The 72,089-nt window shown below is 43.1% G+C and overlaps 1 protein-coding gene across 1 annotated transcript; it reads left to right on the top strand.

Moving 5' to 3' along the window:
- The first annotated feature begins 41,583 nt into the window (after positions 1 to 41,583).
- On the top strand, positions 41,584 to 61,912 carry PCDH8 (protocadherin 8). Its single transcript, XM_078656033.1, has 3 exons — positions 41,584 to 44,150; positions 59,433 to 59,640; positions 60,082 to 61,912. The coding sequence occupies exons 1-3, from the start codon at positions 41,757 to 41,759 to the stop codon at positions 60,492 to 60,494; spliced, it is 3,015 nt and encodes a 1,004-aa protein (XP_078512159.1). The 5' UTR covers positions 41,584 to 41,756; the 3' UTR covers positions 60,495 to 61,912.
- The last annotated feature ends 10,177 nt before the right edge of the window (positions 61,913 to 72,089 follow it).

Below are 72,089 nucleotides of genomic sequence, written 5' to 3'. Positions count from 1 at the left end.
GTCGTTTTGGATCTGAATGCTGGGAGGCAGATGCTCAAAGTTTCTATTGAACAACTTTTAAACTAAGAATTTCACATATACTATTTGGCCATGGGGAAAAGTTCGTGAAACTCTTAATGACTTTTTGTTGTAAATTTTGACTGCATATATTTGTAAGTAATATTGTTTATTATGGAAAAAAATTAATGATGGTGTTTTGTTTTTTCAAGATTGTTTGCCACATCTCATAGTTACGTAAGAAATTTGTCTTTGAAAAAAATATTTAACATTGTTATTGAGATTGTTGTTTTTTTTTTTAGATAATCTTCTTGATTGTCTTTTTTTGCCCGCTGCTATGTGATGAGTACTATTGAACTCACTGTTTCTAGTGAATTTCAATATATTCTGAGAACAGCAAAAAAGGCATCTGAAATGCTTTACAAATGATTTTGTGTTGTAAAAGATAAATTGTAATTGTATTTTTTTGTCTTCTACAGATGCTAAATTTATAATAATTTTTTATTTTATTTATTATTTTGAAGGTAAGTATAACTAACTGTTAAAAATGATCGATGGGATGTACTTCTACAGAGCTGAAGTAAGAGAACATCCATGGTGTACATAGGTTTGTAAAGACGGTTTGTATCTTTTAAACATTTTTCAAGAAATTAAAAAATATATATATAGAGTGTACCTGTATTCTTTGCATTTAACTACCACACATCAACTACTTTGAAACTGGTAAGGTGAATAGATATTTGGTACTTTTTTTAGTACTGCATTTTATTATATTAGCCCTAGTTTTTTTCTATAGTGATAAAAAGTGATTGGTTTGAAAATGTAAGAAAAATTTAAAACTAAAAATTCATATAAGCAATTTCATTGATATAATCATATAAAGTAGTTGAGAATGGTTTTTGCATAATATTTTTTAAATGGCAAAATAGTTGATAAACCTAGTTTTGTATTATGTATTGGGAAAAATGATAAAATGAAGTGTTTATGTTTTTCTACAAGGAATAACAATATTAAAAAATTCACTATGGAAGAAGAACAGATCAATACAGAAATTAGTTTTGAAATTAGTAACACTTTGATTGAGGAGCTAAATATACCTTTCATGGGGAGCGAGAATGAAGATGGAGGTCTTGCTGCTGGAGATGTCACCTGCGATTTTTTAGACAAAACATTGGATGATGATTTTGTTCAAGCATTAGACGACATTGAGTTTCATGAAATGACTTTTGAAATTGATCATCCAGAAAATGACATTTCAGACGAAATGATGTTAGAAGCTCTATTAAATTATGAAATGTTACAGGAATAAATGTATGATTTAAAATTAAAAATGGTTTGAGAGACTCTTCTTGTAGAATTGTAATCATTCAGGTAGTATCTAAGTACCCATGGTGGAAAGTGAACCTTAGGACATTTACTGCTTTAAACTTCTGTTGATTATGTGTGCACTCTTCTATGCACTAGCAAAGTTGTGTTTTATAGCTTTTATTTCCAGGTCTATATTCCTCTGTCTCCCTCCCTCTATCTGTTTCCCTCCTTCTGTCTGTCACCCTCTATGTTCATCCCTATCTGTCCCTCCCTCTGTCTCCCTCTCTGTCTGTCTATCACTGTCTGTCTCTGCCCCTGTCCCTGTATCTATCTCTATCTGTCTGTCTCTGTCTTTATCTCTTTCACCCTCCCTCTCTCTGTCTCTCTCTTTCTCTATCTCCATCTCTCTCTGTCTTTTTCTGTCTCCCTTTGTCTCTCTCTCTGTTTACCTTCCTCTTGCTTGCTCTCTAACTCTCTCTAACTCTTTCTTCATCTGTGTCACTCACTCTCTCTGTTTCTCTCCCTCTCTGTTGCTACAAAACTGACGAGGGGGAAGCCAGCACATTTTGCAATTTTCTTCCAGCAAGAAACCCTCCATTACACCCAACTGAAGTTGAATTCTATACTGGTTTCTACCCTGAAACTGGTTTACTAGAGCCCTTTGCAAGAGAAGATGTCTGCCGTGTAGAGACCACTAACACAAGAAAAGCCAAGCCTTGATCCATACACAGAGCACTTCTTCAATAGGGTTTACTTATGCTGAATTGGGCACAGTTTTAGCTTATAACACATCATGAATATTCTACCATCAATAAATGAGAGAGCAAACAGAGAGAACGTGCCTTGAATTTTCAGTGAGCAGCCATGGAACGTCTCTCTAATGGTTCTATGCAGAATAGCTCTGGCGTGCACCAAAAGTGAAGATAAACTATGAACGAATGCACACACATTTTTAACTTGGCATGCATATTGTACATCCAGCTTCTCTGCAAGAGGCTTCCCTGGCTTCACTGTGTGCAGGCAGCCGAGGCCAAGGTAAGGCTTTGTGCAGCAAGTTCGAGACACCAAAAGAATTTCCACAAAAGGAATTGCAGAGCCCCGATTAACACTAAAAGCCTTTAGTGTGCTTTTTTTGTAGCTGATAGACATAGAAAAAAAATTCTTTTTTTTGACCAGTAGAGGTAGTTCTAAAAATAACAGGTTTTTTTGTCGTTGTTGTTTTATGTTTTTTTTGCAGCGTTTTCAACAATTTTTGTTTTTTAAACCCCCAGAAAAATTGAACTTTTGAACAAAATAACTGTGGACCTGGAACAAAATTTTTTTTAAAAGAAATTATTTCTTCGGGCAACGGTGCTGCTCCTTCCTCTTGACAATCAGGTCCACAGATTGCTCACCATAGCAAAGCAAATGATTGCAATGTTTGCAGTGGAAAGTTATGTTAGCAAACTGAGGAACAATAATAGGGGTTGGACTGCTTCCAGGAGGTGGTGGAGCACTTGAGGTGCTAGCTTCCGCAGGTGGTGGATTGTCCTGTAGGCTGCGTGTTGCCTCCCTTGCATAGTTGTTCGGATTCAAGTTTCTAACGTGACGGTCCATACTCGCACTACCAAAAGAGTACTTTTTTGTTGGGTCACCTCTCAATAATGTCATGTCACAGATCTTGCACGTGACCTTAGGTGCATTCACCTTTTTTTCACCCTCTGGAAAAGCGAAAAATTTCCACATAAAGGCTTCTTTTTTTTCTTCTGAGGAGGCTCATTTAAAAATGTATTTTCATATGATGAATGGTCAGAGGGTGTTTGAGGCAGACCAGTCATTATGATGAAAATTGTTCTACCTGACTTCAGCTCCAAAGAAAAGATCCTGGTCCTCAGAAAGTCCAAGTAGAATGATCAGAATGGGAGGGGTCTTTCAACAGTTGGAGTAAGAAGGATTATGAACCAATGAAATCTCTTCTTTTAAAGTCACATGGCTGTGCGTACACTTACGGTGCGCTTACGGAGCTCTTACGGTGCGAGTACGTATGACGTACCGTTCCGATGTGCGTAATTGCTTTGAAAAGTAATTCACGCTTATTAAAAGTTAAAATTAACTATTTTCTTCATTATCCCAGATAATCTCTACCTTTAAACTTTACAATAAATACATAGATATATCGTTTTAAACATTATAAAAGTTTTGCGAGGTACGCGCACGGTGCGTGGTACAAACACAAATGACGTCACATGAAAGCGCTGATACACCGCGTACGTCAATACGTATTTGTGACGTATGCGCACGTACACGTTGAGTACGACTTAGCGTAAAAAGGGCTGTGCGTTCACCGTACGCATACGGTGCGATTATAAAAAAAAAAAGGAATTATATACAATTTCATTTTTATATTTAAAAAAAATAATAATGATTTTAACAATATTTTTTGTATTTAGTTTTGTTATTTGTTTCCATTAAAATGTTAAATATAAAAAAAAGGAAATGTAAAAATGTATTATAAAAATGAAGAAAACAAGTTTAAAAAGAAACAAATTTAAAAATTAATTCATTTAACAATTATCATTTACAAAACCTTTGAAATTCACTGAAAAAACTATAGGTTTCACACACGTTATAGTTAGGCATTAGCATTTAAAAAACCTTAGAAATTCACTGAAAAAACCATAGGTTTCACACACGTTATAATTAGGAATTAGCATTCAAAAACCTTAGAAATTCACTGAAAAAACCATAGGTTTCACACACGTTATAGTTAGGAAGTAGCATTTAAAAAACCTTAGAAATGCATTGTGCTCTGTCACTATGTCACAATTAAGTATTACCTTATATAATTTTATAAGCATTATGGACTTACCCACAATTGTGACATAGTGACAGAGCACAATGCACAGTTTAACATGTGATTAAATTGGTTTGAATTGCCCTTTCCTTCACTCTTTTTCTCTCCCTTACTCCTGACAACCACCTCTGCATCTGTTGTTGTTTCTTTCCACAGATATCCAGAGTATGGCCTGACACAAGCAATAGAATTGAGCAGGAATACTGGTGGTGTATTAAAATTTATTTCTAAAATTTATTTTTCATTTTCTACACTAACTGCAGCAGCATTGTATAAATATCTGGTCCTGAAGAAAGCCGCTGATACCGAAATTGGATCAATAGCTGAAACATGTCGACCTATCACTAACAGTGGTTTATATCCATACCACTGTGCTGTTACATTTTAATCCTGTCAGGTAGTACACAGTAATAAAGTTAATTGGTGATCTATCTAGGCAGTTTTAAATCACACCCTTCCTTCACACAGCGCTGCAATATACCTCACCTAACCCAACAGCACACATATGGGATTACCATCCTACTCCACAGAAAATTCAAAACATCTCTGAGCACCTTCCTTAAGCCTTGAAGTAGTAGCTCCCAGTGGTGACTAGGTTTTCCCCACTGGTAAGGAGGACCCATATGATGAAGCATGTCACCTTCGGGTGAGTGAGGGGTCTTATCCTTAAGGGATGCCTTGCCCCTGTGTTATAACACGGTTTGATAGTTGAGAGAGAAACAAGGGCTTCCTCTTTAAACATTGCATACATATGTTAGAGACGGTAGGTGTATATAGTGGTTTTTGAGTATTAATGAGGGAACATACACCAACAAGTCTATAAACATTCCCTTTAGACCCCCAATCCATGGTAGTGTTAGCAGATAACATTAACTATTCCCAATCCAGTCTGTACAATAGTAGAGAAAGTGCTGAACTTCGAAAAGGTCAAATTTATTGTTCAACAGTAGGGAAAGTACTTCTCTTTAAACATTTAACTTATATGAAACATAACCCTATTAATTTATACCAAATCATCCTTTGCACTTGGTACAGGACAATATCTAAAATACGCAAAGATATCTGCAATGGCGTATGAGGTGTGGCCATGCTTCCCGGAGGAGTCACCGCCGTCCAATGCACTGATTGCACTCCTGACGTTGGCAGGAGGATGTAGACTGATATCAATTATATATTGGATGTGCTAGAGACCCTTCATAGAGCCAGTGGTTGGGAGTTACAATCAACTATTCATAATGTTCTGTTGGGCCTGATACCCAGATAGAAATGTGTGCTGTTGGGCCTGTTGTTGGCAAAGCGGTGCGTACCTATAAAGTGGCTAAGGTTGGTACCCCCAAGATATGAGGATTGGATCAGAGACATATCGGAGTCGGCAGTGGTCAAGGAGGTGCACATGAGGCATGTCCGGCGGATGATTTAAAAGCATGGGCGGCCATGTTGGCTGACCTACAGGAACCCCTGGAAGCAAGTTTGCGGGAGTGGCCAATGGGACCGCTAAGACAACTCAGTGATACCGGCATGGGATATGACTGGCACATGGGACCATTGCATGAACTGCATGCTCTTGCCACGACCTGAGCACAATTACCAAAGTGTGAGTTACTGGGAAGGGAGGACACACGGGCAGTATGCTACTGCATCGTAAACCACATTCTGGAGCAGGAAATGGAAAGATCAAAGAAGAACCCAAAATATCAGATTGGTTGTCATTTTTTTCTCATATTTCTTTTATTGGTTGATCAGATTGGTTTTCTAATGCCAATGAACAAGAGGAGAGGGTGGAGGGAGTTGGGAAACTGTTATTGATGATTATGATAGCTAAAATAAACTGAAGAACAATGACTCTATGGGTCAATGTATTTTATATCCTGTACAATACAATAAAGAGTATTTTGTTTATTGCAAATATAAACCTCTTAATTTAAACTTTAATTGACCCAAAAAATATATATAAAAATAAAAAACAAACAATTATCATCATTATTAAAACATGTAATATTATCAATGTAAATAAAGTGGGCATTATGTATTACTTACTTAACGTGCCACTTTATACGCCCAAAAACCTATCAGCCTACACTCAAAATATAACTAAAATAAATAAATGTAACCCAATTAACATAATGTATAATTAAACTTTAATTAATACATTAATATTTTATTGTAAATTCAATAATTTATTTATTAATTGATATGAATTTTTCACCTTACAGAACCAGCAACTCACAGGCATCATAACTGTAATAATATAATTAGTGCACAATTTGCATAATTGATAATTTAAATAATTAATAAAAAATTATGAATTCATTATTACTTAATTACCTTCCCACTCTATATCCCTACAAACCCAGCAGCCCGCACATAATATATAACTTAAAAAATATAATTAAAACACAATTAACATAATTAATAATCATTTAAATAATTAATTGTCAATTCATTGTACTTAGTTAACTTCCCACCCTACATCCCTACAACCCTAGCAACCCGCTAAGACAAACTAGATTACTAATAGCAATTAAATTAAAAATGATAAATCAATTAAAATGATAAATATATGAAAAAATATTATCAACATTTATACAGACAATAACATATAAAATTTATATATGAAATAATACACTTAAAGATAATTTAAAAAATCTTTATTTTTTACAACTATTTTTATTGAAAATGATATAAAACAGCAATGATATTCTAGAAAATGATGTTGCTTACCTGAAAAATCGATATTCTTGACAATGATAGTTCTACATCACAATTGTTTTTGTACCACTGTCTTCTTTTCAGATATTTCTGCAACACGATATTTAAAACTCGATATTGTGTCCAAATAAAACTAAATTTAGAAGCAAAAGAAAGCAGGCCTACCAGGATTGTGAATTGTATTTGTTTAGCACCCCAGCTAAGCAGGCTATCTTTAATATATGAAAATGGTTATAGCATTATGGCCATTATAAATCAGGTCAGTCCGGTGGCCTCTTTACATTAGATTATGTATCACTATAAATCTGGTTTTAATAAGATTAGTTACTGATCAAAATCAAGAGTTGAAATTTGTTTTTTTCAGTCAAAATAGTTTATGCTGTCTGAAATAGATGTCTTCTTTGCATTGGATGTGTAACTGCAGTTTTGTTAGTAGGCCTCAGCTATTCTAGAGGTTAAAATCATCAGATGTCCACAGAGGGAAAAAATTTGAGTATCCGCTCAAATGCATTTAGTGCTCCACTCATTATCACACACAGGGGCCTATTACGATGTTGGTCGTGAGGTCGGAGACCTTACGACCGCTCATGGAGTCCGTCGGGCAGTCAGAACCAGCACATAATCCAAATGAATGGCGGTTTACGCCGTCTGGATTACGATGCACGTTTTCCGGCAGGAATTCCATGCCGGCCTTTCCAACATGGAAATCCTGTTGGAAAGGGTGTTTGGGGCCCCTAGCAGGGCCCCCTTTCCCTTTTTGCCTCTGGTTGGGAGTTTAAGGGGCACCGCACCTAAGGTGCCTTCCTGTTAATCCCTGAAGCCCGTGGTTTAAGTGCCTGCCACGGGTTTCAGGGATTAACACCGCCTCCCATTTTCCTATTGGCGCATGTACTACGGATGGTTTATGGCCATAACACATGCTTCCATAGGGAAATGTCAAAATGCAACTGAACAGTGTTTAGTCACATCCTATTCAGGCGGTCGGGACCACCGACCAGAAGGCGGTCATCCCATTTCTGAGACGGTGTCAGGTGGGCAAAGTTCGCCCAACATAACATCATAATGGGCCCCACAGTCACCTCATGCATGTCAGATATTGCTGTGGTAAGCTGTCACTATAAACCTTATGCATATTGAATTTCCACAAATATGGAAAAACAGAAAGAGTCCACTCTGAGTTGCAAAATATAGTGCTAACCTTCCAAAAAGTGACTAAACCCAAGTGAACCGTTTGTTTACTAGCATGGGAGAAATTATAAGTTTTCAAAAATAACCGTCACCCACCAAAATGTCCCTTGGTGGCATGCTTCATCATCGGGTTCTTCCCGGCCAGCTGTGGGACGGGGCGTGCTGCGACCAACCGATACGTAGGAGTACTTTTAAGTGAAGTGAAGTTTATGTGTTTGGTGTAAGAGTGGAAGGGTCATAAGTGAGTGAATAAAAAAATACCTAGCTTTGTGGAGAAACTAAACTTTAATGCTCCCTTTAGCTGGTATTAATAAAAATGGGGAATGTGTAGGGAAAAGTGATTTAATGAGCAGTTCCCTCACTGGTCAACATTTTTTAAAGCCTACCCCTAAGCTTCTCTTCAGGACCAAGTATATTGATCCCTGTTACCACTCTGACTATTGCCTAGTACGGTTAGCCTATTGGGTGTTCTAAAGTAATATACAAACACTATGCAATACATTAATTCTATACCCACTTGGTAATTTTACATAACAGAATGAATGCACATTTCTTAAATAACAATCTGGAAGGATAGAGAAAAAGAAATTAGTAGTCCTGATGTACTTTGTTATTTTCATGGCAATCCTTCACCGCATTCGTGTAAGGATAAAAAAATAGTGATAATTTTTTTGTGATATATTTTTTACTTCCTGCATGATGTCGCATCCAAAATAATACATGTGATTTGTTCAGCCCTCTTTTTTAAAACCCACATACAATACAAAACAATACATGTAACACTTAAACAGTCACACTCTCTTATAGCCATTATAGATTAGCAGAGATCAGTGCCTTCTCGTAGTGCCCATAAGTTGAGTGCCCGTAATTGTCTGCGTCGGAGAGAAAAATGGCATATCTACTCCTCAATAAGTGAGAGACACTGACACAAAACCAAACTGTGTGCTTGGGTTTAGTCACTTTTTGGAAGGTTAGCATTATATTTTGCAACTCAGAGTGGACTCTTTCTGTTTTTCCATAGTTTGCAGAGGAAGTTAAGTCCATAACTGATCATACCTCTCCACTCCCTTTTTGTTTTTTGATATTCACAAATATGACCAACAACCCAACCGTTGACCTAGGTGTAATCGAAGGTTACAACAGAACCAAGAAGGGAAATATGGGTGATGTCTGCTCACAGATCCGATGGAAATCTGCCCTTCAGAGACTTAAGTTACAAGTGTATGAGCTTGGCACACAGCCATTTACCCCCAGATGTACATCTAGATTCATGGAACACAGGGGAAACAATCCTACGTAGGTTGTGACAGATGGAAAGTCTACATCATCATCTTCATTACCAAGTAAAAAAAGAATTTAGATTTCCGGGAAGAGCGATAAGTAAGTTACAATTTTTTACAGATACTAAATGAGGGAATTCAGTCAGTTCAGTGACAGGAAATTGTGTGTTCTTTTGGCTGTGGAAAGATATAGATTAGCTAATAGAAATGATAGAGGGTTGTGCTGACTTCAGATTCTGCAAGGACAACAACAAATGATTATTGCCAGAAGGAAAAACAGTCTCTGAGCACCTACTAGTTAGTTTTACCATTGTGATGAGTCCACTTTTTTGTTGACCATGAAATAAAGCCACATCTTTAACTTGGAGAACAATCAACTTGTGGAACATACAATCAGATAGACGCCAAGTTTCCTGTGGAAATGCAAATGTGTAAAACTACAAAAAGCATGATTATAACTGTTAGCCAATAGTTGGCATGCTTTACACCTATTTTTGGAAAGGGCACTGAAAAACGAATTGAAAACAGTACTTATGTTGCAATTTGCCTACATTTGATGAGAAGTAATTAATGCATGTTACTTGTTTCAAGTAAGGAAAGTGGAGGAACTCTACAAAGTAGAGGTTACCAACTAAATGTAGCTCTAGGATTTTCAGATGTAGGGGTCAAAGAAGCCTGAGCTTATGCAAATTGGAGTTTAAAAATGTTTAATGACAAAAATAAAAGAGTCTGTGTATCATACAGTAACATAGGGATTCCTTGGCACCCCATGAGCATTAAGCTAAAGCAGACAAGTCCTGAACTAAAGTGTATACATTTTCATACACAGGGCTCCTATGGAAGTCATAGGACAAAACTGAAAGCTAGGCAGGTACATAAACTAAAATTGTGTGGTAGTGCGAAATTGACCTTCAAACATTTACAAATATGCAAACTTTCATAGGTGAGCAAACTATTTAAGAATTTAGCATCTACGATAGAAGACATGAGAGTGGGGCTTTCCATGTCATAGAAGGGCACAATTTGGCAGGTAGCATGTTAGCACTGTGCACAAAGAGGGGTGCAGCTTTTGCAATCATGATAAGACACTGTTTTTAATTCCACATAGTCTACCATTGGATTTAAAGAGTTTTGGAAACCTTAGCCTGAGGTAACAGAGAGAGCAAGACTTTCTTCAGTTTTCACATTACAGCACCAGTAGCTAAAACTGAAAAGATCTTTCATGTCCCAGGTTGGTAGTATGATTTGCAGATATAAACCATGACATCTATTATTGACAGATATATATAACCTGTGCACTTAAGTTTCACCTAAATGCACAATTAGCTTTGTGAACGTGTTTCAGTTACCAGACTCGAATAGAACTCAATACTTACAAGACATTAGTCTTATACACTCTGTCTCAAAGAGAAGGAATTTGGATGAACATTTCACAATCAACCAATTTTTCAAAATGGGCCCCCATACATTCAAGTTTCCTGGCTTTTTCGTTGCGTGCGAAGCTTTATATTCACTTTGATCTTGATTATTCGTCGCCTAACTAATCTTCACAGATCAATACTCTTCCTTTGGTCAATGGCTCATTAGTCGAGTAGTTGATGGTGATTTTAACAAATTAACTATCTTTACAAATGTTAATGAAATAACCACAGACACCTGGGTTAGATTTAATGGATCTTATCTAAGTCTCAGTCAAAAGTGAATGCTCATTTGTACAAATTCGCAGTGCACTTTCATGGGAGAGAATAATTCATTTATCAAATACATTCAATTCACAAACCCATTCAACAATTCAATGCATTAAGAGTGATAGTTGAAGAGACAAAAGATCATACATTTGCAAAAGGTATGCACATTTAAGACAGAATAATATTTACCCGATGGTGAAACAGAAAACCCAACCTTATGGCCAACGGAGGTCTCCTGACTTAAGAATCAGGTGACAAAGACTATAGGACACGATCAGGAGAGGATAATACTTACTAAACTTCTCTAGAACCCCGACGCACAGGCATGCATCCCTCTCTTACACTCTCTGCCTCCTCAATATTCTTCCAGAATCTTCAATCTAATCAGGTTGTCTTTCAAAAGTGAATCTTCTCAGTCTGTTCTCTCGTTTCTCTCCCTCTCGTCTCTCGCATCATCTCTAGTAATCTCCAGCAGCACTAACTTATTAATCTTTCGTATACCTCAATTATAGTCTTCATTTCTGCATGTCCCACCCTCAAAAGCTGCAAGTATTGGTAAAGTGAGAAATATAATTGTTCGAGACATCATAATATGCTAAACTATACTATGCTGACACGGGCAATTTATTAAGACCCTTTTTTTGTAAACCCTTGTCCTTTAGCTCCTCGATGTCTTCCTTTCCCATAATATTTTGTTGCCAATTAAATAACATTTTATTCAAGCTCCATTGACAAATACCACACAGAACTATGTTCACACAGCTGCTATCCTTGGGCTTTGGCAGTTATTCAACTTTTCCAGGCAATAGGTCACATCACGTCTTTTTTCGGACATGCGCAGTACAATTTTTCTTCCAGCGCCATTTTCTTTCATTGCCAATGTATACCGGACCAAATGTACACTATTAATAAAAGAATCTTGAACAGATGTTAATTTCTCAAATATCTGGCTATCACTGCTCACCACCAACTTCTGCCCTATCCCATGTTACATTCTTTTTCTTTAAGCAAAAGCATTAGAAGAACTCGCTTCTTTCAAAGTTCAGGCAAGCACATCCCAGGCATGTGGTGCTTCAAGACCTACAGTTAGTAACTCTTGCGCATGCATGAGAGTTTTCCCTCTCAGACGGGTTAGTCACATGGTTATTTACGCGGTTCTGTTTGATAAATGCGCAAAAGCGTTTTCCGGTTTCAAGCGGGATTCAGTTGCGTATTCTTTGTTATTCAAGCATGCGTAAAGTGCTTTTCCCAATATGTGAATTTTGTGTGCATGTTAATTTTCTCTTATTTACTATTTCTAGTTATTGGTACCAGTTAAAGGGATTGATCTGAGCAAGTTTCTTTTTCTTGAATCCTTGCTCCATCAATTCCCCCCTCTGATGGCATTTTAGAGCCATCATAAAATACCCATCATTACCAAGTGCCAACTTTATCATTTATTCTTAGTATCTACGTTAGTCTCTAAACATTCTTTATTTTTCTCTTTTATGTTCATTTCTTTCATCTTGCCATACAGATTGTCTCTCATTTCCTATAGCTCTATCTCCTCCCTTTTTCTCTTTCTTCCCTCCTTCTATTCTTGATTTCAATCATTGACCCAGTTCTCATTTTTACCTTGCAACATTCAAAGGTCAATATTATCAATAATATCACCAATGCTATTGAAGTTATGGGGAGTAATATATTCCCTAATAAACTACTTCCAAAAGTGGAAAACCAGTTACCTAAATTGGAAAGACTTTTACTGAGTTTTTCCCAAACACCGTCAACCTCCAGTTGGGTCAAATCTTTATGTATCTTCGTAATATTCTTGATCAATACCTTTACTTTTGTCTGGGATATATGTACAGCAGTGTTGTACTTTCAACACCCCATAGACTCAGCCCTCTTTTGCCAATGGAATAACCATAGGTCTGATTGCAACCATTTCAGTATTGATCATTAAGAACCCTCTAGCAATATCTGTTGATAAACGATCAACTACTGTGGATAATTGACGTATCTTATGTGAATTTAATACAACTCCAACTGACGGTATCAGTGCACCAAATATATCACCGACTATTTCTGAAAAACTTGCTCTTTTATTTCTTATTAGTACTTTATTTATTTCATTGTCCTTAGTGATGTGGTATACCTTCGGAAATACAATGGCAATCTAACAACTGCCATACCATTGTGCAGGGAACCTATAATAGGCATTTTTACTGCATACATATTAATTTCCGGGGAATACAGGATCAGTTCCCCCTTTTAGTCCTCATTCCCCCATTATTAGGAAGGTATGTTCACATTCGCTAGTACCAATGAAAACACTATTATACTCAGGATTTTAATCTATGTAGACAGAATTTCCTCAATTTTGACAAGTCCAGCGACATTGCAGCATGAGTTTCGCCTTTCTTATGATCCCCTTCTAAAGCAGCCCATGGAGGTACATGGGACTTTTGCTCAACAGCTTTATTTTGGAAATGATGCCTTATTTCTTCTACTAAGTTTAAGAAATCTTTTTCTTCATCAAGCAATGGACATGTAAGGTTATTTCTATATGCGTGTGTTATGTCTATTGGATTTGTTGTTAGAAAAAATTCACCCATAAATTCTGCATTCTTACTACTAAGTACGGGATTTACATTTCTAGGAATAGGATTTCTGAAAAGACTAAATCCATGTTACTATAATAGTATTGCAACTTACCAGTAACAGAAAACAAACTTGATATAACACTACATGTCACACCATAAGTTAATGGAAGATTGTGATAGGTTACACCTTCCGAGACAGAAGTAGGTAGTTTCATGCAAACGTAACAATCTTTCACGTCCATTGTACAGACCCTCAAGAATTTCGCGATTTCGTGGTTTGACGCAAAATCGGCACTTTTGTAAAAATGACGCGATTTTTACAAAAGTGCCTGCGAAATCAGCACTTTTGTAAAAATGGTGCAATTTTTACAAAAGTGCCCGGAGGGTCTGACATTTAGTGACATGCGTGCTACATGCAGATTGCCTACCCTGTGTTGCAATTAAGGGTTATTGGCTATGTTTTCTTAAACTAGTAATAGTAAATCTATTCCTGCCCCATTGAGGTCTATTTGTTGGAACTCACTTAGTTCTTTGTTTTCTTTGAGTTGGTAAATCAATTTGCTCTGGGGGTTCCCGGTTTAGTCTCAGTGCTCAAGGCGTGTCACTGAGCCCTCACCACGGCATCCTCCAAATCCCCTCCACCCTCTCCCCACGGCGTCTGTCTGAGTCTCATAATTACTCCCCCTGGGGCCCCTCTTCCGTGTACCAGTTGTGCACTTGCTCTCTCGGCCAGTGCTGCCCCAGTTGCAGGCGCGCCCGAGGTTGCCTACCGCAGATATCTGCTGGTGAGTGAATGACAGCCATTGATTGGCCAGCAGCCGCCCCCACCCGCTGTTCTTTCTGCCCCCGATACGCACAGACTCTCCTCGCAGGCTGACCTCCGCGAGTCTGCGACGACCTTCCTGCTGCTGTGTACAAAGGGCGATCCCCGCCGCTACATGAATACACATCCGGCACTGCCATTGGTAGTAGAACAAACCCCCACGATCACCATTTCTGCTCCTACTGACCTTTGCGACTGCCATTCGTCTGGGGTCACACTTAAAGGACAGAGAGGTCGTGGTAAAGACGAAGGGATAGTAACGGGGAAAGAGTGAAATGTTGAAAAGTGTGGCCATAGATAGTGACAAACAGTAGTGGCATCTGGGCTTAGTGGCAGAGAGGAAGACGCAGGGATGAGGCGAGAGTATAGGATGATACAAAGGAATAATGACAGGATTAAATGCATACACAGAGTAAGAGAGAAGGACAGAAAATGAAGTGACTGAACAAGATAAAGTGACATATTGAAGGGAACTGGCAGGGAGAGAGAGGAGGACAAGGAAGGGGAGATAGTGGTAGGGAGGAAAGACGAGTAGGGTGATTAAGAGGGCACAGGAGCATGGGAAATGGTGACTGAAAAGAATACAGTGACAGAATGAATAACTGAACGGGGAATGATGACAGATAATGGCAGTGTGATAGCGGCAGAGAAGAGAAAGTGACAGGAGATGGGTGTGAGGGGAGCTCACTACATGTACTTACGCCTGTCACTCAGCGTTAGGTAGACCCCCCCAGGATATAGCGGTACTTACGCTTTGTGGAAGTATCGTCGGTCACATTGGCTATTTGTAATTTTAAAACCAAAGAACTTGTGCACTGTCTTTGCATTGTCAATGTGAGGTCTCCTCAAGGTAAAGTGTCAGACATTATCTCTATGACTTTTAAAAGAAAATGAACTAACCGCCAGCAAAATCCCCACACTAGGAGTGTTTAATTGATTGATGTAATGATGTACGCACCTAGCAAGACACAGAAGATGCCCAACTATTGTTGCCTCTGTTCATCATGTTCTCTCATAACCACACCATGACTTGCTACCTTAAATTGTTTCCTTAAGTTGCCTGCTTCCCTGTTTGACTCCACCTCTGCTATCCTTTCTTAGTTCCATGCTTATTTGTTCCCACCATAACAGCTGATTTACAACATCCAAACTTCAATTCAACTTTATTGACACCTCTACCCAAATTCATTCTGACACCACCCATCTAGTTTTCTTCTTCTTTTACACACTGCTTCTTATTATACCTACATTTACTCCATTTTCATTGGGATCAGTCCCTACTCACTCTCTTGATGGCAATGAAATAGGATTGACCACATCCATAACTAAGGGACCCGCCCATCATTAGAATTCATCTGTAGCTGTTCCAAAACTGCAATACCAAATTTTACCCACATTCTGTCAGGACGTTTGCTGGAACTAGTAGCTACTTGGCATATTTCAAATTTTTTGCAGCTAATTTACACTTTGTACTTGTAATTTGACACAACCGTCTTAACCATTTGAGGCGACCAGCATTACTATTGCAACATTCTTTTTGCAATGCAATAAATAAGTAAATTCCACTAATATAAAATATCAATTAAATTGTTTATGACTTTTATAGACAGTACACGTTATCTTAAATACTCAACTCTGATGTCACCTATGCAGAATCTGTAAATCCCGAGATGGTTTCCTTGGATCTTCTCAGAGTGGGCCTTCTCGGACCTGTTCAACGGGCCATGGCCTGTCCACGAAAGCGGTGTCCAGCCGCCCTCAGACTCTCAGGCGAGAAAAGGGTTAAGGATGTGCCTAACACTGGTCCCGCATTGTGTCAAAAGGTGTGATAACTGCTACCAACCTATACTAAAGCAAATGGAGAATTGCATTTCCAAGGGATAACAGCCTTCACCTGTGGGCTGCTTCCTCTGTTTCATATTCCAGGCTGCCTATTCAAAGTGGAATAAAACAGTTTCCATTGATTTAAGGCTGAAAATGAATGATTATGAGTAAAATAAAGTGCCGCAAAAATGACGCTAAATTTCCATATTTGTGCCGCTAAATTTGACGAATCACTACTTGATTTGTCATGATAATACCTTCTTTCATCCTTTTGTACTAAATCCTTAGTAGCAGTTCTCTTAGTAACCAAACTCACTCTTTCACTATTATTTGTGTTATTCTGATTATTAGTTACCATTAGGATAGGTATCACAACTGTTAATAATAACCACATCAATATCAGTATTGTAATACTACATAAGCAACATTTAACACATTGTCATTTTAAGTTAGATTTCGAATGTTCAGTCACTTTTACTTCTGCTGTTTTAGTATCTAAGATTTATTTCTAATATGTATTCTTATCTATAAAAAAAGTAAAATTTTAAAAAGGTAAAATCTTTATGTGATTCCACATTTCCCAGCCTTTGATCAGTTCCTCTTCTTTTTCAATCTTTTCTTCTTTTGCTTGATAATTTCTCAACAAATCCACCCTTTGTACAAAGTCTTTTCATTTATGGTGGTCTCAAATCCCTTTCATCAGATCCTTTAAAAATGTTATTTTCTGGTTCTCCATTTAGATCAAGATTTTCAAAATCTTCCAAAATTATATAGGTTCACTCTGGAGCCTTATATTTTCTACTTGGTACTCTTCCTCTCTTTGACAACCTCAATGATCTTCTTCTTGTTAGTTCTTGTTCTACTTGACTTGACACCTCATTTACCTGTTCTAATTCTTTCCCTGTTTTTCTCTTCAGAATGTATCTCAGTCTTTTCACTCCACTCCGCCAGTGATCACCCTTTCTGACCCACTTTGACTGTAATGCCTTTTCACCTTCTTCACCTATTTCAAGTGTCTTTTTATTTTCTCTTTCTTTTGGTTGGTTTGGTTCTGATTTCCCTGTCTTTTCTTCTTCTGTTGTTTGTCTTTGTTCTGAGCTCCTTACTCTTTTCTTTTCTTCTTCTGACTGTCTCTGATCTAAATTTTCAGCAATTGATTCTTTCCCTTTTCCTAAATGAGCTGGATCGGATTTTTCCGCAATGGATTTCCGTTTTTTTTCTTCTTGTAACTGAATTTGATTTACGTTTTCTGCAATGAGTTCTTCTTCTATTTCTGACTGAGCTGAATCTGGGTGTTCTGCAATGAGTTATTTTTCTTTTTGCTTACTTTGTTCTGGTCTTTCAAGTTCAAGAACTCCTTTGGTCTTTCAGCAGCTTCTTCAGTCCCAGTAACTGGTGTCCACTCTACTTGACTTGTGCTTGGTTGCTCATCATCTCTGATTTCTTCGACTTCACAACCTTTAGCTTCTGGCTCTTTTCCTCGTTCTACCAGTTGCTGCTTTTGTTGTTCAGGTGGACTTGGGACTCCTTGGGTATGACTGGCATGAATCCAGTTTAGCAAACTAAGGGCCATATGTATCAAGCCTTTTTCGATTCGCAAAGGCCGGAATTCGCCGAAATCCGGCCTTTGTGAATCGCAAAAGGCTTTTTTGCATGTTTTGATATGTAAGAAAAATTGCATCATAAGGAATAGCAAAAATGTGCGATTCCTTAGCGATTCCTTAAATGCTATGTATGAAGCATTTTTCTATAGCGAATTTAGCTTCAGAAATCGCAATTTACCACCAACTTCCAATTGGTGGTAATTTGCGATTTCTTTTAAAAATGCACAAATTGGCATTTTTGAATGTGGCATGTGACGCACATACATGCCCATAGGGCATGTATGTGCGCCATATGCACACACATGTTGATTTCAGGGGTGCAGCAGGGTGTCCTTGAGACACCCCTGCACCCTTGAAATCAATCTCATTTTGCGATTAGCAAATTGCGAATCGCAAAATGAAATGCATTTCAATTATTCCTTATTTGCGAATTCGCAAATAAGGAATAATTGGAAATTGCTAAAAAATAGCGATTTTCTACATACATACCATTTTGCGATTTCTAAATAGTAATTCCTTAAAAATCGCTATTTAGAAATCGCAAATGGTGATGATGATACATATGGCCCCTACACACTTAACTGCTGTTGTTGTGACCAATATGATTTAATGGGGTATTTTCTACCTGGGCTCCAAACACGATTTCCTCGTGTGTTTCTTCACCACGACAGAATTTCCAGGACACAAATCTTGAGCTTGATTTGGCTGAGTTGTTATTGCATCTTCTCCAACCTGGTGAGACACAGAACGTACCAGATCAGCTAGTCCCTTACTATAGTCCAACACTAGATCATCAGTTATATTCATCAACTTGTTTCCAGGTGCAAATGCTTGTCTCATTGCTCTTCCCATGAGGATTTTGTGAGGACCTAATACTGTTCTTCGATCAGGAATGCTTCTAAGGCTCACCAATACAATGAGAAAAGCATCAAGTCATTTCAAAGTGAAGTGGATGCACACACTTTCCCTAACCTGGATTTTATTGTGCCATTTAGCTGCTCAACCCCTCCAGAAGCTTCTGGTCAATAGGCACAATGTAATTTCTGCTCAATTTTGAAAGTGTCACAAATCAATTTTATTATTTCATTATTAAAATGAGGTCCTCTATCTGATTCTAAAGTGACTGGAAATCCAAATCGTGGAATGAGCTCTCAACAGTATTTTGGCAACTGTGAGACTGTCATTCCTCCTCATGGGATAGTTCTACCCATCGAGAAAATAGACACACAATTACAAGGACATACTTCAAACCATTGCATGGTGGCAACTCAATGAAGCCAAGTTGCAATCTGGTAAATGGACCCTCTGACTTTCCAATTTATTTCCCCAGCTAACCACTGTCTTTCTCCCCATGTTTTGTAGTTGACAGGTTAAACATCTTTGGCAGAGACACTCTGCAACAACCCTAAACTTGGGATTAAAATAGGTCTGTCTGATATGTCTAATCATAGCATCCCCAATGTGTGTGGTTCCATGATATACCCTAGCCATGCGTTATAACAAGCTACCTGGCATTATTGGTCTACCATCTGGACACACCCATACTTCATCGCCAGCCCTTCTTGTGCAGCCTGTTGTGATCCAGTGTTCCTTTTCTTTTATGTCTGTCTCATCCTGTAATTGTCTAACTTCATCCCATGTTTCAAAAGCAGAAAAAACATTAGTTGGCAATTGGTAACTTCTTTTTCCATCCCTCTGTTCAAAGACATTGTATTTCTAGCACAAAATGGTGCCACTTGGTCTGCGTACCGATTACCCAGTGTCACATAATCATTTCCTGACATGTGCGGCACATTTGACCACTGCAATTTCTTTTGGCAACTGCAATGCTTCCAATAGTTCTTTAACATCTTTGCCATTCCTTATGGCATATCCAGAAGAAGTCAGAAATCCCCTCTGTAGCCACAATTGGCCAAAGTCATGCACAACCCCGAAACCATATTGATTGTCCGTAAATAGGGTTACTCTCAATTTCTACCCAATTTTACAGGTCTTCGTTAAAGCGAACAATTTGGCTATTTGTGCAGACTTGACTCTTCTTATACAGCCAGCTTCTATGATACCTGACACTGTGCATACTGCATAACCAGACATCGATTCCCCATTTTTTCTTCTCAAACATGACCCATCAACAAACAGTACAAAGTCTGATTCTTCAGGTGGAATGTCAAGGAGGTCATGCCTTGGCTTTGTACACATTTCTGTCACATCCAAACAGTCATGATCAACTTCCTCTTTCACTTCTTCACAAAAGGGATCGGGCAACAAGGTTGCTGGATTCATCATGGTGCATCTTGTCACACTTATATTTCTGCTCCCAAGATTACTCTTTCATACATAGTCAGCCGAATAGTGGTCAAATGTTGAGTACGAGTCCTGGTTAAAAGGATCTCAACTGAATGTGGTACATGCACCTTTTAGGATGTCCTATCACAATCGATTCACTCAGTTCCAGACTCACACAAGTAGCAGCTACTGCTTTTAAGCAGCCAGGTAATGCCGCAGCTACTGGACCAAGAGTAGCAGAAAGGTCAATCCATGTCTCTGGGTTAACACTGAAAGTGCACAACCTTCCCTTTCACAACAGAAAAAAGTAAACTCTTTCATATAGTCTGGCATTCCTAATGCTGGTGCTTGACACAAACAACTCCTCAATTTTATGAACGCTTCCTCACTTTCATTATCCCACTCAATCGGATCTGTCATATCTTTTCGTGTAAACCTTATTAAAGGTTCTGCAAGCAGTGAAAATTCACTTATTCATTGACAACAGTATCCAGCCACTCCCAAAAACATTCACACTTCCTTTTTAGTTTTACGCATGCTCATTTGTCGAATCACTGTTATTCTTTCTAGTGTCACCTTTCTGACTCCTCTCTCTATCTTATGTCCAAGATATTGAACTTCTTGTTTGCAAAATTGCAATTTTTCTGGGGACACCTTGTGTCCTCCTTCTGCCAAATGGTTCAGTAAAGCTATTGTGTCAGAGACAAAAGCTTCTCGTGTCTTTGATGCCACAAACAGGTCATCAATGTACTGAACCTAAACTGAATATCCTGGCATAACCAAAGTTTCCAAACATTTTTTCAAAATCTGATTGAAAATCGAAGGACTCTCTGTGTACCCTTGAGGAACTCAGCACCATGCCAAAACACGGTCTCTGAACCACAAAAAGATATTGGCTATCCAGATGAAATGGAATTGAAAAGAATGCTTGGCACAAATCAATCACCATATACCAATGTGCATCCTACGGTATCTGAAAAGAATCACTGCAGGGTTTGGTACTACAGGACAACAGGGTACTACTATTTTAATAACTTTCCTCAAATCTTGCGCCATTCTATATTTTCCACTAGGCTTTTTACGTCACACGATTGGCGAATTACAAGGACTGCTCAATGTTTCTTTTAAAATACCCTGTTCAATCATTTGGTCAATTACCGGGGCATCTCCGACTTTTACTTCAGGGCTTATTCTGTATTGTGGTGTGTTTGGAAATATTGCACCTTGTTTTACCACAATTTTAACTGGGTCTACCTTTGCCATGAGACCAATTTCTTTACCTGTAAAATCCCACACATCTGACCTCACTGCATTTCTTAATTCATCAGGTAAATCACTTTCATTAAGAAGTGAAAACACTCATCCACTTCTGTTCCCTGTTTAGCTAGCATCATTTTGAATGCCACGTCTTCATCTGGTGTTTGGAAAGTCACACCTTCAGGCGTACAAAAGATGGTGCAGTTCATTTTGCACAATAAGTCCCTACCTAATAGGTTTACTGGACTCGAATCACATACCACAAATCGATGCATGTCTCTGAAATTCTTAATATCACTTCTATTGGTTTTGTGACTGGGGTCATAATCTGCTTATTTGAAACCTCTACAACTTTAATAGTTTCCTGAGAGGGGTAGGTTTGGGATTTCTGCTGTAGAACGGGTAGCGCCAGTATCCTCTAGAAAAGTGATGTTGTTTCCTTCAACCTTTCCATCAACAAAGGGACCTGACTGATCTACCGCCAAGGATGCGCCAAGCACGCACTCCTCCCCCCCCCAGGTACCGTCATTGTGACACTCCCAATTAACTTGCATCACTTTGCATCCAATATATTGAATGGTCTGTGTATTCTTATCACTTTCTCCATGGAATCCAGTGATCACACTGTTTCTCTGCACCTGAGCGTTCACATTGTTGGGCAATGGGGCTTGTGGCACCAGTAACTGAGGAGTAACGCTCTGTTGCTGTTGATTCACAACCACCTCATTCTGCATATGTGGATTTAAAGTTTGATTTACCCCATTACTCTGTTGAATATTTCTACACTCATTCTTCTAATGCCCAAGCTTTCCGCATCCATGACACGGATATTTCTTTCTCGCTTCATCACTACTCATTCATCCTCTTCCCTTATTTCCGTTCGATACCTTACTATTCTGATTCTGCACATTAGTCTGGTTGTCATTTTGAGAACCAGAGTCTGCCTCTTGTTGCTCTGCTAACTTCACTTGTGTCCACATCGTTTTCTCCTTTAGCTTTTTATGTTTTGCATCAATGTCATCACTACAGTACTTTGCGTACTTTAGGATGTCATCGATTGGCTTGCTTTGCCAACAAAGCATATGCTGTTGAATCATCTGACTACTTTCTGATCTCAGCCCATACATGAACCTAGATATGAAATGTCCCATATCTTTGTCACCAATATTTTCAAATCTACTATACTGCTTAAACACCTGCAACAACCTTTCATAATATGCATGCACAGACTCCTTAGGTGTTTTGAGTTGTTATGTTTATTTTAACCCAATCTGTTTCTTTTGGGGGAATTTTTCCTTTTAGAAGAGAATCACTTGATTATATTTCTTCATTACATCCTCTGAAGGCGCATCTGTCTTTGTGTCTCTAGGATACTCTTCAGTTGGCCAATCAACTGCAATTTTACATTCTGTCCACAAATCTGTTGGTACCACTATGTCAAACAGACCATCTAAATCCTTCAACAAAACCTTTTAAACCTTAACAAACCTCTCTACTGCTTGTACCATTCAATTGTTTCCTCTCTTAATCTAGTGAAATCATTTGTAAAGAACAGAATATCCTGTCTACTCCATGGTACATGAACATATCCACCACCAGGGACTTCTCTCATTGGACACATCCGTTCCACCTTTTCCACCTCCCTCAACGAAAATGTAGATACTTCCTTTGTAGCTGCTTCATCTCTTTTCTTTGTCCATCTACTTCTCCATCGATCTAGATCTCCCCATTTCTTCAAAAGGTGTGTTAATTCCCTTATTTGTAATCTTCTTCCTGGCGCATTCAAGCTTTCCAAGTCCTTCTCAGTAAAATTCTGATCTATAGGGCTTTTGTAGTACTTTTAACTTCTCTATATCTATTCCAAATTCTGAAGCTGCTTCTGCTATTTTCTCATGAACATTCTTTGTCCTCCAAGTTATACTTTTGCACAAGAACAACAACTCTTCATCTCCATATGAACCTAATCTGTCAAGACTTATCGTACCAATGATGATTTCTTCTAGATCCACCCTCAACTTGCTTACATCTATAGTTTTTGGTTGCGTTTTGTGTTTTCCCAATCTTGTTGCCCATTCCTCCAGATCTTCAGGAGAAAATCCAGCAGACCTTCCTGCCACTGGAGTGATAGTTGACATTTTCCTCCTTGCATCTATGGGTGAAATTCTCTTTGGGGTTTCAGTCACAGTCTCAATATTTGGGAGATCTAATAAGGAAACATTTGAATTAGTCTCGCACGTTTGATCTTCTAACATAACTATCTCTTTCCCAGTACTATTCTATGAGACTACTGCATTTTGTATTTTGGTGTACCTTGTTGTACCCGGAGGGGCTGAAACATGTTGACCAGTTAATATCTATGGTGAATAGTAATTTTCTACATACTATTTTCACTCTGTCTTTTAACATGCCGTTTTGATGGTCGCATCTAATAAAGCTTTTTTAGACATCAAAACAGGTATTTTTAGACCACCACTTTATACATTTGTTTACACTTTTTTTCACAATCCTTTTGAGCACTGCAACTTGCCCCTTCAGCCTAAAACACTTTCCATCTTGTGGTTGATGGTTTGATCTAACGATCTGATACTAGCAATCCTCAAGGAATATCCTGAGGAAGTGTCTAGCAAACACCATCTTTCCATTCTAACCCAGATGATGAAGTTCCGCCAATGTGTGGGCTGATGGGTGTCTTTACTTCCTTTTTCATCCTCTGTTTATTTTTTATTTTTCATTTTTCTCCTATACATGTTCCAAGATAACCATTAGGTATAAGCAGTTTCGGATACCACAAACAGGTACCGTCGGCAGTGGTATTTACAAGAGACCCTTGATATCTTCTGTGTGTTAGTAGTACCTTGTTTATCACCATACAATGGAATAAAAGGACCAATCGTTACTGGTACTGTCAGTGCTTCCACATTTAAACCTAACTGATTTATTTTCTGAATTATCTCTTCTTTAGTTTTATTCAATGCATCCCTTTCTTTTTCTTGTGATGCACGAATGACTGTTGGATCATATAGAACTTGTGGAACCAATGGAGTTCCCATCACAAGGGCACTTGGAGTTGTATCTCTAGCACTTTCCTGATAAGGCGGAGGTCTTTTTACTAGAATATCCTCTAATAATTCATCATCCGACTTCTCACACGCTATTCCTGTCACACCCATGTGTTTCATTTTTTCCTTGCACTTACTCCCTTCTTTGTCTTCAGCCATCAATACTGGATACAAACCCACGATACTTCAGCTCTTCTCCATCTTTTTATCTGATCCACCCGAGTGTCAAATGGATATCTGTGTATAAATCCACTATTGATTCTTCTACCTCCTCTGTATTTCTCTCGCTCATATACCTGGGTTTCCCATTCTTCCATAGCCTCATACTCTGTTAACCTAGGTTTCGGTTCTAACAAATTCATCTTGTTTCTCAAATTCTGAAGAATCCTCCCATTAAATGTACCATATTCCAGAAAAGCTAGAACACCGTCACCTTTTGTATACTCCACCCAATTCTCTAGACATACACATGTATGATATCCATGTTCCATCATCATAAAGAAAGCAGGCGTATTAGGAGGTGGCATAAACACTCCCTCCCCAGTCACTACTCTTTTGTCCTGTTTAAAGAAATTATTAATTTTATTAATCAGTTTCATTCTTCCAATTCTTATAATTTAACTAATTCAGTCGGCAAAATCCCAAAGCTCTTCCGTATTTTCACAGACCCTGTTCGTTAATACTTGACCTATACCAATGCGACTCAAACTCACAATCCAATTAGGGCTCACTACGTATTCCTCTCTTCAACCAATACCAGCACGCTACCTGTCTACTGACCAATCAGAGCTTACAACACACCCACTTGTCTGACCAATGCCAGCGCGTCTCTCTGTGACGTCAGTATTATTCCTTCTACTGACCCTCCCTTTACCATCTGAAGTTTTCTCACACCCGCTGCTTCAACCAATACCAGCACGGCTCTCTGTGACGTCAGTATGGCTCCTCCTACTGACCCTCCCTTCACGAGGTAATACAACAATGTCTTTTCCAACTTCTCTTTATAAAATTCTTGTTAGTTACAACAAAAAAACAGCGCTACTCTGTCTGCTCCGCTAAACCAAAGACAGTTTCTTCACTCGCTTCAAAGAGAAAATTCCTTCCTGTCACTACGAGTAAAAACCACTGTTTACCCTTCACTTAAGCTCAGGGAGGACCTATTACTCCGCTAGGGATACTCCTTCTTTGGGTAAGGCCAAAGAATCACGGGCGGGCCCTCTGCTGTCATTCACACTCTACTCATACGATATAGTCCCTAAAATAATACTGACAACACTGCGTAGCTTCTCAGTATTATGACAACAGATAAGTAACCTTCTGCGGTGTAATTTCCTCACCACACTTTTCTAAATTCTGTTCCCAGGATTCCCAGGTATCTCTGTACCTGTGCTTCCAGACAACATAAAACATGACACTAACTCTTAGTGTTAAACATATAGTCTATTAATCAAAAACGTTAATCAATAATCACCAAACTAATCGACAATAACCATCGCTCTGCTACCAGAAAAACTGATCCCGCGAAAAGCAAGGATGAACATTTCACAATCAAAAAAAATTTCAAAATGGGCCCACATACATTCATGTTTCCTGGCTGTTTCGCTAGGGGTCAAGTTTTATATTTACTTTAATCTTGATTAGTCAATGCCTAACTAATCTTCACAGATCAACATTCTTCCTTTGAGCAATGGACCATTAGTCGAGTAGTTGATGGTGATATTAACAAATTAACTAACTATCTTTACAAATCTTAATGAAATAACCACAGACTCCTGAGTAAGATTTAATGGATTTTATCTAAGTCTCAGTCAAAAGTGAACGCTCATTTGTACAAATTCACAGTGCAGACTCCATCAACTTTCATGGGAGAGAAAATTCATTTATCAAATACATTCAATTCACAAACTCATTCAACAATTCAATGCATTAAGAGTGATAGATGAAGAGACAAAAGACATCATAAATCATACATTTGCAAAAGGTATGCAAATTTAAGACAGAATAATATTTATCCAATGGTGAAATGGAAAACCCAACCCTCTGGCCAAAGGACTGGTGGAGGTCTCCTGACTTAAGAATCCGGTGACAAAGATTATAGGATAGGATCAGGATAGGACAGTACGTACTAAACTTCTCTAGAACCCTCGACGCACCAGACGCATCCCTCTCTTACACTCTCTCCCTCCTCGATATTCTTCCGGAATCTTCAATCTAATCAGGCTGTCTATCAAAAGTGAATCTTCTCAGTCTGTTCAATCGTTTCTCTTCCTCTTGTCTCTTGCATCATCTCTAGTAATCTCCAGCAACACTAACTTATTAATCTTTCGGATACCTCAATTATAGTCTTCATTTCTGCTTGTCCCACCCTCAAAAGTTGCAAATATCGGTAAAATGTCAAATATGATTGGTCGAGACTAGGGGAGTACACATCATTCTATGCTGAAATGGCCAATTTATTAAGACCCTTTTGTTTTTAAACCCTTCCCCTTTAGCTCATGGATGTCTTCCTTTCCCATACATATTTTGGTGCTAATTAAATAACATTTTATTCAAGCTCCATTGATAAATATCACACGTTCCCATGTTCACACAGCGGCTGTCCTTGGTCTTTGACAGTTATTCAACTTTTCCAGGCAATAGGTCACATCCCGTCTTTTTCCAGACATGTGCAGTACAATTTTTCTTCCAGCGCCATTTTCTTTCATTGCCAAGGTACACCGGCCCAAATGTACACTATTAATAAAAGTATCATGAACAGATGTTAATTTCTCAAATATGTGGTTATCACTGTTCACCACCCACTTCTACTCTATCTCATGTTAAATTATTTTTCTTTAAGCAAAAGCATTAGAAGAACTAACTTCTTTTAAAGTTCAGGCAAGCATATGCCAGGCATGTGGTGCCGCAAGACCTACAGTAAGTAACTCTTGCGCAAGCGTGAGAGTTTTCCCTCTCAAACGGGTTAGTCACATGGTTATTTATGCGGTTCTGGTTTGCACATGTGCAAAGCGTTTTTCGGTTTCAAGCGGGATTCTTATTCTTTGTTATTCAAGCATGCGTAAAGCCCTTTTCCCCATATGTGAATGTTGTATGCATGTTAATTTTCTCTTATTTACTATTTCTTGTTGTTAGTACCAGTTAATGAGAGATTTATCTGAGCAAGTTTCTTTTTCTTGAATCCTTGCTCCATCAATTAGCTTTGTGAACGTGTTTCAGTACCAGACTAGAGTAGAACTCAATACTTACAAGGCATTAGTCTTACACAAACTGTCTTAAAGAGAGGGAATTTGGAGTATATTTTTAATGCAGTGGTGAACTCTGCTAATAATTAAGACCTTAACATCTCACTGTCTCATGCTCTTCAGGCAGACATATGATTAAATGTTTCCAATGTGTGTTCCTCAGCGGTTTTCCGTTCTGCTCCAAAACGGAAGCGATGCTCTGTCTGTCTTCGAGGGCCACCTTCCTCGAGTGAAATTGCTCATTAACGCCTAATCACGATACTAAAAAGGATTCAACACACTAATGGGGTTTGAGTCATGAAAATCATGCTTTATTTAATTGCAATTTACTTGGGACTAGACATGTTTCTGCTAAATCCATAGCCTTGCTCACAGATGAACTGGGGCTATTTTACATTTCTAAATGTACACGTGTGTGTATCACTTGCTCACAAGATAAAAGAAATACTCTTCATCAACTTTAATATGGTAATAATGAACAATATTTTGTATCATCAACATCAAATTTCACCAATTTGTTTTGATGCTTTTAACCACATCACTGCTTGGTAGTTTCCCCTGCTGTGCTGGACAGCAGCGAAAACGGGTGTGGTCATGACGAGCTCAGCTCATCATGAGCACCTGAGAGGTATATGCCATGACGAGCTGAGCTCGTCATGAGCATGGAAGGGGTTAAATATATTTCAGCAACATCGCGATTCAACATGATCATAGTTATTTCATTTCCAGCTGAAAAATTCTAATTGAACACGATCATCTCTTATACTACTGTTCAGAGCCCAAATGGGCTATCATCCCCCTTAGATATCCAATACATTATGTTGTGAATACATATAGCAGTCCTCATAGTGCCCCAGTGGGCTCTGAATATTCATAATCACACTGCTTACATTTCACCTGAATACTTTTCCAATATTTCAATACTAAATCATCTTCCATCACCATACTTCAATCCATCTATAAAAGAAAATGCTCATTAAAATCTTCACACATACTTGATAAAAACATTGTCCTAGAAACAGAGCTTCTTGATATTTCTAATATGTTTGCCAATTCAAAGATGTACATATAATTCCTCATTCATTTTTAAACCATTCAGATCTATGGTACCCAGCTTGATCAAATATCTTGATCTAATCTCCTAAGATTGCGCTCTCTGTCTCTCTGTCAGTTGTATGACACAACCGTGCATGCTGAAACCATGCTTGCCTTAACCACGCAGTCTTTACAATGACCACGTCTGTACCACGCATGCCTTTACAACTTATTTTGTTGTAAAGGCATGAGGTAAAGGTGTAAGTGTGGTAAAGATCCCATCCCAACCACCTTTGCCCTGAGCCCTAAAATTCGATCCTCCTAAGGTGTAATCTACCAGCCCCAGCCCTATTAACTACCCTCACCCCCTACCCTGGTACCTACAACCCAACCCCTTAGCCCAAAACGACTGCCCCAGCACCTTCGCTCTGAGCCCTAAAAACTGCCACGTAGCCCTGAAAACAGCTTATTTCCCACCGTGCCCTGAGCCCTACAAGCTTCCCCTAACCCTGAAAAATGCTCTTTTCCTGCCCCCTGCCCGGAACCCTAAAACTCATCCCCTTGAAAACTACCCCAACCCCAGCACCCCTCATCAAGCCCTAAAACCAGCCCACATTCCTAAAACAAACCCCCAACTCCCCCCTGTTCCAGGCCAACTTACCCAGCCATGCCCCAGTCCGTCCTTGCTGCTGAATGCCTTCCGGTTCCTCTTCCATCCGCTTGCACAGCTATAACTCTCACTGCCTTAACCATGCATATACATGGTTAGGGCAAGCGTAGTTCAGCTTGCAGGGAAACAGCTCGCGTGCTTAAGGCCGTGTTATTAAAACCATTTCCCCACTCTGTCACATCCTTGTGCACTCTGTGGCACTGCGTCAACAGTATCATGAGAGAGGATTGAGTTTAATTTTAATTTCGGATGGAGATGAAACAATTATGATCATGTTGAAACGCAATGGTGCTTACAAATATTTAAATGCATCAAAAAAGAATTGTTGAAATTTGATGATGATATAAAAAGTTCTTTAATAATAGCTGTGCAACGGTTATGTTATTAGCACGTGACACACATGGTCAAAGTATATTTTGAAATGCAAAATGTTGCCCGTTCATTTGTGAGAAAGGCTATGGATGTAGCCGAAACGTGTTAGGTGCCAGGTGCATTGCAATGAAATAAAGCATGATTCACAGGACTCAACCCCAGTTGGAGTGTTGGAGCCTTTTTTCGTATTGTGGTGAGACGTTGGTGAGCGATGATTAAATGTTTGTGATTCCGGGGAAGAAGCCGCGCCGGCGACCAAGATGGCTTCTTGAGCATCGGCTCTGCCGGCCACCACATCCTGACCGACTATCCGGTACATTATCCTGAACCCCGTCCCTATCATCGGGTGGGGGACCAACACCTGAGTCGCTAGGTGAAATTTTGGCTTGATTGGCTGCGTTGCCGCCTGAATATCGTCGCCGGAACAATTGGGGCCTGTGATCTCGGGGACCGGGACCCCGGGTGTGAAGCCATCCGGGGTGGAGTGCGACAACATCGGCCTCCGAGACCGGAGGGGGCCGATCGGATCTTACTTTGTCCTACCCGGGCGGCAGCTGGAGTGTCCTTAGTCTCTCTACCCTATTCTGAGGTGATCCGTCACAAGACCCGTCTCCACTCGACTGAGGAGTGGTGGGTTTCTCCTGCTTTTGCGGTTGAGATGGCGTCACGAGACCCTGACAAGAATCAGCCGAAAATCCAGAAATCTACTCGGCAGGTCCAGTCTAATCGTATAGACAAGTATGCCGTTTCTAGGGGGTCCCCGGTTGATTCGAAATGGACTCCGACCGGGGGCCCGGAAGGAGACCCGGCTGGGGAAGATCCCACCATGAAGGAATTAATGGCCGCCATCAACGGGGTTCAATCGTCCCTGGGGAAGATCAACACGAAACTGGACACGTTTACTAGAGAGGTGGGTCTCATCAGGGCTGACCTCACCAAAACTTCTGAGAAGATTAAAGACCTTGAGATTAAGACTGGGAGCCTCCTCGAGGATGTCTTGGAGCTTCAGAAGGTGGTGTGCGACCTCAAGGTGGCCCGACATCAATTTGACCGGAAATTCGATGAGTACGAGGGTCGGGCGCGCCGCAACAATGTCCGTATCCTGGGGGTCCCGGAGCGATCCGAGGGGGCGACCCCGGATCTTTTTGTTGAGGATCTCATCCTGCAACACCTCAAGCCTAAGGGCCTCAGCAAGTTCTTTACTGTGGAGAGGGCACACAGGATCCCCGGTGGCCACCTAAAGGTTGGGGCACCTCCGCGTCCCATCGTTGCCCGAGTCCTGAATTTTTGGGACAGAGACGCTATCCTGCAAACGGCGAGATCCACAGGCCTGTTGGTCTACGAGGACGCTTCGCTGTTGTTTTTTCCGGACTTCACCCAGCTGGTACAGAGACAGCGGCAAGGATTCACGTCCGTGAAGCGGCGTTTACGAGACCGGGACATTAAGTACTCTATGATGTATCCGGCTCGTCTGCGGATTGAACATAGCGGAAAGACTTGGTTCTTTGACTCTCCTGAGGTAGCTGCGGACTGGTTGGATCGTATTGAGGGTGCTGACCCCGGGGCTGAGGCCCGGACAGACGACGAGGAACAATGATCTGTTTGAATTGTGTGCCATACAAAGACCACTACTGGTGCAGAGGGATTGGTGGGGGTTGTCTGTTCTCTTCCCCCCCATCTGCACTGTTTTCATTTATTGACTTTATTTCTGTTTCATTGCATAGGGGGGGCTTTGGTTGGCTTGGGGGGGTGGGGGCGGGCGGCCTGTTGTAAGGTCCTCCTCTGTTTTTCTACGTTTAGATACGTGTAGTTAGTTGGGGGTGACAGGCACACTGCGAGTTGGGGATGTGCATTTGCTACATGCAGGGGTGTAGGGTGGGGGGCATGGAAACTGGGTGTTGGGGGGGTTTGTGTGTTGGTTTATTTGTGGTTCAAGACCGGGGTTTGCTGTGGGATCCTTCGAATCTCCTGTACCTTCTTGATGTGACGCATGGCTTCTGTTAGACAGGGCCTGGGGTTTTCCATCCTTAGCTGGAATTTGAACGGATTGGGCGATAAGATAAAGCGCACTACAATTATTCAGTTTATTAGGCGACATTTCCCGGATGTTGTTCTGTTACAGGAAACTCATCTCATGGGGAAACGTTGTTTGGCGCTACACAGGGGTGGGTACAAGCTTGTTGCGCACGCTGGTTTCCCTTCTGGCTCTAGGGGGGTGGGCATCCTTGTGAAAAACTCCTTTCCCTTTACGATCCAGTCCACCTGGTCTGACAATCGTGGTCGCTATGTGGGTGTATCAGGTCTTTGGGAGGGCAGAACTGTCACACTTGTATCTATCTACGTCCCCCCGGCGCTGCAGGTCGATACATTTTGTGATTTGGGCCGGATGTTTCTCACCCTGCACATGGGTATTATGGTGCTCGGTGGGGACTTCAACACCGTAATGGATGGTGAACTAGACAGGTGCCCCTCCCGTGCATTGCTGCCCTCTCGCAGATGGCTGCCCAATTTTGTCTCCACTTCGGGGTTGGTCATCCGAGTGCTATAGAGTACACGCACGCGTCGGCAGCGCATTATTCCATTTCCAGGATTGATTATGTTTTGTTGCCGGCGGCCCAGGCGGCCACTGTCCATGAGGTAGCTCACTTGGTGCGGGGGGGTCTCCGACCACTCGCCGATATGGCTTCGACTGTGTGTGGGACAGGGTGATGTTGGTAGGGTTGCCCCCATTAATGCTTGGCGTTTGAGAGACCCTATGGTGCAGAGGGAACTTGTGCGCGTCATGGATAGCTACTTTCGTGAAAACGAGGGATCGGTCACGTCGAGGTGCTCCCTCTGGGAGGCGTACAAGACTGTCGCGAGAGGGGAGGTTCTCTCCCTTGTCTCTGGGCAGAAGAAGAGGAGAAGGGCGGAGGCGGAGCTCTTGGCCTTAGAAACTGCTGTTTCCTCCGGGGGCGACCCGTGGGCGGACCACCGCCTTGGGCTGCTTTGGGATGAATACAAGACTCTAACTCGCGACGGAGCTAGGGCGCAACACGACACCACTCAGAATAGGATTGATGAGCATGGCGATAAGGCGGGGAAGTTGATTGCTTGGTTGGAAAAGGGCGATTGGGGGTCTCGGCTGGTTCCGGAGCTGCACATTGTGGGCTCCGCGGCCACGTCGGACCCCCAGTTGATTGTTGATGAGTTTGCTCAGTATTACGAGGAGGTATACACCTCGGCGGGTACCTATACTGAAACCGAAAATGTTGATATGGTACGCGACATACCGATGCCTGCCTTGTAGGATGATAATAGGAAACTGTTGGATTCTGCCCTCACAAATGATGAGGTGGCGATGGCCATCAGGGAGGTACATTCTGGCAGGGCTTCCGGCCCTAACGGTCTCCCTATCGAACTTTTTAAACCCCACGCTAATCGATTGGCCCCGTACTTGAAAGATATGTATATCGAAAGTCTGGAGCATGGGATGTTGCCCTATGATCAACGGGTTGCCAATATTGTTGTCATTCATAAGGAGGTTAACCTTGGCTGGAGTGCTCTTCGTACCGTCCAATTTCCTTGTTGAATGTGGAGCCCATGGTACTGGCAAAGCTGCTAGCCACCCGCCTGGTAAAGGTTATTTCCACCTTGATTCATCCAGACCAATCCGGCTTCATGCCTAGATGTAATACCGCACTTAATCTCCGCCGGTTGCAAGGTGTTTTGGTGAGCGCGTCTCGCATCCATGAACCTACTGTATTGTTATCTTTAGACGCCACTATGGCATTTGACCATGTGGAGTGGCCCTATCTTTTTGCGGTCTTGGCGAAGTTGGGATTTGGCCCCTGTTTGGTTTGCCTTCTTTATTCGGCCCCCCTATCCCGAGTAGTAGTGAATAATCACAGGTCTCGCGACTTTTCTCTCGGGCGTGGTACTCGTCAGGGTTGCCCCCTCTCACCTCTTTTGTTTGCCTTGGCCTTGGAGCCGCTGGAGGACTGGGTGCGGTGGGATCGTTCGATCAACGGGTTGCGTTGGACCCCGGAGTGGGAAGTCAAGATCTCGCTCTACGCCGATGATATCCTGCTTTATCTGACCTCCCCCCGGGCCTCATTGATTGTCTTTATGGATGTCCTCGCCATCTTTGGGAGGTACTCCGGTTTTTCGATCAACTGGGCGAAGTCGATCCTGTTTGTTCTGAGTGGAGATCCCCCTAGGGTGCCGGGGAACTGCCCCGTGAAATTGGAGTCGGTTAGTTTTTGCTACCTTGGGATCCAGATTTCTAAGGACCCCAGAGTTCGCTTCAGATTGAATTTGTTGCCTCCTCTGGCCAGACTCAGTGCGGATGTTGCAAGGTGGAAAACGTTGCCGCTTTCCATGCTGGGCCATGCTGTTCTCTTTAAGATGATGGCTCTCCCGCAATTCCTGTACGCTCTACAGAACTCCTTTGACCCTTTGCCCCCGTCGTACTTCCGTGAGATTGAGTCCTTGCAGCGTGGCCTTCTGTGGGAGGGGAGGCCACGCATTGCGCTCTCAAAACTGATGCTGCCTTGGTACGATGGTGGCATCGGTTTGCCAAATATCCGGAAGTATTACTGGGCGTCTCAGTTGGCTTCAATTAATCATGCCATTTATGGCTCCCCAGTTGACCCGGGCTATGCGATGGACCGCGGTCAAGTGCCGGGGAGAGAGTACACCCGTGTCTTATACGCGAAGCGTGGTCGTTTTCCATTGACGGGCCCACTTTGTGCTCTACGAGAGTGTGGCATGTGGCCAACGGTGATCTCAAATGGGCTGGGCGTTTGACACTAACTACGCCGTTGTGGAGCTCTGAGAGGTTGGGGATGCTCTGGAAAACGAAGGGTTTTGATCGCTGGGACTTGATTGGAATATCGCTGATTCGTGACATATGGGGTAAGGACAGGGTGCTGACGTTTGAGGAGTTGCAGGCCAAGTACCAATTGAATGATACCGAGCGGTTCCGTTACCTCCAGATCCGCCATGCCTTGAACGCAGCTATTTCCAGCGACAAGGTACTGCCGGTGGCCTCCCCGCTGGAAGATCGCCTACTTGATGGCCTCATGCCCACTAAGGCGATCTCTCTAACATACAACAAATTGATTATCACTCTGAGGACCCCTTGGTGCCTTTGCGCGACCAGTGGGTTGCTGACGGCCTTGTTCTGGACAACGAGGATTGGAGGGAGGCGGTGGCATCCCCTAAGGAAGTGGCGGTCCCTAGGAGGCTCCGTTTGGCCAACTTAGGATTTTGCATAGCTCCTATATCACGGGCCTGGGCCTGCAGAGGATGGGACTGGCTGGGTCTGCTGACTGCCGACGGGGGTGTGGGATGCCGGGGTCGTTCCTGCATATTCTGTGGGAGTGCGAGAGGGTCTGTGATTTCTGGACGCGGATACATTCTAAAATGAGCGAAGTGTGGGGCGTGAGGGTTGATCTGGAGGCAAGGAGATGTCTGTTGAATGTGTGGGAGCCCACGGACCTGCTGAGCCATGGCACGGTTTGGGTGGCTCTCGCTTGTGCAGTTGCCAAATGTAATATAGCACATCTCTGGGGTGCTGAACGGGCGGCCAGGGATGGAAAATGGATGGAAGATCTTGATTGCTGTATGTTTCGTGAGAAGTCAGTGTATGTCTCCAGGGGGCGGCCCCGCAAATGGGTCGAGATTTGGGGAACCTGGAATGCTTATCAAGGCAGCATCTGTGAACCGCCGGAACTGGATCCTGCCAGTGTGGATTCGGAGGACTCTTAGGCCCGTTTATTCTCCTTTAATTTCATACTGTAACGAATGGAAGTCTGCGTCTGTTTATTGCAACTGTGGTTACCCTATGCATTCCGGTCGTTGTTTATGCATGTATTTGTTTCTTTATTTTAAAATAAAAAGATTTAAAAAAATAAATGTTTGTGATTCCAAAAGGACTCTTTGGTAATAGGATTATTTTTACAGTTTTAGAATTGCAGTCATTTTATATCAAAAGCCAGTGGGGCCTATTTGCAAGAGCATTTTGGAGTATGTAAAATAATACACCTGCAGCACTGTTTTACTTGCTTGTGCACCGCTTTGTAAATTGAGCCCCAAAACATATACCATGGAAATAAAACAGGAATTTTCGGAAAATATTCATACATGCTTGTTACAAATAGAATGGTTTGTGCCCTCTTTGCACTTTTACTATGAGGGAGTTTCAGGCCAATTAACAAAGACATATAAGGGTGTGTAAAAGGGTACTAGTTACCGTACTCAGAAAAATGTTTTGATTAATCCGCAACATTTGATAGCTATCCTCAAAGAGGAGCCATGAATGATAGGGAAAGAACCTGACTATTTACTAGCAGAATAGTGAGAAAATGGTAGATGGAGCAGATACATGGCAAAGCTCACATGCTGGGTTGCAGCATCTGATGTACAAGACTGCTTACCTTTTTCTTTTGTTGGTTTCTGCAGTCAAGATAAGTCAAAGGGCTTCACTTTTCGGAAGCATGAAGGGGCATATTTATGAGAGCTTTGTGTCACGTTTGCACCACGCAAAGTGGTACATGCATGAGACAAGGCTCTCAGTCATATTTATGAAGCAGTGCAAAACCACTGTGCATGGCTTTGAGTGGCCTCATAGCTCTTGAGTAAGGAAACAGCTTAATCAACTGTGCGTCGCCTTACTCTTTGCAAGGGAGGCGTTCCATGGGCATTGCAGTGCATGCTCCCATTCAACTTCCATGGTTTTTGACGCATTCCCAGATTTACAAGGACTTGTAAACCTTGGAAATGCATCAAAATCTTACACTTCTTGAGGTGAGGCGTAATGAGGAGAAATATCTCTATTTCTCCTCGTTTGCTCCTCCTTCTATGTGTGCTGCATTCTACAGCACACATAGAAAGGGTAAAATGGCCTCTCAGGGTTGTTTTTGTGCAGGAAGGGGGCCCTTCCTACACATAAATAATCCTCTTAACAACACGGGCACCCTCGCACCATAGTGCAAGAGTGCCTGCATTGGTGCTAGGCTGTCTAAATGGAGTCAGCACAGGGGAAGAGGACAGGAATGCACCGTATTGGATAAGTATGGTGCATTCCTGCCCTTTCAATTTGGTGTAGGGCAGCATAGCAAGATGACTTGCTGTGGTGCCCTGCACCAAATCCCCATTAATGAGTGGTGAAGTGTTTCAATAGTCAGCAGCGGCTGGCAATATAAAAATATGGGGGTGGCGCCATGTGCCCAACTCACTTGCCCGTGCAGCACTCCCAGCGATGGTAGTGTGACGTGATGTCCATGAGCAGGAAAGGGAAGAACTTACCTTTTTGCCCAGTAAAACTCGACTCCTGGCCAATCCTGGAGCTGCTCTCAGCATGACAGCAGCTCCAGGACTGGTGGAAGTAAGCTAACGCAGTGCTCATTTTGAGGCTGGGGGCCTGTGCCAACAATCCCCCAGTTGTTTCCCAGTCACGGGATTGCTGGGTTTACAGTGCTCGTGTCCAGCTGGAAGTAGGTAGCCAGCCGGCCAACCCGGCATGCGCACCGAAAGGTCCAGCATTCATTCTGTAATAGCAGGATTCAGCCCTGCCCCCCTGCCTCAAGATCACGCTTTAGAAATAGCGAGCTGGTAGCAAAATCAAATGGCATTTTTGTGCCATTTTATTTATTAATGTTTGCCTGCTGCACTCGCAGCAGGTAGGGCGATGCTCCTCCGCCACTTAGGAGAGGCCGCCCTTGTAAGTTAGTGCAGGAGTGAGGCGCATCTCCATAAATCACCACCAGGATAAGAAAAGCTAGGCTTGAATTGTGTAATATGAGAAAAATTGCTTCGGAGGGGTTAGAGCTGTTAGAAAGTGAGGGCCTTGTTTATGAAGGCCTTGCGCCACCGGTGTGTCACTTTTAACATGGGAAAAAGTGACGCACTGGTGGCGCAAGGCCTTCGTAAATAAGGCCCTCAGTATTTAACATTAGGACAGGGTGTGTCCATGTTAAAGAATGCCCAGTAAGTCGTGGCTGGATGGCATTTTACAGATTGTGTAACTCCATAAAATAGACAAAAAGGCCATTAATACTGGCGCCAGGCCAGTACATGCGGGCAAAATAGACAGGAAGTCATGTCTCAAAGTGGGACTGGTGGGTCTAGGTTGGGGGCGGCTGGTAGGTCGAAAATTAAGCAGTTTCTTTACAACTTAAGTGGTGTCCGTGTTTCTTCCCCGCTCCCCAGAAACGGGTTTCCGCCGCAGCCACAAGATTTTAGGTCACTACCCCCACCCGGGAATTAACGTGAGAACGTTTTCACCATTCATTAACCCCTTGGGGTGTTCGCTTATTAGGAGCTTCGCTTGGACGTTTTCCCTGGTGCGCGTGCGACGTTCTTCAGTATCCCACCAGATTTGGGGATAGTAACCAGCGGCCGCCACACTGTTTACGCATCATTCTGCCTCAGGAGGCAGATGGTTTAGTTCCCCGGGTTCACGCAGGTCGCATCTCACGCTGTGATTGTGGAGCGAGCCTCGCGTTACTGCGCACAGAAGCGTCACTGGAACAAAAAAAGACAAAACCCCTGAATAGGGCGAGCAGCGAGCCGGGCGGGATGGGGCTTTAAGTGCCTTTTAATGCGAGAAGGGCATTGTGTGGGGCTCAGCGCCTCGCACAGGCCGAGCCCTGGCAGCGACGACCACTGAATGGGGGAGAGAGGCTACATGTGCCCCCCGCTCATTATCCTCCGTTGAGCCCCGGCTCTCTGCGGTAACTGTTCCACTTTCCCCCCTCTTGAGCCTGTCACTGCGGAATAAAGCAGGCGTCGGGGCTCAGAGGGGATCGCCCGACAGGCCATTCTGTTCCCTCGGCTAACGAGGGTTTCACGAGCCTTTGATACTGTCTAATCTTTGAAGTCTCTTCAGCGAGCCCCCGGCTTCGGTTTTAGGGCATTTTATTCTTTAGCTGCCAAAGAGCGGGGCTTAAGTAGTGGCCTCGGCTGCGTCCGGCATGTTTAGGCAGCCGAGGAAGGGTGTCTGTGGAGCGGCTCAAAGCTCGTCAGTGGTCGTCACGAGAGAAAACTGGAGATATGAGCGACAATTTCAATAACAGCAGATTAAAGTGAGCTGTATGCTGGACACGATAGACACGATAGGTTGGGGTGGTGGTAGGGAGCCGTTTGGAGGAGGGGAAGGTTAGGGTAATGCTGAGACGTACTTTATCCATTCTGGTTTGAAGAACAGAGAAGACAGAGTAGAACATTTTCTTATAGGCACATTTTAGGTGTTCTGCTGCTGCAGGTAGATAATGTATGTGCCTTGTTCCTGCACCAGTCACTGGAAACATTTGACTACTTCTTACATTTCTGCTTTACAATGTGTGTAAGACGTATAAATGTGGGCGAATCGTTGCAACTGACCACGGTCACATAAGTACTGTGTAAACCGCTGCTTTAGTGTGAGAGGTCTGAGATCACACACATTGCTAAGCCCCAGCTGTCACCTTACAAAAAGTATCCTAACATGCAAACGAATAGAAATAAATTCCAGATTCAGCACCCTCTCCTGAATACCACTCTTTTAGGCCTTACAGTTCCCAAAATCCCTCCCTGGTTCTATTCTCTTAAGTGAGATTTCCAGGACTTGCAAACTTCCCTGGACTACTTTTACCTACCTGGGAAAAGCTCCCGACCATCTTCTCCCTTCATGTGTCGACCTGTTGTCCTACAGTCTACTGGAACTATCATTCCACCTTCCTGGATCAGTCTTGCTTCCCTTAAGCTACCAGTGTGTGTTACTGGCGATACTGGGGAGCATAAGATGGGATAATAGTGTAGGTGGACTTTTCAAGGGCAATGGAAAGTATGGGGCTTGGAATGCATGGAATGACATAGCCCATTGCCAATCACAAAATGAACCATTAAAGTTACTGCAGCCAAAAAAGGACCAACAACAGCAGTAAAGTACTCCAGCTCAGAGCTGGAATAAGTTCAGCACCACACATGGCCAGCCACTGGTACTGCAACACCCTTCCATAGAAATCAATGGAGTTATGGACTTAAGAGAAAACCCTTTAGGAAATAATGTGTAATTAAAATAAGGTAAATAGTTAAACATATAAATAAATATACTTTAATGCTAAGGTTCTATGTATAAAAATAACCATGTTTTTAGTTTAACTATAAAATAATGTAATAATCTATTTTGCATATCATTAATTTGCTTGAAAATATTTTTTCATCGCTTTTAATGATTGTCATTCCGTAATAAAAATGTTTTTTTTTTAACTTTGGTGGGATTTATTTTTTTATTTATCCTTGAAAAAAATAGATTTTATATAATCTAATATAGTTTAAATCATTTAATTTTTAATTGAAAATGTAATTAATTGTGCTGAGTGAATATTTCTTTAGTTCTGCATTTAAAATAAATATCTAAACATAATTTACATTAAAAATGTACATAGAAAATACTTAAACAAACTTTTTCCAAGTTGACTAAATCTTTTACTTTTCCCAATATTGTACCATAGGGAGACTGTGCCGTCTTAGAGGAGATCTCTGTATGGTAAAGGATATGGAAACGTTCCCTATATTGATGCTGTAGCTAAGATGGGCTGTTTGTCCTAAGCTTCAAAGGAAGGCAAGGCTGCCTTTCTTCCTTCAGGTCCCCCTGTATCCAATCCACTTGGAAACATGCCCTGTAAATGGAACATTTCGCTCGTTTGCAATATATGGTTAAGGTCCCCTTTATCCACAACTACTACATATGTTCCCTCTTTCTTGCTACGCTTGCTTGATTGGTACCACATGATGTTGTTGTAAAAACATTTCAAAGGCTGCATTTAGCTGCATTTGCAGGGGCCATCAAGTGAATCGTGCCCCTATAGGTCTTAAACCCAACAGGTCTTAAAGCCAACCAGGTATCATCCAACAGAGGGAAGTTGGCGAATACGGATTGGGACTCAGACGCTGTTGTGATTAGGTTAAAGCGATCTGTTTTTTCCCCTTCACTGGATGGCCCCTTTAATAGAGCCCTTGGTTCTAATGTGTAACACAAAAGAACATTAGCACGTGCAACGCTCTCTCAATTGAATTCGCCCACTCATCCATTGAGTTTGGAGCTATCACCCCCTTCTGGAGCCTGCGCCCCTCCACAACATGTTACATCACCCTTATTTTTTATAGGATCGTCCTCTTACATGAGTGACTGCTGCCTATTTGGGGGAGAGAGGGTTTCGACCGGTGGCGTAGACAGTGTGTCATGGGCCCCCGGGCAAGGAAGGGAATGCACACCTGTCTGCAGCTTGAGTGATAAAATACAGCAAAAGCCATGATTCAATGGGCCACTCGGGTCTCTGGACCCCGGTGCACTGCACCTGTTGTGCCAATTAAAGCGATGCCCTTGGGTTTGACATCACGTTTGTCCTCTCAATCCAAGGACGCCCCTTGCTTGGAGTTGGATATGCTTGGAGTGAGATCATTCTGAAATGTTTCAGCAGCACACGGCTCAGGCAGGCAGCCTACGTGCGCCCAGACACCTGTCCGGCAGCAGGAGCGGTCTTTAGATGCGCGATTAACCAACCCCTTCATCTGGTTAATTCCGCCTTTGTGCTCTTCCGACAGGCACCCACGGCCTTTAAAACAAAAGCCGAAAGTTGTAGAGGACAAAGGGAAGCATTACGGATCTCCCTTTCTTGGTGCGCTCTCTAAGCTACTCCGCGCTAAATGGATTTTCTGGGAGAGAAGAGGCACTGAGGCGAGCGCGGCGGCTCGGGCTGTGATTGGCTGCTCGGTTCGGCTATTTGCATGTCTGCAAACAAAAAGCACTGGCGCTGACAGCCCGGCTCTCAGAGTCCGAAAGTACCGGGAGAGAGGAGTTGGGATTCAGAAGACTATTAGCAAGATATGGATAGTGTGTAATCTTCGCAGGGAAAAACCTCCTGATGTCCCCGGATACCCATCAGTCACTGGAAGAAAGCAAGGATTTGTGCGCAATTGCTGTTATACCCCCCTAAGAGACAAGCGCATCCCTGAGAGGACTTTTTAACATGGGAAAGTGCTTCCACTTGCTAGCGGGCTTCTTCTGCCTGCTCTCTGCCTGCACATGCAGGAGCGTCAGGTATCGGATCTACGAGGAGGATGAGCCTGGCTCCGTCATCGGGACTCTGGCCGATGAGCTTTCCCTCAATGTACCTGGGGGGTTCCGCCTGATGAAGCAGTTTAACGCGTCCCTGATCCGCATGCGGGAGAGCGACGGACAGCTCTCCATCGGGGAGCGCATCGACCGGGAGCAGGTCTGCGGGCAGACCCCGCACTGCACCCTGGCCCTGGACGTGGTCAGCTTCTCCAAGGAGCAGTTCCGGCTCGTGCACGTGGAGGTGGAGGTCCGGGACATCAATGACAACGCCCCCCGCTTCCCCAGAGCCGAGATCCCTGTGGAGGTTTCAGAAAGTGCCGCCCTAGGCAGCCGCCTTCCCCTGGACATCGCCATCGACGAGGACGTGGGGACCAACTCAGTGCAGAGTTACCAGATCTCTGTGAACAGCCACTTCAGCCTGGAGGTGCAGACCCGGGCGGACGGGGTGAAGTACGCGGACCTGGTGCTGGTGAAAGAGCTGGACAGGGAGAGCCAGGACACCTTCACCCTGGAGCTGGTGGCCAAGGATGGAGGGAGCCCGGCCCTGTCTGGCACTGCCACCGTCACCGTCCGCGTCCTGGACTTCAATGACCACAGCCCGGTCTTCGAGCACCCCCTCATCACCGTGCAGCTGCAGGAAGACGCCCCATTGGGGTCTCTGCTGCTGGCCCTGAGCGCGGCTGACCCCGATGAAGGGGTGAACGGACAGGTGGTCTACGGCTTCACCTCTCAGGTCTCCCCCGAGGTCCGGGAGCTCTTTAAACTGGACTCCAGGACAGGGCGGCTGACTCTGGACGGACAGGTGGACTTTGAAACCAAGCAGACCTATGAGTTCGATGTGCAGGCGCAGGACTTGGGCGCCAACCCGCTCTCTGCCACCTGTAAAATCATCGTGCACGTCACTGATGTCAACGATAACGCGCCCAGCATCACCGTGACCCCCCTGACCTCCATCACCGCCGGGGTGGCGCACATCACCGAGGCCGCCAGCAGGGAGAGCTTCGTGGCCCTGATCAGCACCCTGGACAGAGACTCGGGCCCCAACGGGCAGGTGCACTGCTCCCTCTACGGGCACGAGCACTTCAAGCTGCAGCAGGCCTACGAGGACAGCTACATGATCGTGACCACCGCAGCCCTGGACCGGGAGAAGATCTCCGAGTACAACCTCACCATCGTGGCCGAAGACCTGGGCTCCCCGCCCTTCAAAACCGTCCGTCAGTTCACCATCCGGGTCAGCGACGAGAACGACAACCCGCCCTTCTTTGCTAAAGCCGTCTATGAAGTTTCTGTCCTCGAAAACAACGCCCCGGGCTCCTACATCACCACCGTGGTGGCCAGAGACCCTGACCTGGGGCACAACGGGAAGGTGACCTACACCCTGGTGGACACCGAGGTGATGGGGGCTCCGATTTCCACTTATGTATCTGTGGATCCGGCCACGGGCTCAGTTTATTCTCTCCGGACGTTTAACTATGAGGTTATTAAACATTTTGATTTTCGGATCCAGGCTAGTGACGGAGGTTCTCCGGAGCTGTCCAGCAGTGCCCTCATCACGGTGAGGATTGTGGATCAGAACGACAACGCCCCGGTCATTACCCAGCCCACTGTGTCCAATGGCTCAACTGATATCGAGGTGTCCATGAATGCCTCTCCGGGGTCTCTGGTAGCCCACTTCAGAGCCAGAGACCCCGATGAGGGGGTCAATGCTGTCCTCACATTTAGCCTGTCCCATGAGCACAGAGACATTTTCACCATCAACAAGGCCACAGGGGATTTGTTCCTCAATGCAGACCTGAGCCACCAGTTGGGACACCTGTACAGAGTCCTGGTCAGTGTCAGTGATGGCGGCAGGCCTCCTTTGACCACCACGGTCACAGTGAACATCCTGGTGACGGACATAGAGCCCTCTGCCAGCCACGAGGCCGCTGGGACCTGGGAGGAAGAGCCCTTCCACTGGGACATTCCTTTGATTGTCATCATTGTCCTGGCAGGAAGCTGCACCCTACTCCTGGCCTCCATCATCGCCATCGCCACCACCTGCCGGAAGCACCGGAAGGACCCCCAGGCCCAGAAAGAGATCCCAGGCCAAAGAGACCTGTCCGACGCAGAGTGTGGGGAGCAGGAAGGAGACAGCTTCATCCCTGGACAGAGAGACGAGGTCTTCGATGTCCCATCCTTTCTTCCTCACAAGTCCCCCTTCAAAGAACCTACAACTGGCGACGAGGCATCGAGTGTGGAGGAGAGTGGGGAGGTCACCTCCTGCCTGTACGAGGCCAAGACCATGCTGCACAGGACCAACACGGCGGTAAGAGCCAGGCTGGCACGTGACCCTACGATATATTGCGTGCTAATTAGTTGACTTTGAGAGGAAAATTCAGTAGATTAAAAAAACTTAACATTTACTTTTATTCCCCATCCCCGCCGAAGGGCCCTTATCCCTTCCAATGTAAATGAGCAGTTTTTCTCATGTTGCCTTGTATGCCTTTGTGGTGGTGCAGATGCAGGAATTCATGACACGTTTGAGTACTATGAGCTGTGTGTATTTATTTTAATATTTATTGTAAGTGATTACTTTACAATTACTTGGAGTTACCTCTGCAACTCCTGTTGATGCAGCTACACCCAGTGGCCAGTTGAAGAACGGCACCATCAATAGTCATGCAGCAAGACACCTGTAGTCTCCATATGGCCACAGGGGTCGCTGTCGCCTTTGCTGAAAGGAGGGAGAAGTCTGGCAGAGCGGCCAGGCAGTGCCAGCCTGGATGAAAGGTGCCATTTTAGGATCGCAGGCGCTGCACTTCCGAACACTCAATGCCGAGGCGACTGGATTCAATGGAGCTAGAGCAGCATGATTACAGAGATGAGGATAGGTGACATACATTATGTGGCTGGGGATATGCAAATAGATCACAGCCTAACGAAATGAAGGGACTTAATGTAATATATATTTTAGGATTGGTAGATAATGTTTTAATGATATATAAATACCAAGATTTTTTTCTATCAGATTTTTTTTCGAAAATATTGGAGAATATTTTTTTTTTATTATTTCATGTCACTGAGACGCAAGACATGCAATATGTATTTGTATTAAGAAAGCGTGGAAGCGAGTGAGGACTCATGAGATAGCGTAAAAACACAAACTGAGATGCTTGTGAGCTATACATATTTTGAGTATGCATCCATGTTTTGTAGAAGAAGCCTTTGTACGAGAAAAGTTAACGTTTTATTTTAAATTCAGTAAGTTGGCAGCATCCTCTTTATGAACAAGGCTAATATCGAAAGATAAGACAGGTGAAGCCACGGAAGAGCCACTGCATTTGCCCAAGGTCACACTCAATTGATCAGGCAAGCTGGGACCAAAAAACATGCCCATGGCTCCATATCAACAAGTTATCAGGCTTTGTGCTGCAATCTGCACCTATTGTTCCATTGATTCTCCCACAGGTTGAATTGAGGATTTATATATTGAAAAAAAACGGCGTGATTAGATAGGATAACTCCACCCATTGCACCTCCCAGGACCCAGGTGCAGCTAAGGCAGTGGGGAAGGCAGTGCACCACGACCCATCTTTGAGGTATTGTCCGCCGGCATTGCGCAGCCCCACCCCCACCCCGTGAGTTGCTTTGTGTGGGGTGAAAGTCAAGGGGCGCCTCCGACCTTGGAAGAAGCCACAAGCTCGCGACAGCCCTCTCCAGCCCTGGGGAAAGCCAGGCGGGTTACTTAATAGCGCGCGGCGGCTCTTCTTTGCAACAGGCAGATAGCAGTATGCTCCCGCCAGGAGGCGCTTCAGTGAAGAAAAGCGCTACCATTGCGCCAAGAAAGTGCCGACATGAGGGTAGGGCTTTAAAGCAGGTATACAGAAATGAGGTGAGCGTGTATTGGAGGGCGGCACAGGAACAGGAAAGAGAAACTGACAAACAGAGAAGTCTAGGTGAACTGTGCAAAGGTGGCAAGCCTCGAAAATAAAATGGAAAATTGAGCCGGTGCGCCGCTGGAATGGGTATTAATATTAATACGCTCCTTCCGTATCCCCGGTTTGAACTTTCTCTTTGCTGCTATGTTTGTCTCATTAACAGTTGGTTTCCTCGGATGCGGATGTGTTAGTAGACAGTGGCACATTTGAGAAAGGGACGCTGAGATCTGTGCACATCCTGCATGTCGCAGGTCCGAGAGAACAGGAACGCTGGGCATCCCTTGAGCTTGACAGATGCGATTATGATTGAACTGTTTCTTTTTATAGCGCCTCATTGATGCAAGTCTCTAGAATTAAATTAAAGAGGTTCATCCGATTTGTAACCGGTGCTATTTTAGAAAGGTAATGGAACTAAAGCACAGTGAAGTGTCCAGGATAACATAGTTCTGTCAGCTTGTGGCGCCGGGATAACAGCACTAATGCCCTCAGTGGGATGAAAAAACGGGGGGTGAGGGAGGGGGTGGGGGGATCTCTCAAAGGTCTGTGGCCGTTGTAATTAGGGCGTGGTTTAAAACACATAAGCTAAAAATCTGTGTTTAGCATAGTGTGCCATCTGACGGGTAATTTGCTGCTTCTGTCATTACATCCATATATATAATACTAGTAAAACATATACCTACCACAAGCCAGGACTATTGGCTTTGTCAATGGGTGTTAGTTCCGTAAAAGGAATACGCAACAACCATGGCTTCATAGTATACCATATTGAAAATGCTTCAATGCAAAAGTGATGAGACTGTGAAAGAACTATACACACGTCCCTTAGAAGTTACATCAAAGGCAGCGAAGGGCGGCACTGCTGCAGAGTTAAAAAAAAAATTTCTTCCTGAGGATGAGAGCAAACATACAGAGCCCGATAGGGAACCGTCTCAGCACCTGCTTTTCAGAACTACCGGTGCTGAGCGCGGGCGGGTCCCGGAGCACTTAAAGCCCTGGGTGCCCTGGTTACTAAGCACTCAGATTATCGCTCTCTCTCTTTCTCTCTCTCTCTCTCTCTCTCTCTCTCTCATTCTTCCCACTTGTCTTGCTTGCTCTCCTCTCCTCTCTCTCCCTTCCTCTCTTCTTCCCTATCCCTCAGTCATCTCTCCATCTCTCTATCAATGTCCCTCCCTTCTCTTCCTCTCTGCCGCCCTTTCCCCCACGCTACCTCTTTCGTTCTCTTTTTTCACATCTTACTCTCTCTTTCCCAACCCCCTCTCTTCCCTTTCTCCTCCCATGTCTCCAATTTCCAGCCCCACTCGGCCCCTGCCGCCCCTGCCTCTCGCCTCTGCACTCCACTTGTCTCCATCTCGCAGAAACACCTCCGTGGGATTAAAATAGCCCGCGCCGCGCGTGCACCGGGCCGGCACTGGGGAGTTAAGTGATTTCTGGAGGCCTCACACCGAGTGCGAGATGGAATTTAGCCTCTAGGGGCCTCCGGCGCTCGCAGCTCGGGGCTATAATAACCAAATTGCGCTGGCGAACTCGCATAAATAAACATAATGTGAAACATCTTTTCCCATTTGATTTTTTCCCTTTGTCACATGGTCCCTGGGCATTAGCAATCAAGGGTTGGGCTTATCATTTTCATGAAATTCATGTTTTTGACGTCTGGGGGAGATGGCGGTGAAAAAGTTGAATTCGCTGTGTTATATTTTTCTTTTTCATTTGGGGAAAAAAAGACTGGAACACATTAGTTTTCACTGAAGAGAAGAGTTTTGCGAGGATTAAAAGTATGTCCCCGCAGTTGAGGTTAACTGAAAGCATTACTCGTGGCTTCTTGTCCCCTTATGCGAGTCCTGCTGACTCTGGCAACGATCTTTTGCAGGGCCGCAGGAATTATGCAGAAGACCAACTTACGTTGAAGTATTGGCTAGAGTATGCAGCAATGAAAGGCCGCTTATGCGGCATAACACACAAGATGATGAACGGAATGTTGCACAATGGCAAAACATTCACCCCCAGTCACAGATCTGGGTTTAATCCATCGTTATTTTGTTCACCAAGCCACCCCAGTTCAGACATGGCCATATGCAAATCAGTCTTGACCCTGTGCCTCATGGGAATGGTCCAGCCCAAACAGCCAAGCCATGTCTTCCCTGGACCGGAATCAAGCATCCTAGGACCGGTTTCTGGCTATCAGCCGTCTTCAGCCAGGATAGCTTGACTCCAGTGGCTTAGTGAGCAAGGGACCCACGTCTGGGCATACCCTTCCCACATAGGGTGAACAGCAAAACACACAAGATGATGGACGGAATGTTGCACAATGGCAAAACATTCACCCCCAGTCACAGATCTGGGTTTAATCCATCGTTATTTTGCTCACCCAGCCACCCCAGCTCAGACATGGCCATATGCAAATCAGTCTTTACCCTGTGCCTTATAATGCTGCGGCACATTCAGCAGCAGTATTTGGTGCTTTTTGGTGTTTTCACACACATTAATTCATTATGTGCTAAAGTTTTACCTCATTAGTACCAGGTTAACAATCCAATCAGCAACTCAAATGTGACTAGTTCATCTTTGCAGGGGTTTGCTACTGTACTACATCAGGCGTAACACTTTAAAAAAACGTTTGAACCATTTGAGCTAGAAGCAATCCTTTTTTGGATGAAATCTGCAAAGTACGTAGCATATGGTGGATCAAGTGCCGTCAATCCACAATTATGTGGAAAACCCTCATGGTCGCAGATTGCATAATTCCAATGGCCCCAACTATATGTTCAGTGGCCAATGAGAGGATGCGCTAGGTATTGATGGTGATCCCAAAAGGCGATGTGCATGTGGCTCCTTCGTCAAATCTACCACAACTGCCCCCCACTCCTCGGCAACATTGTGGGCAGAACTAACAGAGACTCCCACAACGTTATCATGTGTTAAGTGTAAACTCTTCCTTATCACTGTAGATGTAATACTAGTGTCAAATGGAAGACTTTTGGGAGGAGATAGGTGGTGGAGCCACACTGCACAGGTTGCAGATCTGCAAAAGAAGCACAGGGCACCCCAGTCACAGTGCAGTCAGCCTAGCTTGCTTCATGGGCATGTAGCAGTCGAGTCCTGTTAGCCAGACTACTGATTCCTCCAGTGAAGTCGAGAGTGCACCAAGGGCTGTTCTCTTTAGGACTGAAAAACATAGGGATCCATAAAATGATACCACTCAAGAGCTGTATTTGGTATGGTAGGGCAATGTGTGTGTGTGGGGGGGGGATAATGGGCGCCATAAAAACCCATGGATTTAATTGGCAGTAAGGAATGCCACTGAAATTGTGCGATTCTGCAGCTACATCTTCTCCACCATAATTATAGATTGACACATTAGCCACATAATCCACCACCTGCTGCATAATTTTCAGATTTTAGCAAAAAAAGTTGTTTCAGGCTCGAACAGATCAAACGTTGCTGGAAATGAAGGCACGCATGTTGCCGCTGCAGTAGAAGGCCCTTCGTAAAAATTGCCTGGTCGCCTTTAGTTGCTTATTGCTGCATGGGGGCATAAGAATGGTACAGCCAGATGAATCTTGGCTCAGACTTTTTAAAAAATGACAAAACAGTGAAGTAATACTATCACAAAATGTTATACATTCTACCACATAATTGGCCTTTTCACTTTGACTAATGAATCAACTCTGCTGCATAATTCGGTTCACCCTTGCAGCATAATCCAAGTAGCCCTGGTAGAAAGTCACGCAGGCCTCTTAATAACCTCTGGTAAATTCGCAAAGTTTGCTAAAGCACAACCTAAGATCTATTTGTCCCTGGTCAAAGGATTCTGGCAACTGAAGAGCACATTTGTTTGAAAGTGATATCACAGAGGGAGGTGCACTGAGCATGCAAGAACCATGTCATGGCTGAAGGGTGCATCGATGACCCACTTAATGGCTGAGTGTACGTAGGACTGGACATTTAGGCACTATTTCAAATCCTGCAGCATTCACTTTAAAGCCCTATCATGTCAGATGCTTCGCTTTTGAACTCCCCAACCACAGGCCAGTTTTGAACTGTAGATCTGAAGTTCCTCTTGAAGGCAGGAGTTCATATTTGAGTTGTAGAGCCGCACGGCTTGAAATAAAGTCTCTTCTATGATCTTGATTCAACTTTATATCTGAGATCAAAAAAAGTCAAGCATTGGCACGCTTAACAGCAGTGCTGATGTGCCGCATTGCTTAGTCAGTTCTGGTAGGCCGATGTTCTATAGGAGCGATAGTAGCAGAATCTCACAGACAATAAAAAAAAATTGCAGCCCTCGAAGAAATGGCGCTGTTTGACAACGATGACACCCTACTAGGGCTAGTGAACAACAACAGCATCTCACCTCGTTCAGATATATCATATATACATATAGGTATTTGAGTTACATGATGACAGATTTGAAGTGGATACTCTGGTGCTCCTGGAACTGTACATCCTCAAACTACACATAATGTTACATTTATGTCAGTCACCCTCCCTATGGTTGAGTATGTCATGCTAGCCCAAGCAATTATTAGCAGGTTTGTAGAGGCGGCCACACCGCACCGCACCTGAAGAGGTACACACTCTCTCCATGTGCTGCTCTAAGAAACTTGAGCCTCCCAAAAGGAGATCAGATTCCGTCATATAAAGCAACATTTATCTATAGATTTTGGGCCCATAAAGGTCATGAGTTAACTGTTTCTATTCAGGGAAGCTGCTTTGGGTAGAGACAGATGTGATCGTCAGCCCCGTTTTTTTGTGTAACTGAAATTAATTTTTACAGAAAGGGCCCTATTCTTCTCTTGACTAGTGGTTAAAAAAGAGCTCGAATCCATGTGTTCAGTAAATTAGAAAAATTACGTACTGCTACATTTTGGATGCTGGTCTCTAGGGATAATAGTGACCAGCTGAGTAAAGAAGTGACCAGATACTTATGTTGTGAGAAATTGTAGGGAGCAGGCACTCGTTTCTTATCGGTCCACTGTGCGCACTGTGAAGCCACCATAAACATGTTATACTCGTTCTGTGTGCAGTGATCTAGGCCCCGCTGTAGGTAAATCTAATTTATCGATTCATAAATACCGAATTTTACCGATTCAGTATATATGAATCAGTAAATTAGATGTAGATAAAAAATCGGTAGTTTTTACCGAATCGGTAGGATTCGGTATTTACCGATTCGGTAATTACCCAATCGGTTTTTGCCATTGATTCCTATGGGCCTTGAAGCCCATAGGAATCAATAGCAAATACCGATTCGGTAATTACCGAATCGGTAAAATTACCGAAGTGACAGGGGCAACAGGGTGTCACTTTGACACCCTGTTGCACCCCTGTTTCAGGCTTGGGTGCCATGTGACACACATACATACACTTAGGGCATGTCTGTGTGCCACATGGCACAGGTGTACATGCACAGATGTGCATGTACACAGGGATTCGGTATTTACCATGTAATAGTATTACATGGTAAATACCGAATCCTGAATGCCCTGTAGCACTGTTAACAGGGCTACCTACATTTGAAAATACATATTCGGTAATTTTACCGCTCGGTAAATTTACCGAATCGGTAAAATTGACATATCCGGTAACTTTACCGATTATGTAATTTTACCGATTCTGTAAAATTAACGAATCGGTAAAATTACCGAATATGTATGTTTTCTGCACACCTACATAACAATGTCCAAATACCGGTCGGAAACGGACGAAAATCGGTATTTTCGGCCGTTTCCGACCGGTATTGGCCTACCTACATCTGGGCCTCAGTCAGCACTGATATCTGATCAAATGGGAAGGAGTATGACGATGGAGGGACAGCTCACAAAAGACAAACACGAGCATTCAATGATGGGCGCGGAAGATGTGTTAGAATGTGTGTGGTGCATGTGTGTGTAGGGGTTTGTTATGTGAAGGTAGGTGAAAAAGAAACAATTGCTGAAATTTATGTGTGTTACCTTCTCTCAATAACAGGAAAGTCGGTAACTGAATTAAAATGTAAGCACACAGGAGCACCAACTTGAGTCAGCTGTTAGGAGGAATATATACCTTAACATCGCATGCGTTTACAACGCATGCAATTAAAGCGCGGTCTTGACAACGACCACGTTGCTACATCGCTGTACATTACAGCGCAAATCATTACAACAACTTGCTCTAGATGGCGCGCTGGACTTAGGAATAGTATAATTTACTATTCCAACTCCAGTGTGTGAAGGAGTTGGGAAGGCGTTGTAATAGTAAATTACACCATTCCTTAGTTCAGAGCGCCATCTAGAGGAAGTCGTTGTAACGACTTGCGCTGTAATGTACAAAAATGTAACAATGAGGTCGTTGTGACGATTGCGTTGTAAAGTGAAATGAAATGTAATGTCTGCGTTGTTAAGGTTGTTTCCCATTCTCTGGCAGCCAGGTTAGAATAGTGTGAAATGGTATAGGCTTCCCTGATACAGCATACATCTCCTAACAGGAAACAACCTTAACAACACGGACATTACATCGCATTCACTTTACAACGCAGTCGTAATCACATCTATTGTAAACGCATGCGATGTTAAGGTATATATTCCCAGTGACTGCGGCCTCCCAGAACTTCCATGTAAGATCTAAGGCTGCACTGATTCATCAATGATGGCCGACGAGAGGCATTGCTCATGGGTGAACGTCTTCCTTGGTAGAGTTGAGTTCCAATCATAAATAATCAGTCTTTACCCACAAAAAAATAACACAAAATTGCAAGCTACTGGCCCTGAGACAGTGTTGGTAATATAAACCACAAAATCAAAGTGCAATTTCTGAACAAATACTCTTCCACGTATAGACGAGAATACAAAATCCAATGAGTAGGAAAAATAGCAGGCCAAGTTTTTAAAATTATCAGCTTACCTATCCTCACCAAATCAGCTAAAAACGCCCTCTTAATGAGTCAAAATCCCAGAGTTTATGTGTGCCTTTGACCAAATAAACTTTAGGTAGTGCGTTAACCGAGACCATTTGATTTAACTAAAATTATACCTATATTAAGGTTACTTATAGGGGCTTTCAGTCAGGCCTCTTCATCCAGTGGTCTACTGTTAGGTTAGTCACATATTTTCTCCACCCACAACAGCATACAGCACAGGACAGCTGATCAGACCAGTTCAGCCATTGGCTAACCACTGTGAATAAGTGCTTATTTTTTAATAATGTAAGTGCCAGGGCCCAGGAGGCGACAGCAGCTTACACCACTCCTGTCCCTACTAGCACTGCCAAATGCCAATACAGTGCCAGCCACTAATCATCACACTCCTACAAAGGTGTCAATTTGGACTAATACCAGCACATCAAAGCCTTCGATGTGTGGGTATTATTTTTTATTATTTTTTGTAATGTATTAAAGTTTTCTGTACACCGTTGATGTGCTCATTTACAAAAAAATCAGACAGCGCCTCCATGAGTTAGACTATCAAACTGCAAGTGTTAAGAAATCCTTAGCGGTTCCCAGCACCAGAAAACACCAGCCCAAATTAAGCACTGCTATAAATAACTGCATTCTGCCCTTTCATCAGGAGCACATTCACACACAGAATAGTTCAAATACTGGAAATTTCTATGGAAATGTGTGCTTTTGGAGACCAAACCAGTCGGGTTTTCTCGCTCACTGTTTTCCCTACCAATAGAAGCCCTGCCCAACCCAGGGCCTACTTTATGCAGGCCACAGCGCAACCACATTAGGAGGCACCTGGGCGCCTTGTTTGCCACGTGCCAGTGGTCTCCAATTCCTGTTTGTTCCAGCCTAATCCAGTTGCTGCCTTTTGACCAAGTGACAGCGCTGCTGCTCAGGTTTTTCCGGGCTGGGATTTCCCACTCACCATTTTTCCCAACAACAGAAGCCTCTTCCATCCCAGGACCTACTTTATGCAGGCCATAGTGATCCGTGCAAGGGACGCCCAGCTGGCACATCAATGGCGCACCAAAGGCAAGCATGTATGCGCCTAGACCACGCCCAGTGCCAGGAACCCTGAGCCCACGACCAATCAAGGCAACACCACAACCACCACCAGAGCCAACAAATGCCACCACTACTCCTTTGCCATCCTCCTTGACCTCAACAACACACACTGGCAAACATGCTACATGCCACATATCCCCTAGAACAACGGGAGGGCCTTTCTCATGCAGCCATTGCGATATTACCTGCAACACCTCAGATGCCGACACCTCTACCTCCAAACAACCGATGCACACCACCACCACAACAACTATCTGCCATGCTCCTGAACGTTCGATCCCTTGGGAAACACTCCATTGAAATCTGGCAGCTCCTCAACAGCAACACAACCAACCTTCTCTTAACCCAGACATCGCACACCAGGACTGAAATCTACAAACCAGGTGGAGGACTTGCGATCATTTACAAACATACGATTGAATGCACAACCTCCACGGACTGGAACACCAACTTGATGGAACAACTACATTTGAACACTTGAACGGACTGCAACGCAACCCTTAAGGGAATCCTCGCCTACCATCCCCCAAGCCAAATTCTGCAACCTCAATGAAGACTCCATCCCTCTCCATCAGATCAACCAACTACATCCTCCTCGGGAACCTCAATTTCCCCCTGGAAGACACCACAGATCCCTACTACATGGCCCTCCTCAACAGCCTCTGCAACTTTAACATTACCCAGCTCATCCAAGAACCAACCTACACAGCAGGCCACTTCCTCAACCCTATTTTCTCCTCCAACAACTGGATCCACACCACCCACATGACCCCACTCACATGGTCAGACCCCTACATCAAACATTTCAAGATTACCACCCACCAAGCTACCCCACCAGAAAACCCCAAAGCATTATGAAGACACTGGGAAAAAATAACCAAACAAATCTGGAACAAGACCCTACAGGAACGCTCACTCGGCCACACTGAGGTCATTGATGTTGACATCAAGCTCTTCAATAAATGGCTCATGACTGTGCCAACCACACTGCTCTCACTAGAAACAAGATCTACAAAATCAACAAATGACCCAGCTGATACACAAACAACCTCAGGGAGTCCAAGCTCCACTGCAAACAACTTGAGAGAAAATAGAGACTCAACAAAACACCACCATAAGATCCTAATACAAAGCCACCCTCAACCACTACCACCAACAACTACGAAAAACAAAGAAAAAGGCTCTAACTCTAACACTCAAAGCCAACTTTAACAATGGCAAAGAACTTTCACAATCAACAACACAATCTCCAACCCCGCAGCTGCCAACAACATCCTCCCATCCCAAGAAGTCTGAAAATACCTCTCAAACTTCTTCAAACCGATGATTGCTAAGATCTACAACACATTTGACTGAAAAAATACCCATATGAACTCCCTCGACCAGTCCAACACCTCCTTCATCACCAAACAGCAGCTAAGCAACTGGAAGTCCCTCTCGAAGAAACGAGCACCTGATGAATACCATCTACTCAGTAGCCCCCTCAGACCCATGCTTCCACTTCATATACAACCATAGAAGAACAGTCATCCCACTGTGCTTACCGCTATCATCAACACCTCCATAACCACTTGTCTTGCTGGAAAAATGCAGTAGTCAAAGTTTTATTGAAGAAACCAACCGCAGACCCCAACAATTTCAGCAGCTACAGACCCATCTCGCTCCTGCCTTTTCCAGCTACATTTGTGGAGAAAGCCATCAATACCCAACATGCTGACACTTAAAGTCCATTAACACCTAGAGAGTTGTCAATCAGGCTCTCACATAAACCACAGCCCAGAATTAGTCCTCACTGCAGCCACCGATAATATCAGAAGCATCCTTGACTGAGGAGAAATGGTCGCACTCATTCTCCTTGACTTTTCTGCAGCTTTCGATACGTTTTCCCACAAGTCACTCCTCTGAAGGCACCAGCACTTGGGTATCTGTGGACTGGCCCTCAAGTTTATATCCTCCCTTCACGCGGCACAGAACTCAATGAGTTAGACTCCCCCTACACCTCAGAACCTAAAAAACTCATCTGTGGATTCCCTCAAGGATTGTCCCTCTGCCCAACATTCGTCAACATCTAAATGGCGCCCCTCGAGGATATTGGCAGAACCCACAGCATCAACATAGTACCTACAATGATAACACACAACTCATCTCCTCCCTTACCAACTCAACCAGAACCGTGAATGCAAACTTCACCAATTGCATGAGCAACTTTGTTGCTTGGATGAAAAACAACTGCCTCCAGCTTAACTCAGACAAAACCGAAGTCCTAATCTTCAGCAACAATCATTTCCCTGGGATGCCTCTTTTATGGCCCTATGAACTTGCCCCCCTACCAACCCCTTTGGACCATGCCAAGAACCTCAGGATCTTCCTGGACACCAACCTCTCTATCAGCAGACAGATCAACACCTTCTCCTCATCATGCTTCCACATCCTGTCAATGCTACGCAAAATTTCAAAGTGGATCCCACTGAACACCAGACAAATGGTCACCCAGGCTCTTATCACAAGTAGACTTGATTACAAATACACCCTCTACATTGGAATACCAGCTCATGTCCTATGTAAACTCCAAGCCACCCAAAACGCCTCAACATCTCACAAAATAACCACATCTCCATACACCTCAACAATCTCCACTGGCTCCCACTCCAGGAAAGTTGTACGTTTAAGCTACTCACCCTCGCCTCCAAAGTTCTCCATAAGAGCTGTCCAGATTACCTCAAACCACCACCTCAATTCTACTAACCCACCAGATATCTTTGATCTGCGTCCCACGCAAGAGCACACCTCTCTCGATTCAAGAAGACCAGAAGCGGAGGCTGCTCCTTCTTATACCTCGCAGCCAAGACCTGGACGACCTCCTGAAACACCTCAGAATTTTCCCCCAGCCCTCTCCCTCATGGACCTCCAAAGGAACCTCAAGACATGGCCCTTCCAAGCGAAATAGGCATGATCTCATCCTCCCCCTCAGGCCTGCCCTACTCAGCACCTGGATACCCCCACATGTTATTAGTCGTGTTCTACAAATTCACATAACATAACAAAACTATTCTTGCTTTTAGGCATTTTTTATAGAGGCTAGGACCAAACAATAAAGTTTTGCAAAAGCAATCGCAAAAGAAGCACTGGCAAAGCCAAAAGGCTGGCTGTCAGTCCCAGACCAAATGCTTTTTCAAAGTTTACTTTTTTTAGATTGGTATACACAGCTACATAACTTTAGGGTGGCTTGTATGTCAGAATATTGAGGACAAAAATATAGCTGGCCAAAATATCAAGGCCTAAATATCTAGGCTCAAAATATTGTTAGGCTAAATGTATTTAGGGGAGTACAGATTTTCTGTTCTTAACTCCACATCTACATACTTTGAAGATACATATATTGTCACAGTGCATATATGTGAAGCTAAGTATAGTAAATCTGTACTTATTTATATGTAATTATATTCACAATATTTTGTCTGTCAATATTTTGGCCTCCACAATAATTTATTGTCAATATTTGCTGGAATGCCCTACTGTGGTACATATGTGTGAGATAAGGGTTATGCTAGACCTGTACAACCATGAATAGTTTTGCAGGTCAAAATGTATGCTTCTTTACAGGCCTAATGTTCTCATTTTCATATTAATTGTTGGAAAGTGGATTATTGGTATGGGTAAGTATGCACCTATCACTAGTACCAAGGTCACTACCCTGGTACAGGGACCAGTAAAGGTCGCTTCAAATTACCCCCTTGCTCAACCCTAGGTAGCTGACAACGAGCAGTCAGGCTTAACTCGGGAGATAGGAATATAAAGCATTTAAAAAGCATCCATACATAAATTAAGTAAGACACAACAGACAGTAAAAATCCCACACCAATTTATAAAAATAGGAAATATTTTCATGAACAGCTAGACGCCAAAATGACAAAAATCAAATGTAGGGAACCGGAATATCATTTTTTAAAGATTAACCACTTTATAGTGCCTAAAAACCTATTGCGCCACACTGGGACATCAGGTGGCACTTGACCAGGTCCAGGACATAGTAAAAGTTTGAGGCTCACCTCGATGGAGGCCTGGTTGGATAGACTAAGTAGGAGGCCCCCGTCAAAATGTTATCATCACACTTAAAAACTTTTCTGTAGCTTTTTCTTCTGACGTTGGTCAACCCTCCACAGCAGGCGAGAGGGTTCGCCGGTTTCACTTTCCACGAGGCAAGTCCTGGCAGTCTGGAGCTCTGGAGATTTCAGCGGGACGTACTTGATATTCTGGCCAGCTTCACCCTCGAGGTGGGTCGGTCACCACATGGAGCTTTAGTCCTTGAATCATATTTAACTCCTTTCCTAGCAATATTTATAACTAAATAAAATATTATTTAGCCTATGGAGCTAAGTATCTACAATGGGGAAACATGAAACAGGCAGTTTTCCCCTCCCCAGGACATACAAAACATATTTCATATGACCGCTAATTATAGTTACATGACCCCCCACCCCTGGGACTCCTAGGGTAGGCCCTGGGGGTGCCTAATTTGTAAAAATAATGTAGATTATCACTTTAAAAGTGCCCATACATATGAAGTCGAGTTTGCACACAATTTACTTTTAAAGATAGCCTGCAAAGCCAGGCTGCCTTTAAAATGACAAAAGGCACTCAGCAGTGCACACATGCAAGTGCAGGAAATCTGCTAGCCCCCTAAACTTATGTGTCGTATTATATACTTGGGACTTATAAGTAGCTGGAAACACCTAGTACTATTATATATTATGTACTTATAGGGTCTGTCAATGGCAATTGAAAGAATGTACTTTTAAAGACCAGCTGCAAGGCAGGACAGCAGGCACACAGCAACACACATGCAAGCACAGGAAATCTGCTGGGCCTCTAGATCTTCATTCCCCCTTATACACCAGGCACTTATAGGTAGATTACAACCCCAGGCCCTATTATCTACTAGGGATTTACAGGGTCTGTCATTGCCAATTGTAAGTGTACCCTATCACTTGTACCATTTTACACATAGCACAGGCCGTGCGAAGTGGCGGGGTTGGATTTAAATAAGGTAATTATATATTACTTTACGTTTAAAAAGTCCTAGAAATTCACTGAGGATACCACAGGTTAAAGTAACAAAAACAAAGACTAAAGTAACATTATAGTCAAAGATTATGACATGAGTGATGTCATATGTGAGGTCATAAGCAGTGCATGGTGAGGGTTCAAGTTATAGTTAGCTCTGCTAACTAAAACCAGTGAATTTGTGTTTTTTTATACATCTATACACGTGTGTAAATACTTTTGACTTGTTATTGTCTAGCCACCATTGTACGCGTTTCGGTTGTCACCAACCTTGCTCACTTCGCTTTACATGCGCCATCGTTATCCTTGTGCTAAGGGAGAGGTGGAATTACTTTTGACCCTCTACTGTGAGGTCCGCTGTGACAACGTGCCCTTCGATCGGGAGAAGCGGTGTCAATTCAAGGGAGAACATACAGAGGAATATATATGCATTTATTGTACACGCCTACAATTGCTTTTAGTTTACAACATTGCAGAATTCAAACTTTGCAAATATTTCCTTTTTGTGTCAAGAAGCCAATTGCTCTGTTGTCAAAGTTTCTTGCTATTTTAAGATTGTCTTTATACAAAATCACGTGTTTCCATCCTATGCTCAAGACATTTTAACTTCCTCCCTGAACAGAACTATGCTTCTGCCCCGGCTTATGATAAGGATTCTGTGCCCCGCGTCACCATCTGGAATGGCCACTCTTTCAACACCATCTCCACACGAGAGGCTGAGAAGTACAGTGGAAAAGACAGTGGTAAAGGGGACAGCGATTTCAACGACAGTGACTCCGACATTAGCAGCGATGCCCTGAAGAGGGACATCATTACCCGCATGCAAAATGGTAAGAAACCACGACCATCAGTGTCTGCCCTCCCACCTTCATCGCCCTTATCTTACCATGTTCTGCTTCTTTATGTGTAGGAAACCCTGCTCAAAAGGTATGCTGTATGCAAAGGGTGTTATGTACACACATTGCAGTTAACAATAGTTATACAAAATAGGTGCAACCCATATTGTGCTTATGCCCTGAGGTGTTTTGGAATTTTTTTGCCAAGTGAAGCAAGAGTATCTTAATTATACATGGAATTTATAAAGTATGCCTGTGGGTGTGGTAAAAAATTGTAAGTCTCAAAAACGTTTGTTATATTTAGTCTGGGAATCTAAAGTTTCTTCAAGTTTGGGTGTTGGGCGAATTGTGAGCAACAATAACCCCAGAGTACATGCTGGTTTCCATGATCTTTTCTCAGTGATGTCAGTAATATGTTTTTGTCTTTCTTTGTAGGTTTGTGGGCGTGTACCAATGAATGCAAGATCCTGGGGCACTCGGACCGTTGCTGGAGTCCTACAGGTGACACGTCTACCAGTCCCAACTCCACTGCCATCCCCCCAACGAAGCGTTCTTTATCCACCTACTGCAAGAGCACATCCTTGCCCCGAGACCCCCACCGCAGGGACAACTACTACCAGGTGGGGCAGCACCCACCTACGCATATGCCCAAAACAGTGGGGCTACAGAGCGTGTATGAACATGTGCTGCCCGGGGACTATGAGAACAGGACTATCACCCTTATGTCACCTCCCAGGCCTAGTAGACTTGCCAACCTTCAGGAAATCCCTGTGCCCTTATACGAGGAAACAAGCTCTGGTAGATACCTGCCCTCACTAACTGGCACCAATGAAAGCAAGGACCTTTAAGCAACCACAACGTGTTTTATGATTTGACAGTGTGAGTTGTTGAAAAAAGTTGCTTCCAACCGAGACAGAGTGTGTCTGTATACTGTATATGTGCATGGGTTAGGAGGAGTGGTATACTGTGCTGCATAGTCTGCCATGCACTAAAGAATCACCCTCCCCAGGGACCAACCTGCATCTTTCTGGAGGATGTTCCATAGAGAAGGAAGTGAAGTAGTCTGTCTTAGAGTGTCAGCACTTCCCTTTTTCCCGCCTCTTCCTGTTGTGGAACCAGAAGGGCGGCGATTGTGTGCCAGTGGAGATTCCATCAGCAGTATGAGACGAAGGGTACTCTAGGAGAAAAATTCCCTTGGGACACTTTTGTGGAGGAAGGCACATGCTGACGTGCAGAATACGGAAGCTGGCAAGGCCTGTTGTACAGGTTAATGCCTGACCAAGACACCTGACACAGTGGTCAATACAGATTGAGAAAAACTGGGCACTGAATTATGATTCTCTTGTTCACTAACATGTACTTAGTTGACTATAGGTAACAGTACAACAGGCCAAGAAGACACTGCAGATTTTATGGCTGTTGTCATTTAATAAACAGGGTTACCTTTGTTCAGCAGTGATATTCGCGGATATGTCCTGGAAACGACACAAATTGTAGATGGTCAGAAGGAAGCCATAGGGAAACCCCACTCTTGTATATAAATATATTTTATATATATTCCTGTACATTTGTATGTATTTGTGGAGTTCAGGTTGCCTGGCACTCTAACACTTGCATTACTGGAATTGTGTTTTCCTTTGTTACAACCTCCACGTGACCTCAAATGAAGCATTTCACTGATGATATCGAAATAACAGTATGGTCTATGATTAAGTATAGGTTATGCCATGTGATCGGTCCAACCACAAGACTTAAAGAGGCAAGCTGTGTGTGAATCACAGTCAATACAGCATTCCCCAGTATGTCATCAAACTGGCCCGTTTGTGGACCATATATATTTCTGCAAGTCATAGAAATGTGTGTATCGCTTAACTTCTTTTATTCAATAAGTTGAATTACGTATTTGAGACTCAATAGCTAGCAAAAATTAACTTACTTTTTTACATTTGAATTTATTTATTTGGAGGAAAATTATGCTTCTCCTATTGCAATGGCTGGAGGTTGAAGGAAATTATTGAGAATTATTGTGTCTACAACATAGGCCGGCGCCATTGTAAAATGTCATAGTCAAAATGATGATAATTGCAAAATTGTACTGCAGAAAATATCCTGTAATGTAGAAATGCCAGGGGCAAATTATCAAGCGATATTTCACTATAACATTGTGGAAATGAAACCTAAATTGGTACCCTCTCTGAAATAGTATGTCAGTATAGGCACTCGTGTGGTATGAATTGTGTTCGCACCTTCTTCCCCATTCCATCTTTCTGGTGTAAAAATAAATTATTTATATATATATATATATATATCACACAGTTGCAGATATCCCAAGCGAAGTGACCACAAGAGGAAATTGTGTAGCTTCAAATATATTTAATGGCATCTTGCAAGATGCCATTAAATATATTTGAAGCTACACAATTTCCTCTTGTGGTCACTTCGCTTGGGATATCTGCAACTGTGTGATATATATATATATATATATATATATATATATGTGTGTGTGTGTGTGTATGTGTATATATATATATATATATATATATATATATATATATATATATATATATATATATATATATATATATATATATATAACCACATATACCTTTTCACAAGTCTATCCTGTCTCTTCCACTTCCGAGTGATTGAGTTGCCATCATTGAGTGACACTGTAACGTGTAACTTGTATTAGCACTTTAATGTCGTAGAGTGTATTCACCTACAATACATTTATATCCCATGAATATGAATACATGCACCATACCCATGTGTAATGTGCCTTACAACAAGAGCAACAAGGAAGGTCTTGCGTCACCGGAGGCATATTTTTCCAAAGGTTCTTAGATTCAAACCCCAGCAAGATCATTTGAATTGGTCAACCCCTGTGTGGGCAGTCAAATAGGGGCTACACGTATTACGTCACTTCCTTTGTAGTACATCAACAGCAATGGGAACAAGGCACTGCATTAATGTGAATTTATCCTTATCTAAAGGTAGCCAGAGCGAGAACTTTCATGCACTGGTTGATATTTGCATACAAAATGAATATCTTATGTAATTTTAATGAAATATGTGATATTGTATTTATCTCCTTTGACATGCTCTTGCTTTCAGGCCAAACGTGACTTGGCCCTCCACGTCATTCCAAGCACGCATGCGTGATGTAATATTTTGTATATAGTGAAAATGGTTTATATTTTTATATATTAATGGATCAAATTCAAAATTGTTGCCAGGTGAAGTGTTTGATAGACACCCAAACAATTTACTTCCAAGTGCATCAAGGAAGAATGTCCAAGGAAGTTCTGTGTTCCAAGCCTACTTGGGTCCTCCAAAAAAAAGAATCTGTACTTTACCAAGTATGACTTTTATTCTTGAGCCCGTGGTTCATGTCACACTTATTGTTATTTAATTACAGTCGTATTCTCTACATTGTCTCACAGATAAACACCTCAATAAAGGACTTGTGATTTGTGCGAGAGCTCGGTGTCCAGAACAACATGACTGTTTGTGTTGCAGAATGTTCTGCCCACTGCGTGGCGGAACTGAATTAACATACATGGGGACCACCACCCTCAGGCTCATTGTAGAAACAGTTTCCTATTACTGATCTTTGTGTGATAACCCAGTGCATTGTGGGTGCTGTTGGCTTATTTTGCTGCCTTTCAACAAATTAGACTAAAACCCGAGAGGTTCAGCACTGGAGCCAATGTCCGTAATGACCTGTAGATGAGCTAGTCACCCTATTACCCTACGAATTCTTCATGGGGTGGATGCATTAAAGCCTCTAGGAGTATTTACACTGCTGCCTGTGATCACAGCCCAACCACACCATCTTACTCCCTCTTCCTCTCACAGTCATTCATCTTTTCCATTGAAGGGTTAGGGCAGGCAAGCCATGGTCTGCCGCTGCCGGACATCCTACCACTGTGATTCTTGTACCCACAGGACTGCCTAAGAACTTGTACCATTTCTCTAAGTCACAGGACCGATGATCTACCCTTCTGTACAAGGTGGGTCTGGTCCCCACGTGAGTAGGTACTTGCTTGTTGGAACCATCAATCCCCATCGTGCCATTTTTCTTGATTTGTCTAGAAAGTTGTACTCTTTTTTGCTTTGTCTAGGTACCACCCAAACACTGAACCTAGTTCTTCCTGTAGAGTGCTTAACTTTTGGTGGCCACAAGTGGACTCTGTAGACTTCAATAGTGCATCACCTCGGCCTCCTTATTGCATTGGTATAGGGTGGTGGCAGTGATGTCTTACCTTTTGCAGGAAAGTGAGACTGTAAATATGGAAAGAGGACTATCTAGGCCAGCTCCACTTTTCGGTGTAAAGTTTGCACAACTGTGACCCGGAAGTCATCAGCCTTTGTCACAAGAAGCCTACGTATAGAAGTACTTGACCGAGTCCACTCCTGACTTCGGGGCATATCAGCAAGGGCCGGCGATAAAATTATCGCTACTTTAGCGTCCGTTTTCGGATGAAAAGCTGCGATAATTTTATCACACTATCAGCATGGACACGCTAACGCGTGTTTCCATGCCTCAAGGCCATTTACCTTAACGCACAGCTTTGCATCTCTAATGAGATGCAAAGTGGGCGTTCCTTCCCAAAATAACGGGAGAAATGTCACTAACCGACATTTCTCCAATTATCAAGCTGCACGCTAACATGCATAGCGATAAGAAAAGTAGCGCTAAGCGCGGTTATCGCTACTTTCCTTACGCCTGCTTGCAGTCTGACTTAATAGAAGAAACAATGGTTCTGTCGGGTGACATGTATAATTTCAACAATCGAAAAAATCAAATAGTTATTCAATGTTTGCTTTGCATCTCAAGAAGACACACAAGGACCTTTTGGGGTATTGCATAATTTTCATAAATTACTTCATTTATAAATGCCCCAACATTTTGGAATTTTTCAAAGGCTGCCAACACACAAAGTGAACTATAAAGTGATATGTGACAAAAGTGACATATAGTGCAGTGATATTGTAGTGGTGCGCAATATGTACATGGTGATTAAAATATATACAGGAAATTCAATGACCAGAACATAAATATTGGAAGTTAATGGTTCTATTGATATAGTAAATAGGTCTTTTCCACAAAGCCTTAAGACTGGTCCGGGGAATATTGTCGACGTTTCAACCCAGCCTGGTGCTGCCCCGTGGGGCAGGGGGAGCGCCAAGGCAGTGGCGCACTCCGTTCTCAGTAGCTGTTCAGAAGGGGCATGTACCTCAAACCTTCATGAACTGTAAGAGCATGGAGAATTCCATCTTGTGGCTTGTTAATGCTTAAACTTTCCTAAACTGGTTGAAGAGCGCGGAGATTTTGTGTTTCGAACAACCTCGCTGTAACTTAGTTCTTCCGGTAGGTTTTGGCAAAACCAGGCATGAGTCGAGGTATGCCGGATTCAATCTGACTTAGCCATGATATCCAATGGAAGGTGGATATCATGGCTGAGTCTGCCCTGCCCTATCATCAAGCTTTCGCCAAAAGTTGTGCGATCATCGCTGGATTTCCAGCGATAATCGCACATTTGGCAGCTTGCGCCTGGAATTTTATCGCTGTTGAGATAAGCGTTGCTGATAGTACGGAATCTCGGCGATAAATTTCAGCGTTAGCCGGTGATAATTATCCTCGCGCTAAGCACGCTGAGCGATAATTATCGCCGGCCCTTGCTCATATGCCCCTTCTTTTTCCTCTGTGTTGTCTGTGATAAATCGCAAAGTATTAAAACGTAGGCAGCCCCCTTGAGTAGGGGGTCTGGAAAACCTGCTAAGCAGCACATGCCTGTGGCAGCCTGGAGAACCAAACGAGGAGCAAAGCAAGGTTCATTTTCCTCTCAACAGGATGGCCCTTTTTAGGATGTTTTGACTGTGAGTCTACAATACACAATAAGCGCCTTGAGGACAGGAAAAGCCTGCAAAAGTTTACCCCGTTTACCCTGCACCAAATGTTTAATCTATGCATTGACTCCAGTTCTCAAACTGCGGCTGGCCCACCTGGATTAGAAATTTCGACAGAAATTAGGCCTGGGCAAAGTTCAAATTGAGCTGCGTAATTTATGTAAATTCGGAAATTTTGTGTCACTCTTCTTATGTGAAATCCCTCAAATTACACCATTACAACATGGACAGCCATAACGCGAGTGGCTATTGTCTTCAGCAATCATGTTTTCACGCTATGTATTACGAGTGATTGCACGAAATTTCACATAATTTCCCTGCAATTTCTTGTGCGAAAGCAAAGTAATGCAAATTTTGCACACCCCTCGGATCCGCTTCAGCAAGTTGAAGAGCTGCAATGATATGGACCTCCTTTGGGGTTGTTTTTTGACCAGAGCTACATGATGGCCTGGTCATGGGTGTCTGAAGCGAAGAGTCAAAATACCGAACTCCTTGGACCCTTATGAGTAGTGCTGAAGCCCACCAACCCGCTGTGTGCTGTGCCGTGCACCCTAGACTCGGAAATAATGGTCTTGAACTAAAATGTTCTTTATGTTAACAATTGCCCAGTCAGGCTGAGATTACAGGAGCTTTGGTTTAGGGGTGGTATCGAGCAAGAGAGACTTCTCCATAACTTTTAATGCCTATCCCTGCGATTATCACTGTTTTTTTGCGATCATTTTACCCTATCAATAGGCTAACCCAGTATCTGTGAATGTCATATCAGGCTGCAATAAAAAAAATCCTCATTGACCACTTCTACTCCCATTCACCATCACTCCAACTTACAGGAACATTAATCGACACGTGAATTTTGGAAAAAGTGCTGTTTTCCATACTAACCATGGCATCTGTATCCATTCATCCATTGCCTCTGATGTTGCCGAGTGGGGTTGGCTATCTCTTGAACCTATCTCTCACTCCCTCGCACTCAATCAGTCTTTGATAAGTATGACATCACATTTGACCAAATGCCACATCTCTGCTCATCGTTCTTGTTATATACACCTCAGCATTAATAATCATGCTAAAATGCCCATTTCTTTTAATTGGTTTTTGACTACTCTTTCCAACTCCCTTATCGGCCCTGTCCCCACTTCTATTTAATCTATATCTGCAGCCTCTGATTGCTTCTTTGGCGCGCATGGGCTGCACAGTATTCAACTATGCGGACGACACGCAGCTGTTGCTGAGTGTCGACAATACCAGTGCCGCTCAAATCCATACTCAGAACATCTTGAGACATACGGTCCAATGGATGACAGGGAACCTTCTAAAAATTAACCCAGATAAGACTGAGGTACTGGTGATCCCATCCGCCACTTCACCATGGTGTGACCTCTACTGGCCCGCAGAGCTAGGCCCGGCTCCAAAACCTAGCCTGAATGTGAAGAGTCTGGGAATTAAATTAGACTGTGACCTATCAATGGGTAATCAGATCTCTTCAGTGGTGGGTAGCTGTACCAACATCATCCGACAGCTACGGAAGCTAGTACCCGTCATCTCCCAATCCATGCTACGCTCCATTGTCGCAGCCACCGTGCTCTCAAGGATAGACTATGGAAATGCCCTCTACCTTGGTCTGCCAAAAACCCTGACAAACAGGCTACAGGTGGTGATGAATGATGTTGCTCGCCTCATTTTTAGATTGCCAAGACGAACTAAAGCATCTCCCCTGTTACAGAGCCTCCACTGGCTCCCTATTAAGGAGCGAGTGGAATTCAAAAGTTTATGTATAGCCCACAAAGCCATCTATGGCATGGCGCCTGCATACATTAAAGACCGTGTGGCGGTGTACAGCCCAATGAGAACTCTCAGATCCTCAGACTCTCAACTGTTGGTCTGCCCTCGGTATAAATTTGTCACCAAGGGTGGAAGAGCCTTCTCGGTGTTGGTTCCTCAACTATGGAACACACTACCTGAACCGCTGCGCAGGGAAGAGAACCTCCTACGCTTTAGAAAGGGGTTAAAAACGCTGCTATTTAGGAGGTCCTCGAGTGCCAACTAGGCTAGTGGTTGCCTCTCTGTGTTGCTAAAGTTGTTGTTTGCACCATCGATTTCCGGGCGCTTAGAGGCCTGCAGGTGATTGGGCGCGTTACAAATCAAAAATAACAATAACAATAACAATCTACCCGAACCACTTCAATGGCAATCCTCTTGACCTAATACCAATCTGAAACTCATTCAACCTTTCCCAAGTTACATTTGACACATCACTCCAGACCATATACATATTTAAGCACTTTTTGCTTGAAACAACCCCCACCTCCATTACTAACACTTACTCTCCAATTACCAAGCGCATATTCCAACTTGTCTTTATTTACTCTTACCTCTGCCAAATAAGTATTATCTCTTGCTTGCATCAAATTCTATCTCACTCAGTGGCTTCAACAACAACCTCTGCAATGGCTTAGACTGCCACGTATTATCAAACAATATTATTTCACAATCATCCCACAATAAGCCTGGTATTTCGGCACACACCTGATCTCTTGAATGTAGGATTCCCTATGGTAAGAAATTGGGTTAAAGGTTGAGGAGGGTGGAAGCCCCCACTCGGGCGATACGCACAATCCTTGTCAGGGTAAACCACAAATGTCACTAAATGAAACTGTGCCTAACCCTCTGGTGGCTTGGTACAAAGCAGCCAGGCTTAACTTGGAGGCAAATTGTAAATTAGTTATGTAGCACACAACCAGTACTAAAGAGAAAACACAACACAAGAAAAACCCGAAACCAACTTAGAAAAAGAGTACATTTGAATAAATAATATGAGGCCAGAATGACAAAAATCCAATCAGTAGAATCAGAGATATGCCATTTAAAAGTTTTAGGTAGATAAAGCACCAAAAGCACAAAGCGCCACTCATGGTCATCTGGTCATGCTAGACTGAGGAATAGTCCCAAGTTCAGGCCTGTCAGGGTGGAGCAAGGGTCAGATACAAGGACCAGGTTTGTCCCACCGAAAGGTTACCTTCTCAAATTCCCGCGTGAACAGTTCCATTTGTAGTGGGGGAGGCCATGAATAGCAGAGATAGTGTCACGGATAGTCATCACTATAATGCAAAGAGCAGGCCAGCCGGCATGAGCCATTTTCCCTGCAGCGTGAGGATCCAGTCAGGCATCATGTTCATTCACATTGGTGATCACCACGGACTGTTGTTGCTGTAGCATGAATTGCAGATCTCACGGGGCCGGTCGTGCTAGGGGTCACTGTAGCTCAAAGAGGCGGGTTCACCAAGCTTTGAGTTGGCAGTCATCTTGGGCGGCAGTGTCTCAGCATGAACAGGCCCCTTCGCAGTCACAAAGAGCCAAGAACATAAGGATTTCTCATTTGTTTGAAGAAGAATGCATGCTGATGCCAGCCAAGTGTCCAGGACCTGGGGAAGCCCCTCTTGGGGGTCAGGGAGTCACCCTAGTAAAGGCCAGGAGGTCTCAGGCAGGTCCAGTTGCAGCTGATCAGTTACAGGGAGGCGTCTGGAACTTGTTCTGTCCCTGTAGCTCAGACCGCAGGTCAGCCGACTTACCCTTGAAGTTACTCAGTTTAGCCTGAGATGAAGGGCGCAGGTCCAGTCTTCCTTCTCAGAGAGCATGCTTTGGGAGCAGCAGGACAGTCCTCTTGTCGCAGGACAGTCCTTCTTCTGTAATGTTCGCAGGTCCAGGAGTGTACTAATGAGTGGCTCAGGAGGTCCAATGTTTATACCTTGTGCCAACTTTTGTGTGTAGGGGAACACCTTGTTTTACCCCGTGTCTGGCTTGAGAGCGTTCATCCCTTCCCCTATCAAGGCTCCAAGAAGTCTAGGTGACAATAGGTTGGTGCCAGGGTCCTTGGTGTGTGCTGTAGGCAAGCCCTTTGAAGTGTAAGTTGGGCAGGGCATAGCTCCGTCCCGAGCCATCCTGGCAGGATAGCATATCCTGCCCACATCTAGTGCTATTTTGTGCCAATATCTGGAAGTAATACATAAACCCTAACAGCAGAGTCATTCACAGTCATGTGACCCAGGATACTGGTGGGAGGCAGAAATGGTTAGGGCAAGAAAATGCCAACTTTCTAAAAGTGGCATTTTTAGAACTGTGTCTTAAACTCCGACGTAACCATTAAGGAGGGCTTTAAATTACAAAACATGTAAGTGTAAACAGCATATCTCTACCTGATCCCAATCTAACGTTATGACCTATAAAAATATAACAAGGTAGCCCCTTGTAAATCAATAGGAGAAATAGGCCTTGCAGCAGTGAAAAACGACTTTAGGAGTTTTTCACTGGTAGGATACGTAAATGTAAATATACTTGTCCTATATTTTAAGTACAATGCATCTTGACCCATGAACCTTTAGTGCCTACCTGAGGGCTGACTTATATGTATAAAAATAGAAGGTTTAGGCCTGGCAAAAAGTTTATTTTGCAGGTCCAAACAGAATGCACTATAGGTTGCAGTGGTAGGCCTGAGACATGTTTTAAAAGGCTACTTTAGACTTTGCCACAATGAGTCCTGCAGGCCCACTAATAGCAATTAAATTACAGGACTTGTGTACCCATAGTATGATATACTAGGGACTTACAATAAAGTTAAATATGCCAAACCAGTATAGGCTAGTTTCACCAGATTTGAAGAAGAGAGCCCAAGCACTTTGCACTCGTTAGCAGTGGTAAACTGTTCAGAGTCCGAAAGCTAACAAAAACAAATTTGGCAAAACAGGAGGAGCAAAGGCAAAAAGTTTTGGGGAAGACCACAACAAGAATGGCAGGTCTAACACCTATATACCTCACAGATGGATGACATTTCATAGTCCAGTCAAATTTTAAGAATACAGAAAAATCCCAACACCCTTACAGCTGCCATTGCATAAGCCAAAGTCAGCTCATCTGTATAACCTGATGAAAAACAGTTATTCTAAATGCTACAATCATTACTATTCCTCTTAATTCCACTATTCCTTAATCTTCTCTCCTTGTTGCTAACTTTGTTACATATTTCAATTTCACAATCCAACATATGAGGACCACCCTCTCCATCTTACTTGCACTCACTCTCCTCCCTCTTTCATCATTCTCATGTCACAATATCTTCTTGCCCCATCCACTTTCTTCATTACCCCTTCAAAGAGTAACTAATCCCCCTATTAAACATTAACAGTCCTTCCTATTCTCCAATTGAACCATTTTCCCCAAAAATCATCAGAAATTCAGACTTCTTTTACTTCCTTACATCTCTCTCGCATCTCCTGAATTAGTCTACAGTCACCCGCTCTCACCAATGAAGGTCCTTTGTAGATCTTGCACATCCGAAGACACCAATGGTTGATCCCTCTTCTCCTCCTGACATCCTGTATCTCAATTACCTTTAGTCTAAAACAATACAGGTATTTAACCGGTTCACGCTCTGTATAGCCAGTCACAAACTGTTTGTTAGCCTGGAGTCTGGTTTTAGTGATCTTCACACCAACTCTATGGACGATGCTGCATCCCATGTCTCAAATGTGATTGCAACCACCTATTACATATACTGTCTGTCTTCCGTATGGAAATTATGCCTTCTACTAGCCACCTACAATGCAGTCGACTGCTGGATTTTTCAAAACACGGTTTCCTCTCTGGAGATAACCAACAATACCCGTGATTAGATTTCCTACCTTCCAAACCATGTTTTAAGTATCCTGGTGTTCAGGCCTCTCCTAGGCACCCTCTCCCTTATTGGCATTTCTCAAGTATGTGTGCTTGGTTCTACATTGTGCTCTTTCTATTCCTCCTCCCTCTGTAATATGTTTTCCTCGTCTATATTCTCATATCCTGTCTATGCTCCTGAAACCAACATCTTTTTTCTTCCCCATCTTCACTCCTCAGCTTCTCATACAAATCCATAAATGTCTCACAGCCTGTTAGACAATCCCTAATGCTCAAATATTCCAAACTGGAAATTAGGCTTTTACCCAGCTCGTCCATCCCTTCATTAATTCATTTATCACAGACACCTCTTTTCATTCAAATTACCTTCTGGATCTAGAAGAAATATTGATGCATGATTTGCATGAAAAACACCTACCCTGTATGTGCCACCAATACTGCAGGCAGATTCCACATACTCGACATTCTTGAAATTCATCCCTGCATCTCATTCCACACCATCAAGGCTCTTGCAATGAATATATTTAAGTACTACAGCAGCCTAATCACAAGCCTTTCAAAATATTCTTTCTTCTCCCATCAAGAAAGTGATCATTTTAATCAGTGTGTTCTTTGTTTGTTCACGTAAGCAGCCCACAGTAGAAAGCAGGTCAGCCAATGGTGTGCAAGCAACACAACCAAGGTCAAATTCTTCAATCAGTTATACTAGTTGATTGATTTATGGGTTATCTGTCTGACACTCTTTCTTGCCACTAACTCCAGGATTGGAATAGGACAAAAATAAAAGTGGCCTCAATAACAAAAAAGATAGCTGAAAAGGTGGCCTACACTTTCAAATCAGTCCAGTTTTGAACGTGTAAAGA

The sequence above is a fragment of the Lissotriton helveticus genome, chromosome 8, assembly GCF_964261635.1.
Source record: "Lissotriton helveticus chromosome 8, aLisHel1.1, whole genome shotgun sequence".
NCBI lineage: Eukaryota > Metazoa > Chordata > Amphibia > Caudata > Salamandridae > Lissotriton > Lissotriton helveticus.
Note: the sequence above shows the minus strand (reverse complement) of the source record. Positions and strands in the feature narration are given on the sequence as shown.

Bases quoted from the DNA above. Each gene is read 5' to 3' on its own strand.
- PCDH8 (XM_078656033.1), top strand. From the start codon at position 41,757: ATGGGAAAGTGCTTCCACTTGCTAGCGGGCTTCTTCTGCCTGCTCTCT. The intron at 44,151-59,432 runs GTAAGAGCCAGG...CTCCCTGAACAG, and splicing joins TGCACAGGACCAACACGGCG to AACTATGCTTCTGCCCCGGC. The intron at 59,641-60,081 runs GTAAGAAACCAC...CTTTCTTTGTAG, and splicing joins CATTACCCGCATGCAAAATG to GTTTGTGGGCGTGTACCAAT.